Source organism: Diadema antillarum, unplaced genomic scaffold, assembly GCF_040938485.1.
Source record: "Diadema antillarum isolate AM-2024a unplaced genomic scaffold, OU_Dant_1.0 seq00000604_RagTag, whole genome shotgun sequence".
Taxonomy (NCBI): domain Eukaryota; kingdom Metazoa; phylum Echinodermata; class Echinoidea; order Diadematoida; family Diadematidae; genus Diadema; species Diadema antillarum.
Genome location: NW_027271532.1, coordinates 1,837,653 through 1,909,741, shown reverse-complemented (window position 1 = coordinate 1,909,741; position 72,089 = coordinate 1,837,653). Strand labels below are relative to the sequence as shown.

At 41.6% G+C, this 72,089-nt stretch overlaps 1 protein-coding gene across 1 annotated transcript; it reads left to right on the top strand.

The window, feature by feature from the left end:
- The first annotated feature begins 31,009 nt into the window (after nt 1-31,009).
- Nucleotides 31,010-68,802, top strand: LOC139735894 (BLOC-2 complex member HPS3-like). The gene is made up of 20 exons (XM_071646648.1): nt 31,010-31,066; nt 37,198-37,502; nt 39,767-40,565; nt 42,125-42,231; nt 42,934-43,118; nt 45,377-45,487; nt 46,872-47,008; nt 47,518-47,787; nt 48,492-48,609; nt 51,342-51,425; nt 52,030-52,187; nt 54,422-54,593; nt 55,305-55,403; nt 55,953-56,054; nt 61,153-61,251; nt 62,205-62,268; nt 63,434-63,591; nt 64,901-65,029; nt 65,978-66,158; nt 68,054-68,802. Exons 2-20 carry the CDS (start codon nt 37,289-37,291, stop codon nt 68,209-68,211), a joined length of 3,345 nt encoding a protein of 1,114 aa, XP_071502749.1. The 5' UTR covers nt 31,010-31,066; nt 37,198-37,288; the 3' UTR covers nt 68,212-68,802.
- Nucleotides 68,803-72,089: the final 3,287 nt, after the last annotated feature.

The window sequence follows — 72,089 nt, the reverse complement described above, 5'->3', positions numbered from 1 at the left end:
TACTGCGTACGTACGCAGTATTATTACGTACGTACCTAGTATTTATTGCGTACGTACGCAGTATTATTACGTACGTACCTAGTATTTATTACGTACGTATTTATTACGTACGTATGTATTGTTCATTACGTACGTACGTATTGTTTATTACGTACGTACGCAGTATTTAGTAGAGCGGTTAAGCCCTCAAAATCACGAGAATTGTGCAAAATTTGACTAAAGCATGAAACTTTCACCAGTGTTAGTACATATATTTTAAGATCGGGAGGTAAGTCTGATTTGACCTCTGATGACCTTCAGAGGGGTCAATGAACTTTAGATATCAGAATATTGATGTTTGGAGACATTTGTAATGACAGATGTGGTTATGTTGCACTAAATATACATTTATAATACAGAGAAATCATTTTCTGATTTAAGAGAGCATTGACCGGTTTTTACCTTTGACCTCAGATGACCTTCAGAGGTCAATGAACTTTAAATACCAGAATATCGATGTTTTGAGACATTTGTGAATGATATATGTGGTTATGATGCACTAAACATGTATCTATTGACCGATTCGGGTTCGTTGAGGGCAGCAGACATTTTACGGCACAGGGCGCAGCCATAGTGGGTGTATCGGTGTGTATCAGCCGACCCCCCCTGCTCTCCCCCACCCCCGGGCAACATGTTTATCACGCACTTGTAACAAAGGTTCGCGCACTAGCAAGCATTCGCGCACTCAGTACGAGACGCCCATTGGCTAAAGCAGTTTTTCATTCTGCGCGCGTGCTAATGTAGGGAGAGGGGTGGGGGAGTGCGGGGGGGGGGGGGTCGGATGATACACCCAGTATGGCGCTGCCCATGCCAACAATACACATAGCGCGTCACAGAATCGGTCAATACTTCAGAGAAACCATTTTATGATTCCACAGAGCATTGACAGGTTTGAACCTTTGACCTCTGATGACCTTTGGAGGTCAATGACCTCAAAATATAATATTGATCTGTGATGTCATTGGTTAATGGTAAACATTGTTAAGATGTACAAAGCAAGCATATCTGTCTTACAATGAAGTTGTCTTCATATTCTAAAGAGCAGACAGGTTTTTACCTTTGACCTCTGATGACCTTGAGAGGTCAATGACCTCAGAATATTGAACTATGACATCATTAGCTGGTGATAAACATGGTAAAGATGTACAAAACAAACATATTTGTTTTACAATTACATTGTCTTCATATTCCAAGGCACACAGACGAGTTTCTGTCTTTGACCTCTGAGATAGAGAGGTCAATGACCTCAAAGTATCAGGATAGTTTGCCATCTTTGATTAATGGTAAACATGATGATGTTCTAGAGAGCAATCGTAGACCCTGCTTATTAACGAGCCATTACCTTTCACCTATGAAAATCACACAAGGTCAAAGACCTCCAATGAAATATGAGGATATTAATATTGATATTGCGATAGTTAATAGTTAATTGTTTATAACGTAGGGCTTACAAACCATGCATTTCTGTGACCAAAAAAGTGGCTGCTCATTCCGCAGAACTACAGGTAATTATCTACATCGGGTGTGTGCACAGAGTAGGGGTGTCCAGTGGCGTATCTAGGGGGGGGGGGGGGGGGCAAGGGGGGCACGTGCCCCGGGCGCCACTCCTTGTGGGCGCCGAAAATGAAAAAAACGAAAAAAAAAGAAGAAGAAGAAGAAGAAAAAAGAAGAAAAAAAAAAGAAAGAAAGAAGAAGAAGAAGAAGAAGGAAAAAAAAAAAAAAACTCGCCCAGACCGGGAAGAAGGGGGGGGGGGGGAGGGAGAATGGGGAGGGGGGAGAAAACCAAATCAAACAAGACAAAAACAAAAAAATGACAATGTTTATTGTGTTCACACAAGAATTCCATGCTTTGTAAGCTGAAATTTCGGCTCGCTCGCCAAAATTTATATGTATAAAAAAAGAAGATGAGAACAAAACGTGATAATGACGCGGTCGAAATGACAATGTATATTGTGTTCACACATGCCATCGTTAGAAGGCAAAATGCTACACGGAGCAGCGGCTGCAATTTTATCTCTTTCGTTCTGAAGCGATCGCCCATTGGATCGAACGAGGGCGCCAAAGGTGTCGAACATACGGGGGTGGGGGGGGGGCGCAAAAAACCAAATCAAACAAGATAAGAACAAAACGCAATGATGACGGGGAAATATACAAATACTATATCTTGATTAGAATTGTAAGATTTGATAAGCAAAAAATGACAAGAATTCCATGTTTTGTAAGCTGAAACACATAATTTTTCGGCTCGCTCTCTGCGCTCGCTCGCCAAAATTCATCCAAAAAAAAAAGGACAAGAACAAAACGTGATGATGGCGCGGAAATATACAAATTTCGGCTCACTCGTGCGTACTAATTTGGAGTATTTTTTCAAGTCCTCAGTTTGTTGGTATAAATAGTTATCTATATAAGGCCGTCACTATATCTTGATTAGAATTGTAAGATGTAATAAGCAAAAAATGACGAGAATTCCATGTTTTGTAGGGTGAAATACAAAAATTTTCGGTTCGCTCACTGCGCTCGCTCGCCAAAATTTATCCCAAAAAAAAAAAGAGATAAGAAAAGAACGTGATGATTACGCGCAAATATTAAAAAATTTTCGGCTCGCTCGCTGCGCTCGCTCGCCAAAATTCATCTAAATTTATTACATTTAAATCACCCTCAAGAGACCCCTTTTAAGTGCTTGAAAAAGCATATCATGTGAACTTTTTTAAAATTCCCTACCGGGATGGGGTTGGGGTTGAACACTTTTTCAGAAATTAGGGGCGCAATTTTCGCGCTTGCCCCGGGCGCCGTTTTCCCTAGATACGCCACTGGCAGTGGTGTATCTCGGGTGGGGGGGGGGGGGGCAAGGGGGGCACGTGCCCCGGGCGCCACTCCTTGGGGGCGCCGAAAACGAAAAAACGAAAAAAAAAAAAACAAAAAGAAGAAGAAAAAGAAAAAAATAAAGAAGAAGAAGAAGAAGAAGAAAGGGAAAAAAAACCCTCGCCCGGACGGGGGGAGAGGGGGGGGGGGGAGGGAGAGAAAACCAAATCAAACAAGATAAAAACAAAAAATGACAATGTTAATTGTGTTCACACAAGAATTCCATGTTTTGTAAGCTGAAATTTAGGCTCGACAAAATGTATAGAAAAGAAGATAAGAACAAAACGTGATGATAACGCGGACAAAATGACAATGTATATTGTGTTCACACATGCCATTGTTAGAAGGCAAAATGTTACACGGAGCAGCGGCTGCAATTTTATTTCTTTCGTTCTGAAGCGATCGCCTATACTGGATCACACGAGGGCACCAAAGGTGTCGAACATTACGGGGGGGGGGCGCAAAAAAAAATCAAACAACATAAGAACAAAACGTAATGATGACGCGGAAATATACAAATTTCGGCTCACTCGCGCGTATTTTTTTTCAAGTCCTCAGTTTGTTGGTATAAATCGTTATCTATAAGGCCGTCACTATATCTTGATTAGAATTGTAAGATTTAATAACCAAAAAATGGCAAGAATTCCATGTTTTGTAAGCTGAAAAACAGAAATTTTCGGCTCGCTCGCTGCGCTCGCTCGCCAATATTCATCTAAATTTATTACATTTAAATCACCCTCAAAAGACCCCTTTTAAGTGCTTGAAAAAGCATATGTGAACCGGGATGGGGTTGGGGTTGAACACTTTTTCAGAAATTAGGGGCGCAATTTTCGCGCTTGCCCCGGGCGCCGTTTTCCCTAGATACACCACTGGTGGTAATGATAAGATCAATGCAGGAAAGCATGTTTAAAATGCTTTTGTGCCACTTTTGACAGAAACAGATCCATGAATTAATTAACGAGCGATGAATGTCCGAGGCGTTTTCACATCAGCCCGATAAAAATCCAAGCTCGAAATATTTTCCGCGACTGCGAATTAGAGCGCTATTTCGTTTCTTATTCACATCAGCCCGAAGAGGGGGTAGCCCGAATGATTAAAAATTTTAAAATAGCTAATTCGACAGCTAAGTATGTGTGCAAACAGCATCAGTAATGATTGTGTGTGCCCTCTCAAAAATTCCTCATGATTTGTGTGCAGTTTGCCTCGATCGATCGGGTCACACACGCTAGGCATGATGGGATGAATCGCGCTAATTTCTCGAGTCGTTTTCACATTATCAAATAGCGCGCTATATACTATCCCGCTATTTCAGAAATTTCCCGAGTTGGAGTCAAGAAATTTTCTTGATCAGAGAGATACAATTAGCGCGCTAATTTGTGTTCACATTATCAAATAGCGCGCTATTTCGCTATCGGGAAAATTTCCCAAGTCAGAAAATAGCGCGCTTTTTAGAAACATCGGGCTGATGTGAAAACGCCTCATGTGTAGTAGGTCCATGGACGAACCATTCTGGTCACTTCATCTACGCAGGTTCATTCTTTATTTGAATACGAGTAAATTGCTATGTTGGGCAATCTGATGCATTAAGTCGCTTTGAATTAAGTGAGAAAAATGAAAGGTCATTTTTGTACCCATGTGCACATGAGCTATCTCCGAACTGGCTTATTCTCCCTAATTTTCACCGCTAACGGTTTGTATTAGTTTGCATTAATCGGTAGTTTGCGTTAGTTTGCATTGAGTTTGCATTAGTTTGCATCAGTTTCCATTAGTTTGCGTCAATTAGTAGGATGGGGTATTCGGCTTTGCAATGTTGTTTGTGAATATGGACAGGGAGGTGACACCTCCCTGTCCGTGTTGAAAAAAAACCCCACACACACTTTTATTAGACATCATCTTTTTTTTTAATGAACAAACAAGTCAGAATAATAATTGTGAGGCAATGACAATGTCCTCGTCACATAACACTAATGTGCTTGTGACGGCCATTGAAGTTTTGGAAATGCAATAAACTTCGATAGTTACATGCTATTGTATAAGCTTTCCATTCTTTAATTTCTGGATTAATCTTCTACCAATATCTGCTTGTTTGGCCTCACTGTTCTGCCTAACAATACCACACTATTCGTAACAGATAGTTTATAGCGATGTCAGCACTCCCCAGGGCAAGCCGCCCTATGAATAAATCCGACTTCAGAGCACTGTAGCTTATGGCAGCCATAACTTGGGGCTTCCAAAGAAGAATAAAAGCACTTTCAATGGGTTATGAGATGAGTCAGGGCGTTGCAATGTCAGTGCATGGATTATCTTTTGTCAGGCATACTTGAAGCCCCCGGTTAGAAATTAGCATAAAAACAGTACCCAAACCGAATTGGTCTATACGAGTGCCTCACATACTGGCAACCGAGAATTAGTGAGCATTGATTTCGCATGATATCAAAGAATCTATTCTCCGTATAGAATCTTATTATGACATTCGACATTGCAAGGCTTTATGACAGGTGGTTATCATACGTGCAGTTTGGGCTGAGTAATGGAAAATCTAACGGAATCGCTGATTAATTTTGTTACCTATTTGAATGAAGCAAGTGCAGTAATTAGTCACTTAGACTATATACTATGGAACGATTTATTCCAAACCCTTATACACTGTAGTATAAATGGACGAATAGCAAATGGAAATAAATGGACGAGTAGCAAAATGGACAATTAGAAATGGTGTGTCTGATTCAAATGTTTATTGCAGACTAGAAAAGTACCAAACATAGCATGCTTGTTAGGCATTATAGATTCAGGAACTCATGCATGCTGTTGGTATGTATATAATAAGACTGGTAGTGGCGCAGATAGTAGCTGTAAAGATTGGTCGAGATCCTTGCATCGGCGGAGAGTATGAAATTTTGTTTCTAGAGGTATTTTGGGGGCGCTGATTAAAAAAAAAATGCAGGATCCAAGAGACATGACTACTGGGTCGGCCCTATCCTGAATTCCCATATCATGGCGGCCATGAAGAAACAATTAGGGCTTAAAGATTCTTGTCTTGGCTTCTAAATGACTTGTGGCAATAATATTTCGTACACAAGGGCTTTTGGACATGCTAAATTCAAATTCATGTGACGGATGGATTTGAAATGTTTGACAAACATATCGAATGGCCGCCATTTTGAATTCAGTATGCCGCCTCGACCAAAAAGTTGAAAATCCTTATCTTAAGTTCTAAATGATGAATGTCCCTGAAATTGGTTGCACATAAATATTATAACACGCTTGGTTAGGAAATGGAATAATGTGATCTGTCTGACGAACGGTTTGCCGGCCATTTTGAATTCCTTTATGGCTGCTAAGACCAGTATTACGACTAATTACATGAAATATAATGGGAGCTGGGGGGGGGGGGCGGGCGGACTGCTGATTCAATTTGCATTGGTGAAGAAAAGGATTTCGTCATGAGGGCAGGGAGTAGGTCTACACATCTTGCTCCTTTGGTTATGTCTACAGAAGTTGGTCTCAAAGGCAACAGGCGCCGATAATTGCTTGAGTAATCAGAGAATTCAATTTTTCACAGTTTGCAGGATTCATACTAGGTGTTTCAAAAAACATTTCCCACTTTTGATCATTAATAGTTCAAAACTATTCATCCGATAAAACTGTCATTGATATGAGTAATAGCTGGATAGTGTACAATTTGGTTGAAGATAATTTGCACATGAAAGCATAAATCAGTTTCATTAAATCTAAGATTGATTTTAAAGTAAGGTTTCAGATTTTGGTCAAATTTTAACCCTCTGTACAAAAATTGAACTTTGCACAGGAACCAATGATGTGTATGTGAGTGTGTGCTCACAATGGCCCTGAACAATGGACATGCCTGAACCACCTGTTGACTAGGCGTCAGTCTCGCGCTCCCTGGCACATGAATGCTTAATCAATAATTCATGTGGATTGCCCTGGGCACTGCTAGTCTGAATTCATGCACGGTAAAGTGCTTGCAAACACCACATTTCGTTCCAGCTGGCAATCGTTTTCAAATTTTGCTTCACATATCACTAAATTTGGGATATAAATAAGAATAAATTATCTAAAGTTCCTCATTTTAATACAACTGTCTATAACTGATTAGATAGTCTGACAAATTTTTCGCTTTTTCGATAAAAAGAGATCATTTTTGGTAAAGAGTTCAGCAGCATTTATCATTGGGGCAATTTGTTTCACAGTAGATTAATTTAAGGCTCCATATACACAAGTGTATACTCTTTGCTTCCTGTCACCATGTTTACGATAGAACAGAAGGTTTTCATTGTAATTTCGTTTTTCAGAAGTAGGGAGAGCGCTGTCACGACTCAACGACAGTATCGGCAGGCGTTTGACTTTACACAGATACTGCCAGGGGCTGAATAAAGACTAGTTGTGATAGTGGAATTTCTCATGAATAAATAATGAAGCATTCAAACCCTGGCTATTGTTCAGGACCATTGTCAGGGTGTTAACCACACACTCCCATACACACCCATTGACCCCTGTGCAAAGTGAAATTTTGTACAGAGGGTTGAAAATAGGGCAAACTCTGGAACCTAACTGTGAAATTAATCATGGATTTCATGAAACTGATTTATGCTTTCATATTTAAACCACGTTCAACCAAATTGTACACTATTCAGCTATCACTCATATCAATGACAATGCTATCTGATATATAGTTTTTTAATTATTAAGAATGAAAAGTGGGAAATGTTTTTTGAAACACCTAGTATTATGACAGGCCCCATGTAAAGCACAAGCTGTTTTGATTGCGTAATATAGTGTATGAAATCTGCTGAATCTCTGGTTGTTAGCACTGAAGACGACAAGGAATTTGTCTTGAAGGAAGAGACTTGTTTGTTTGTTTTCCTCCTTTGTAATGCTCGCCGTTGCTTGCCTCACATAGCAACAGGCAATCAGAGTTTGCATGCATTTGAATAAATTTTAGCTTTTAAAAGCATTCACTTAACCAGAAAATGTTATCTGCACTCAGTTTGGTGGTGCAGGCAGGTGGTTATTGGAAAAGACGTGATATCTCTTCGCTCTTTTGCAAATTTATGCCTAGCCCCTACAGCATGACTATTGAAAAAGTAGCATTTCTTCTGGCTTTGGTGTTCCATGTTCCAAACCGCTCTATAACGCCTCCTTCTTTTTACACAGGCAGGCTGTCGGCGGTTATGATGGGATCCAAGTGGGAAAGCATGTTTAAAATGTTATTGTAACGCTTTTGACAGAATTTAGGCGTTTTCACATCAGCCCGACAAAAATCCAAGCTCAAGATATTTTTCGCGATTGCGAATTAGCGCGCTATTTCATTTCTTATTCACATCAGCCCGAAGAGAATTAGCCCGAAATTTTTTCGAGCTAATTCGACAACTGAGCATGTGCAAACAGCTTTAGTAATGTGTGCACTTTCAAAAATTTCTCATGCTTTGTGTGCAGTTTGCCTCGATCGATCGGGTCACACACGCTAGGCATGATGGGATGCATCGCGCTAATTTCTTGAGGCGTTTTCACATTATCAAATAGCGCGCTAGTTCGCCAATTATCCCGCTATTTCAGAAATTTCCCGAGTTGGACTCGAGAAATTTTCTCGACCAGAGCGATACAATAGGCGTGTTCACATCAGCCCGAGATTTCGAAATAGCGCGCTATTTTCTGACTTGAGAAATTATCCCGATAGCGAAATAGCGCGCTATTTGATAATTTGAAAACAAATTAGCGCGCTAATTGTATCGCTCTGATCGAGAAAATTTCTCGAGTCCAACTCGGGAAATTTCTGAAATAGCGGGATAGTAGCGCGCTACTACTCGAGAAATTAGCGCGATGCATCCCATCATGCCTAGCGTGTGTGACCCGATCGATCGAGGCAAACTGCACACAAATCATGAGGAATTTTTGAGAGGGCACACACATTACTGATGCTGTTTTCACATACTCAGCTGTCGAATTAGCTCGAAAAAAATTGGGCTAATTCTCTTCGGGCTGATGTGAATAAGAAATGAAACAGCGCGCTAATTCGCAATCGCGAAAAATATCTCGAGCTTGGATTTTTATCGGGCTGATGTGAAAACGCCTATTTAGTGCGCTAATTTGTGTTCACATTATCAAATGGCGCGCTATTTCGTGATTGGGTTAATTTCCCAAGTCAGAAAATAGCGCGCTATTTTGAAACATCGGGCTGATGTGACAACGCCTAATGTAATTAACGGGTGATGAATGTCCATGGTCAAAGCAAGTCAGTACATGTATAATACCCGCGATAGCGCGTGTAACTTCTAAGCGACACGGAGCAATCTGGGGTATAAAAAAAAGGAGAGATTGTTTAAATAATTGGGTTTTGTTTTTCCTCTCAGACGGACGTCGTGATAGGCATCTTTCAAGAACGGCCGATTTCGATGGCACCAATGAAGACACGGGGTATTGTCCATATAGGGCACCCAGAGGACATTTTGTTCCTTCTGTATTGTTGACAGTGGCTTGCCTCACATAGCATCAGGTGGAGGGATTTTGCTGCATTTGAATACGATTCAGATTTCGAAAGGAATCACTTGACTAGAAATGATAATCTCGCCCAGTTTGGATCTTTGGGTGACTTTGAGAAAGTGCTGATTTCGACAGCACTAATGAAGACACGGTATTTTGTCATTAGGGCAGCGAGTGATAAGGTTGCCTCTTTTGTAATGTTCGTGGTAGCTTGCCTCACATAGCACCAGGTGGTGGGAGTTTCCATGCATTTGAATAGGATTCAGGTTTTGAAAGGGATCATGATAAGAAATGTTAACCGCACAGCAGTTTGGATTCTTGGGCGACTTTGAAAAACTGCTGATTTCGATAGCACTGATGAAGACACGGTATTTTTTGTCATTAGGGCAGCGAGTGATCAGGTTGCCCCTTTGTACCGTCCGTAGATAGGAGCCTGCCTCACATAGCATCAGGCGGCGGGAGTTTCCATGTATTTGAATACGATTCAGGTTTTGAAAGCAAAGACATTAATGTTAACATCCCACATTTTGGATCCTTGTGCGAGTTTTTTTTTTTCTTCTTTTTTTTTAGAAACTGCGTGATTCCGATAGCACCGATGAAGACACGGTATTTTGTTAATGGGGCAGGGAGTGGTCATGCTGCCCCTTTTGTAATGTTAGTAGTAGCTTGCCTCACATAGCACCAGGTGGTGGGAGTTTGCATGCATTTGAATACGATTCAGGTGTTGAAAGGAATCAACTGACTAAGAATGTTAACCGCACCCAATTTGGGTCGTGTGACACGCTACGCCTACTTTGAGAAACTGCTGATTTTGTTGGCACCAATGAAAACACGGCATTTTCTCGACAAGGCATCGATCGAGTGGTCAGGTTGCCTATTTTGTAATGTTCGTAGTAGTATGCCTCACATAGCATCAGTTAGCGAGAATTCGCATGCATTCGAATATATTTCAATTTTTGAAAGGAATCATTTGACTAAGAATGTTAACCGCACCCAGTTTGGTTCGTGTGATAGGCCAGGCCTACTCTAAGGCTGGGTTCACATAGAAGTACACGGTATACGGTATTCGCTATTCGTTATTCGCTATTCGCTATACGCTTTTTGGACACGCGTGTCCTAATATGGCGCCGTCAAGTCGACCCACAGTAGCTACACCATCACCCGCACCATCAACTCCTATCCCATGCAGGGAGGATTTCTTCCTCCTACACATCAATCTTATTAAGAGTTTCTAAACTGAGATTACATTGGAACGTACCATTTTTGTGACAAGAAAGCTATAAATTGAGTATATGAATAAAAAACTGATCCAACTCCAACCTGGGGTCATTTTGGGTAAATCAACTAAAACTGATTATTTTTAATTGGTTTAATAACATTATTTGATCATGATACACAACACTGCATCAGAATATCATTCTACATGTTTATTTTTGCTAAAGGGCAAATCCAGACCAAAATTTTCATCATTTTCATAAACGAGAGATTGCATACGCTGCATGAAAATCGAACAAGCACGATTCCCATTATACCATGCTATACGCAGCTGTACGGCATTTTCGAACATTAGGAAATCCTATCGTTCGATTCAAGCTATTCGCGTGCCCTCGAAAACGTGCACCGTATACCCGAATAGTGTACTCCTATGTGAACCCAGCCTAAGAAACAGCTGATTTTGTTCGTAGCACCAATGAAGACACGGTATTTTGTTATAGAGCAGTCAGTGGACATTTGCCCCTTTTGCATTGTTCCTAGTATAGTTTGCCCCACATAACATCAGTTGGCGGGAATTCGCATGCATTTGAATAAAATTAGACTTCTATGATTGGAATCCCTTGACTAGGAATGTTAACCGCACCCACTTTGGGTCGCGTGACAGGATATATTGAGAAACTGCTGATTTTGTGAGAACCAATGAAAACGAGGGATTATCTTATTTGGGTGTTGAAGAGAGTTTTTACTCCTGTTATTGGCTAGGGGGTAGATTCAGTGAAAACAGGGAGGTGGAACCACCTCTCTGGTGAAAAGTATTAAAGGGGACAGCGTGGATAGAGACCAGTCTGTATCACCGCTGGAGGAGAGTTCTTGCTTCATGGAGGAGTCGTGCATGCTGAGGAACGAGTCATTTTCTCTGCAGCGATCCAAGCATCCGACATCATGCCGATGAGGAGCGGGGAGGACCACACGGCCGTTTCGTGGACATCATCTCTCCCAGGAGTCGGGCAGCTGTCCACTGGCTCCTTTGTACCGGCATTCAAAGCAATTATAAGTAAAACACATTTAGCTCTCTATCTATTCATTTATTTATTTATTTATCCATTTATTTGCTTCATGAAATATCTGTAGACTATATAGATGTATTGTGTCTTAGTGAGGAAAAAACTACACACAATGTGTGCATCCAATGCTTTTTTATGTTTACAAGTTATGTTATGTAACATTGTTTGTGTGGAAACTGTATTAACTGGTCTTATATTTTTTATGACTGTCGTATCAAAGGTGAATGATAGTCGACAACCTCACCGTGTCGAGTGTTCCAACAGCCTTTATGGGGGACGAGTCGTGCAGCCAGTGAGACCAATCCAAGCTCCGGACACCTGCTGGATCGACCACGGAGCCATCCCTGGCAGCAGACACCAGTCCACCTGTACCCGCCACGAATGGGCCATTGGTAGTGTAGTCTTGTCTTTTAAATCTATGCTTGCAATAAGATATTGCGTCACTTGTGTTAAGGTACTCGGTATAGGGAGTGTCCAATATGCCACTTTATCTCTTTTATCTCTTGTACAGGTTCCGTAACCATTTATGAATCTAGCAGTTAGCTCAAGTGGACATCATTTTAGCAGAATATGGTTTTAAGCGGTGATAGTGTATTGGTTGCAAGCTCTCATTGCCCTTGGTTTTTGAATTCCACTTTGGGACAGAAATTGTAGAAATTTGCTATGTTATTACATGTCATGTGCCACCATATCATCTTTATCCTCGACTTCCGATTGGTTTTCCTTTTTTATTTGAAAAAGTAAAAGTAAAACCAAGTGAAAAGTAATACCGATTCTGATCAGTGTAGTGAGATGTAGATTGCGGAAAAGTTATCGATGTTGTTTTTATGTCTCTAGTTAATAAGACTTCTACAGATTACCTGTCCAGTCTACGACCCAGAATGCCGAGCATCCCATCGCCTTTATGGGGCATGCAACCAACGAGACTAATCCACGCTCAAACAACCCATTACTAGAGTAGACCATAGAGCCATCTTCGACGGCTGGGGCCTCCACTCCTGTATGTACTTCACATTGGTCAGCACAGTGGGGACGACTTTTACGATCCCGGGTAATGCATCTAAAATCTTAATCTTTAGGTGATTTGGTTGTCTTTTGGGGGACTGGCTGCTTACTAGTAGGGCCTATTTGCTTCATCCAAGATAACTTTATTTCTTTATGATAATATTCCTTTATGATAAAATTTGAATAATCTTTGAAGGCAAATGACTGCGAACAAGTTTCACTTTTAATCATATACTTTCGGGTGGAACTGCAGTTAAAAAAAACTATTTGTACATCAAGTAAGGTTAGATAATATTTAGATCCACAGTCCATTTTGGTATTTCCTGACAGACAATATAAAGCTAATATCTTAAACCATAAGACTGTATGGAGGCTCTCAATAATGAATTTATACCTTTCTTTTGGTTTTAATTCTCTTCCGAAGAAAGCAACAAAATAGCTGGCGACATGCTTTGTATGTCGTATGTACAACAGTATTCCCTGTTGCCTCGAGACATTTAGCTGAATAACATGACTTACCCTCTAATAACGACAGCTTCATCTTAAGACTTGAAAGTTTCAACTCAAAGGACCTGGTCAAGCTTCAAATCTTTAGTATAAATACAAATTGATGGACTTCTTGTAGATATCTTGTACAGTTGATTGCAATAAAGAAGAATAATGTTACCAAGTCAAAATAAAAGTTTATTTTCAGAACCTGTTTTCGTCTTTTATTTTCAGAGTGCCCAGATTGAAAAGTGACACCAACCAATCTCATTTTGTATGCAGAGTATATGAGATAAAATGTCAAAGTGCAGAATGTACAGACCCCAGGGGATGCGCTATCACGGTGCCCATCCAGTCGACACTGTGACAGCACACCTCCTTGGGTCTGTACCCTCTGCACTTTTGATATATTTATCTGATATACTCGGCATACAAAATGAAATGGAAAATAAAATTCATTTATTCAGGCTTGTAATTATTGATTTTCGGGTGTGTTGTGAAAGTGCATAGCGTGAAATACGACATCCACTTCACTTTGTATACATCACAGTATACAAAATGATTTCAAAATAAAGTGTGTGTGTGTGTGTGTTGGTGTGACTGCGTGGCGTGCCCCATATCACGTAGTAAACAAGACTATACAAAAAGATATAGAAAAATATAAATTTCTTAAAAGACACAAAACACTCGACCCGACAAGACTCAGTATCATGTGCCACATCGAGGGGGTGGAGTTTAAACAAGATACACTCTTGTTTAAACCCATCCACTAGGTGTGGCACATTCTTTGATACTGGGTCTTTGTCTGGTCGAGTGTTTGTGTCTTTTTAGAAATTTATATTTTTATATATCGTTTTGAAGTGCAGTACGCAGGGGTGCAGAGCTAGAGTGTGCCGCGCCCAGGGGGTGGGGTGCAGAGCTAGAGTGTGCCGCGCCCAGGGGGTGGGGTGCAGAGCTAGAGTGTGCCGCGCCCAGGGGGTGGGGTGCAGAGCTAGAGTGTGCCGCGCCCAGGGGGTGGGGTGCAGAGCTAGAGTGTGCCGCGCCCAGGGGGTGGGGTGCAGAGCTAGAGTGTGCCGCGCCCAGGGGGTGGGGTGCAGAGCTAGAGTGTGCCGCGCCCAGGGGGTGGGGTGCAGAGCTAGAGTGTGCCGCGCCCAGGGGGTGGGGTGCAGAGCTAGAGTGTGCCGCGCCCAGGGGGTGGGGTGCAGAGCTAGAGTGTGCCGCGCCCAGGGGGTGGGGTGCAGAGCTAGAGTGTGCCGCGCCCAGGGGGTGGGGTGCAGAGCTAGAGTGTGCCGCGCCCAGGGGGTGGGGTGCAGAGCTAGAGTGTGCCGCGCCCAGGGGGTGGGGTGCAGAGCTAGAGTGTGCCGCGCCCAGGGGGTGGGGTGCAGAGCTAGAGTGTGCCGCGCCCAGGGGGTGGGGTGCAGAGCTAGAGTGTGCCGCGCCCAGGGGGTGGGGTGCAGAGCTAGAGTGTGCCGCGCCCAGGGGGTGGGGTGCAGAGCTAGAGTGTGCCGCGCCCAGGGGGTGGGGTGCAGAGCTAGAGTGTGCCGCGCCCAGGGGGTGGGGTGCAGAGCTAGAGTGTGCCGCGCCCAGGGGGTGGGGTGCAGAGCTAGAGTGTGCCGCGCCCAGGGGGTGGGGTGCAGAGCTAGAGTGTGCCGCGCCCAGGGGGTGGGGTGCAGAGCTAGAGTGTGCCGCGCCCAGGGGGTGGGGTGCAGAGCTAGAGTGTGCCGCGCCCAGGGGGTGGGGTGCAGAGCTAGAGTGTGCCGCGCCCAGGGGGTGGGGTGCAGAGCTAGAGTGTGCCGCGCCCAGGGGGTGGGGTGCAGAGCTAGAGTGTGCCGCGCCCAGGGGGTGGGGTGCAGAGCTAGAGTGTGCCGCGCCCAGGGGGTGGGGTGCAGAGCTAGAGTGTGCCGCGCCCAGGGGGTGGGGTGCAGAGCTAGAGTGTGCCGCGCCCAGGGGGTGGGGTGCAGAGCTAGAGTGTGCCGCGCCCAGGGGGTGGGGTGCAGAGCTAGAGTGTGCCGCGCCCAGGGGGTGGGGTGCAGAGCTAGAGTGTGCCGCGCCCAGGGGGTGGGGTGCAGAGCTAGAGTGTGCCGCGCCCAGGGGGTGGGGTGCAGAGCTAGAGTGTGCCGCGCCCAGGGGGTGGGGTGCAGAGCTAGAGTGTGCCGCGCCCAGGGGGTGGGGTGCAGAGCTAGAGTGTGCCGCGCCCAGGGGGTGGGGTGCAGAGCTAGAGTGTGCCGCGCCCAGGGGGTGGGGTGCAGAGCTAGAGTGTGCCGCGCCCAGGGGGTGGGGTGCAGAGCTAGAGTGTGCCGCGCCCAGGGGGTGGGGTGCAGAGCTAGAGTGTGCCGCGCCCAGGGGGTGGGGTGCAGAGCTAGAGTGTGCCGCGCCCAGGGGGTGGGGTGCAGAGCTAGAGTGTGCCGCGCCCAGGGGGTGGGGTGCAGAGCTAGAGTGTGCCGCGCCCAGGGGGTGGGGTGCAGAGCTAGAGTGTGCCGCGCCCAGGGGGTGGGGTGCAGAGCTAGAGTGTGCCGCGCCCAGGGGGTGGGGTGCAGAGCTAGAGTGTGCCGCGCCCAGGGGGTGGGGTGCAGAGCTAGAGTGTGCCGCGCCCAGGGGGTGGGGTGCAGAGCTAGAGTGTGCCGCGCCCAGGGGGTGGGGTGCAGAGCTAGAGTGTGCCGCGCCCAGGGGGTGGGGTGCAGAGCTAGAGTGTGCCGCGCCCAGGGGGTGGGGTGCAGAGCTAGAGTGTGCCGCGCCCAGGGGGTGGGGTGCAGAGCTAGAGTGTGCCGCGCCCAGGGGGTGGGGTGCAGAGCTAGAGTGTGCCGCGCCCAGGGGGTGGGGTGCAGAGCTAGAGTGTGCCGCGCCCAGGGGGTGGGGTGCAGAGCTAGAGTGTGCCGCGCCCAGGGGGTGGGGTGCAGAGCTAGAGTGTGCCGCGCCCAGGGGGTGGGGTGCAGAGCTAGAGTGTGCCGCGCCCAGGGGGTGGGGTGCAGAGCTAGAGTGTGCCGCGCCCAGGGGGTGGGGTGCAGAGCTAGAGTGTGCCGCGCCCAGGGGGTGGGGTGCAGAGCTAGAGTGTGCCGCGCCCAGGGGGTGGGGTGCAGAGCTAGAGTGTGCCGCGCCCAGGGGGTGGGGTGCAGAGCTAGAGTGTGCCGCGCCCAGGGGGTGGGGTGCAGAGCTAGAGTGTGCCGCGCCCAGGGGGTGGGGTGCAGAGCTAGAGTGTGCCGCGCCCAGGGGGTGGGGTGCAGAGCTAGAGTGTGCCGCGCCCAGGGGGTGGGGTGCAGAGCTAGAGTGTGCCGCGCCCAGGGGGTGGGGTGCAGAGCTAGAGTGTGCCGCGCCCAGGGGGTGGGGTGCAGAGCTAGAGTGTGCCGCGCCCAGGGGGTGGGGTGCAGAGCTAGAGTGTGCCGCGCCCAGGGGGTGGGGTGCAGAGCTAGAGTGTGCCGCGCCCAGGGGGTGGGGTGCAGAGCTAGAGTGTGCCGCGCCCAGGGGGTGGGGTGCAGAGCTAGAGTGTGCCGCGCCCAGGGGGTGGGGTGCAGAGCTAGAGTGTGCCGCGCCCAGGGGGTGGGGTGCAGAGCTAGAGTGTGCCGCGCCCAGGGGGTGGGGTGCAGAGCTAGAGTGTGCCGCGCCCAGGGGGTGGGGTGCAGAGCTAGAGTGTGCCGCGCCCAGGGGGTGGGGTGCAGAGCTAGAGTGTGCCGCGCCCAGGGGGTGGGGTGCAGAGCTAGAGTGTGCCGCGCCCAGGGGGTGGGGTGCAGAGCTAGAGTGTGCCGCGCCCAGGGGGTGGGGTGCAGAGCTAGAGTGTGCCGCGCCCAGGGGGTGGGGTGCAGAGCTAGAGTGTGCCGCGCCCAGGGGGTGGGGTGCAGAGCTAGAGTGTGCCGCGCCCAGGGGGTGGGGTGCAGAGCTAGAGTGTGCCGCGCCCAGGGGGTGGGGTGCAGAGCTAGAGTGTGCCGCGCCCAGGGGGTGGGGTGCAGAGCTAGAGTGTGCCGCGCCCAGGGGGTGGGGTGCAGAGCTAGAGTGTGCCGCGCCCAGGGGGTGGGGTGCAGAGCTAGAGTGTGCCGCGCCCAGGGGGTGGGGTGCAGAGCTAGAGTGTGCCGCGCCCAGGGGGTGGGGTGCAGAGCTAGAGTGTGCCGCGCCCAGGGGGTGGGGTGCAGAGCTAGAGTGTGCCGCGCCCAGGGGGTGGGGTGCAGAGCTAGAGTGTGCCGCGCCCAGGGGGTGGGGTGCAGAGCTAGAGTGTGCCGCGCCCAGGGGGTGGGGTGCAGAGCTAGAGTGTGCCGCGCCCAGGGGGTGGGGGTGCAGAGCTAGAGTGTGCCGCGCCCAGGGGGTGGGGTGCAGAGCTAGAGTGTGCCGCGCCCAGGGGGTGGGGGTGCAGAGCTAGAGTGTGCCGCACCCAGGGGGTGGGGGTGCAGAGCTAGAGTGTGCCGCGCCCAGGGGGTGGGGTGCAGAGCTAGAGTGTGCCGCGCCCAGGGGGTGGGGTGCAGAGCTAGAGTGTGCCGCGCCCAGGGGGTGGGGTGCAGAGCTAGAGTGTGCCGCGCCCAGGGGTGGGGTGCAGAGCTAGAGTGTGCCGCGCCCAGGGGGTGGGGTGCAGAGCTAGAGTGTGCCGCGCCCAGGGGGTGGGGTGCAGAGCTAGAGTGTGCCGCGCCCAGGGGGTGGGGGTGCAGAGCTAGAGTGTGCCGCGCCCAGGGGGTGGGGTGCAGAGCTAGAGTGTGCCGCGCCCAGGGGGTGGGGTGCAGAGCTAGAGTGTGCCGCGCCCAGGGGGTGGGGTGCAGAGCTAGAGTGTGCCGCGCCCAGGGGGTGGGGGTGCAGAGCTAGAGTGTGCCGCGCCCAGGGGGTGGGGTGCAGAGCTAGAGTGTGCCGCGCCCAGGGGGTGGGGTGCAGAGCTAGAGTGTGCCGCGCCCAGGGGGTGGGGTGCAGAGCTAGAGTGTGCCGCGCCCAGGGGGTGGGGGTGCAGAGCTAGAGTGTGCCGCGCCCAGGGGGTGGGGTGCAGAGCTAGAGTGTGCCGCGCCCAGGGGGTGGGGTGCAGAGCTAGAGTGTGCCGCGCCCAGGGGGTGGGGTGCAGAGCTAGAGTGTGCCGCGCCCAGGGGGTGGGGTGCAGAGCTAGAGTGTGCCGCGCCCAGGGGGTGGGGTGCAGAGCTAGAGTGTGCCGCGCCCAGGGGGTGGGGTGCAGAGCTAGAGTGTGCCGCGCCCAGGGGGTGGGGTGCAGAGCTAGAGTGTGCCGCGCCCAGGGGGTGGGGTGCAGAGCTAGAGTGTGCCGCGCCCAGGGGGTGGGGTGCAGAGCTAGAGTGTGCCGCGCCCAGGGGGTGGGGGTGCAGAGCTAGAGTGTGCCGCGCCCAGGGGGTGGGGTGCAGAGCTAGAGTGTGCCGCGCCCAGGGGGTGGGGTGCAGAGCTAGAGTGTGCCGCGCCCAGGGGGTGGGGGTGCAGAGCTAGAGTGTGCCGCGCCCAGGGGGTGGGGTGCAGAGCTAGAGTGTGCCGCGCCCAGGGGGTGGGGTGCAGAGCTAGAGTGTGCCGCGCCCAGGGGGTGGGGGTGCAGAGCTAGAGTGTGCCGCGCCCAGGGGGTGGGGTGCAGAGCTAGAGTGTGCCGCGCCCAGGGGGTGGGGTGCAGAGCTAGAGTGTGCCGCGCCCAGGGGGTGGGGTGCAGAGCTAGAGTGTGCCGCGCCCAGGGGGTGGGGGTGCAGAGCTAGAGTGTGCCGCGCCCAGGGGGTGGGGTGCAGAGCTAGAGTGTGCCGCGCCCAGGGGGTGGGGTGCAGAGCTAGAGTGTGCCGCGCCCAGGGGGTGGGGTGCAGAGCTAGAGTGTGCCGCGCCCAGGGGGTGGGGTGCAGAGCTAGAGTGTGCCGCGCCCAGGGGGTGGGGTGCAGAGCTAGAGTGTGCCGCGCCCAGGGGGTGGGGTGCAGAGCTAGAGTGTGCCGCGCCCAGGGGGTGGGGTGCAGAGCTAGAGTGTGCCGCGCCCAGGGGGTGGGGGTGCAGAGCTAGAGTGTGCCGCGCCCAGGGGGTGGGGTGCAGAGCTAGAGTGTGCCGCGCCCAGGGGGTGGGGTGCAGAGCTAGAGTGTGCCGCGCCCAGGGGGTGGGGTGCAGAGCTAGAGTGTGCCGCGCCCAGGGGTGGGGTGCAGAGCTAGAGTGTGCCGCGCCCAGGGGGTGGGGTGCAGAGCTAGAGTGTGCCGCGCCCAGGGGGTGGGGTGCAGAGCTAGAGTGTGCCGCGCCCAGGGGGTGGGGTGCAGAGCTAGAGTGTGCCGCGCCCAGGGGGTGGGGTGCAGAGCTAGAGTGTGCCGCGCCCAGGGGGTGGGGTGCAGAGCTAGAGTGTGCCGCGCCCAGGGGGGTGGGGTGCAGAGCTAGAGTGTGCCGCGCCCAGGGGGTGGGGTGCAGAGCTAGAGTGTGCCGCGCCCAGGGGGTGGGGTGCAGAGCTAGAGTGTGCCGCGCCCAGGGGGTGGGGTGCAGAGCTAGAGTGTGCTCTTCTTCATAAGCGCTATCGACATTGACCTCGTCATCTTCGTGAACATCGTCGTCATCGACGTTGTCATCATCTTTGTAGTCATCTATGTCGTGTTCTTGATTATCATCGACGTCTTCATCGCTATCATCGCCTTCGTGATCATCGTCTTCGACGTTGTCTTCGTGATCGGCATCGACATCATCATCTTCGAAATTATCATCGTCATCGACGCCGTCATCATCGTCTTTGTGATCTTCGCTGTCATCTTCGTCATCATCGTCATTGTGATCATCATCATAGATACCATCCTCATCGGTGTCATCATGACCATCATTGTCGTTATATGTCGTATATTTCAATGATGGGAGCATACTCTGCAACACCACTTGCCCTCAAACTAGAGAAATTGACCCACAAGAGTCAGCTACGTCAGACACCATATTACGGTTTTATTTTCTAAATAATTCATAAAAGTCATCCCCATAGCAAAAATGTTGCCTTCTGTAACACATTGAAATGCACTGTATATTGTGTGAAAGCTAAAATGTTGTTATCTCTTCCATTTTGAAAGAGATGATACTACCGTACGTGTGATTCTCATTCAATAAATGTGCTTCCCAATCATGACTTCAACCATTCTGCACATATCTTTTCATCTATCTCTCTTTGTGTGAATATATGTACTGCTATGTTTCTCTCTGACAGTTTAACGAGGTATTCTCTTCTTTTTTTCCAGGAAAACTTTAACACAAGAAAAACAACACTCATAAGGACATGACGTTGAGGATGAACTCAGCCGTCTTGCTATAGTTGTTCTGGAGGAGGTTGGCAGTCCAGTGGGACGCCATCATCGGCCAGCTTGGAGCACATCGTTGGCTGGTCTATCGGTCTATCTGGACCTGGACCAGGTTCCTGGGACACCAGTCTATCACCTCATACCTTTTCGGGTCTCTGTGTCCCCAAACATAAAAAAAGAAAAAAACATTTCATGTAACAATTATTAAGCAATCACAAAAGTGTGTATACTTTTTCTCTGCCAACGCTTGCATTCGGGGAGCATTTCTTTTTGCTTTGGGCTGTGTAAGACAACCAAATTACATACAAAGTGGACTCATACTGTACAATTGTTACAAATTCAACGACAAAAGAAAGGTGTACATATGTACTCATTGTCATCACCTGGGATCACCATCTTGGGATTTTATAGTTTTTGGATTTATGATGTAATGGCTGATGATGTTTGATAATGATTATGTTATTTATAAGCTGTTATACCTCCGCTTCCTTTTCCATTCTTATTTTTCTTTCCTTTCACTACCGTTAATCCTCCCTTTATATTTTGTTTTCTGGCAAATTGACGTATAATTACAATAATATATTTGTTATCTTGTATATCTCAGTATTGTAAAGTGATTATGTGCAATACATACAATGGTGGAATGTAGAAAGAAATGTAGATGATGATATAATTTCATTTCATTTCATTTCATTTCATTTATTTCCACAACTTGCACAACTGGTTAAAAAAAAGAATGAACAATACAGGACAACATGTCAATCATAATATGCAATACAGGTGTGGAGGAAGAAGCAAAGGCCATTGACCTGTCAAGGCTTCTCCCTAGTAAACAGCAACAATTATGACACAATACAAAAAAAGAACAAAACAAATCAAAACAAATCAAGACAAGACAAAACGAAAACTACTGATATATGTACATATATTAGCATAAAGGAAATTATTACAGGAAGGCATTATTGCACGTATATGAATTTACAACATATTCTTTATATTTTCTCTTGAATGCAGATATAGAGACACACTGCTTAATATTATTTGGGAGACTGTTCCACATCTTAGGGCCAATATATATTATTGTGGATCGTGAGAACTCGTACTTGAAATTGGGCAATCTATAATCTTCCCCCCGTCTTGTACGATATCTACTTACTTCATTATTCTTTACAAAATCAAAATCATAAAAACATGGCAACATATTGTTTCTAAACAGATACATAAAACAGACAGTTTGGGACTTATTAATATCAAATATTTTCAGAAAATTTAATTTTTCAAACAGATGACTGGAATGCGAATATGGTTTCGAGTTCGTTATGATTCTTATTGCACGCTTCTGAAGAACTAAAATTCGATTCAAATGGCATATTGCACTGTTCCCCCAAATGATATTGCAGTAGGTAGGGTGCGGCAAGATCAAGGTTTGATAAAGTCTAATAAGTATGTTGAACGGTAAAATATGTTTTAGCCTATTCATTACACCGATTGTTTTCCTTATCTTCACACAAACCATATCAATATGTTCCTTCCACATTAATTTTTCATCAATTACTACACCCAAGAATTTCACTGACTTAACAAAAGAAATCTTACAATTATCAATACATATATCAACTTCATTTATAATATATTTGTTTCTAGGCTTAAAAAGCATACAACATGTTTTATCCACGTTTAATTTAAGTCTATTTGCTTGAAACCAATCATTAACTAAACAAATTTCATGATTAAAAGTTGAACAAAGAACATTCATATCATTACCAGACAAGAATAAACTAGTGTCATCTGCAAAAGCAATAGTGTGAAGTAACTTACTTGAAAAATGCAAATCATTAACATATATAAGGAATAATAAAGGCCCTAAAACAGATCCCTGAGGAACACCAATATTTACACAACGATATGTAGACGATATACCATTTATGGACACATATTGCACTCTATCACATAGATAACTCCGAAACAAACTCAATGCAGTACCTCTGATACCATATATTTCCATCTTTTTGATAATCACTGATATTGTTTTCGTATGCGTTACTGATTTGCTTGTTGTGTTGTATTTTAAGGCGAGTTGGTTTGAGTTGTTTCAGTTTATCGCGGGCTGACATGGGGGGGGGGGTGAGACTTGGAACGTAGCAACAGGGAAGATTTCTGGAGTTTTTAATATCATGCCAATTGAGTCGGTTTTATGCCGCGTTTTAATACGATTGTTCTTTTCAGCTTGACTTTGCATGCATGTTCAGTTATTTATTATTTATCATGTACTATTTCGTGTTCTCGCGCCCTCTCCCTCCCCCCTCTCTCTCTATATATATATATATATATATACACACACATATATATACATACATATATATATATATATATATATATATGTATACATATATTATATATACATATATTGTATTTGTTATGCTTCGTATTTATATATGTTATAATCCCGCACTGAATTTCCTGTAATGTTTTTTTTTTATTATTATTGAACGATTAAAATGAATTGAATTGAATTGAAGTGATTGATCATATCTTCCAGAAACAGTTGGGATTTGTGATTAGCACAACGGAATTTGCATGAAAATGTCCTTGCGAAACATTCAAGTGCTTGAGGTATTTCTTAAAATGAAGCTCCTCGTTGAAAATTCGATAGTGCAAACTTTGAGGATTAAAATTTCTTCTACATCTATGCGCCACTCTTCCTTATAAAATGTAATTCAATCTGCCGCTAACTAAACTTTTGCTTCTGCTAGAGTTAGATTTGATGCTTGATTGTTCCAACTTTTCGTGAGACCTAGGTTGTCAATAATCTACATTTGTATTATATTTTGGGGTGTTATTTTCTGATATTATTTTGTAATCGAATTAGGTCGTTTATACATAGAGTAACGTTGTGTCTTTGAGTGTGTACTAATTAAGATTTCGGGGTGTCATTTTCCGATATTTGTAATCGATTTAATAGGTCAGTTTCACATAGGATAACGTTGTGTCTTTGAGTGTGTACAACTGTACTAATTAAGATTTCGGGGTGTCATTTTCCGATATTTGTAATCGATTTAATAGGTCAGTTTCACATAGGATAACGTTGGGTCTTGGAGTTTGCATTGATTACGCTAGGTATTTCGGGGTGTCATTTTCCGAAATTTAGAATCGATTTATGTGGTTTTCTCATAGGATAGCGCTGTGTCTTGCAGTTTGCGTTGAGTTTCGGGGTGTCATTTTCCGATATTTGTAATTTGTATAATTGTATTACTTGGTTTTCACATAGGATAGACCCTAGGATAGCGTTGTGTCTTGGAGCAGGGAGAGCTATGGGTGAGACCAAGGAGCTATAGCTCTTTGGTGAGACCTTCCTGCTTGGAGTTTGCGTTGTGTTTCCATTAATTACTGCAGTATAGTAGTTCGGTCATCAAATTGAATGATCGATCATTACAGTCCGTATTTCTGCGCTTCATTCTCTTCTACATTTTCTGAATTTTGAAGGCAAACTAAAATCTAAACGACATCTGTTTGGTCAAAAATATGAATTTGATGATTTTCCAATAAAATGTGTGTGTTTTTTTTTTATAGTTGTTGGTGACTGTTGAGGTGAGATGTTTGATATACTGAAGTAAGCGTGACGTTAGTCATTCTTCGATATGATGGATTTACTTAAGCGATAGCTGTTTCGAGAGGGCTAGAGTGGCCTGGGAAGAGCCATGTCCAGGTGCTGTAATTCACCCTAATTTTCACCGCCAGCGGTTTGTATTAGTCTGCATTTATTAGTAATTTGCGTTAGTTTGAATTAATTAGTAGTTTGCATTGAATTTGCATTGAGTTTGCATTGAGTTTGCATTAGTTTGTGTAAGTTTGCATCAGTTTGCATTTCTATAAGTTTGCATTTCTATAAATTTGCATTATTTTGCGTCAACGTAGGACCGGACAACATGCAACGATATTCAAAATATTAAGAGAGCATCAGGATCCGATAAGAAAACACCGAAAATTTACGTACTACTAGGTGTTTCAAAAAACATTTCCCACTTTTGATTCTTAATAATTCATAAACAATATATCAGATAACACTGTCATTGATATGAGTAATAGCTGAATAGTGTATAATTTGGTTGGAGGTGGTTTAAATATGAAAACATAAATCAGTTTCATGAAATCCATGATTAATTTCACAGTTAGGTTCCAGATTTTGCTCTATTTTCAACCCTCTGTACAAAATTTCACTTTGCACAGGGGTCAATGGGTGTGTATGGAGTGTGTGGTTAACACCCTGACAATGGTCCTAAACAATGGTTAGGGTTTGAATGCTTCATTATTTATTCATGAGAAATTCCACTATCACAACTAGTCTTTATTCAGCCTCTAACAGTATCTGTGTAAAGTCAAACACCTGCCGATACTGTCGTTGGGTCTCGACAGTGCTCTCCCTACTTCTGAAAAACGAAATTACAATGAATACCTTCTGTTCTATCGTAAACATGGTGACAGGAAGCAAAGAAAATCAATTAGAGTATACACTTGTGTAAATGGAGCCTTAAATAAATCTACTGTGAAACATATCGCCCCAATGATAGATGCTGCTGAACTCTTTACCAAAAATTATTTCTTTTTATCAAAAAGCGAAAAATTTGTCAGACTATTTGATTAGTAGACAGTTGCATTAAAATGAGGAACTTTAGATCACTTATGCTTATTTATATCCCAAATTTAGTGATATATGAAGCAAAAATTGAAAATGATTGCTAGCTGGAATGGAATGTGCTGTTTGCAAGCACATGGAAACGTGTGCTTCCTTTTTCCGTGTGCATGCAGTTTACCCTTTACCATGCATGAATTCAGACTGCAGTGCCCAGGGCAATCCACATGAATTATTGATTAAGCATTCATGTGCCTGGGAGCAAGAGACTGACGCCTAGTCAACAGGTGGTTCAGGCATGTCCATTGTTCAGGGCCATTGTCAGCACACACTCACATACACATCATTGGTTCCTGTGCAAGGTTCAATTTTTGTACAGAGGGTTAAAATTTGACCAAAATCTGAAACCTTACTTCAAAATCAATCTTAGATTTAATGAAACTGATTTATGCTTTCACATTCAAATTACCTTCAACCAAATTGTACACTATTCAGCTATTGTTTATATCAATGACAGTTTTATCGGATGAATAATTTTTGAGCTATTAATGATCAAAAGTGGGAAATGTTTTTTGAAACACCTAGTATGTTGACCATCAGTTTTGTGGCACGCGCGAACAGGTGAGTGCAATTTTTCTAATGTCGCAACTTGTTTTGTAGGGCTTACACCCGTAAATACAATGGAATGTCCGAAACCCCTTCATAAATTCGTACCAAAGATACCAAAATAAATGAAGAAAAGAATTAATTAAAAATCAATGATGCAGTTTGGCAAAAAACTGAATAGCTGTAGATATTGAGTATGAATTCCTCTACAAATTGCATTTTGGTTAGAAGATGAAAGCTTTTCTGGTGGAATTTGAGGGGACTATATTTCATTGGGTACGTGCACGGAAAATGGGTGACTTTTTGAGTGACAAGAACTCGTAGTCTGGCTTTTCGTACCCCTGAACAGAATTTGAACTGAAATATCCACCCTGAGAATTTGATGGATGAAAGGGTACATCTAACTTATCCAGGTTAGTGAAGCTGAAACACCTCATTTCTCCCAGCTATTTTACAGAATTTTTTGAAATTTGATTTTTAACACACGTCCCTATGGGGAAATATTTATGGGTGTGAGCCCTATAGAGGATGCATGCAATGCACACAAGTCTATGGGAAGTATTCATCCCATAATAAAAACTCTGCTAGTTTATGTTGATGTATTGTGTCAGATCTCTTCCTCCCTCCCCCCCCCCTTCCCCTTCCTACCCCCCTTCTCTTCTACCCCCCCCCCCCAACTCTGTTTGGCTATAATTTGTTTTCTTATTATGTTGTTGTGTTGTTGTGGTATAGATAGATCTTTGTACATAGCAGTCATCAGTATCACACAACTTTGAATGACTGTGTTATTTTAATGTATTTCTTTGTTTGGCTACCACTGGAACAGGTCAAAATTCATAAAGTTAGTCTGTTTGACCAAACAAAGTCTTTTCAAGTATTTTGTAGGCAATAATGTGATGATGACACCCCCATAATCAAAGATTACTGCCTGCATCTAGGTATTCATCTTATGAAGAACTGATCAACACTACATTTTTATTTTTTTTAAAAAACCTCAAAGGGTGTGAGTTTCAAAAGTGTCCCTTTGAGAAGCTTTATAACCCTAGAATGTGTAATTTCCCATATGATGTAGGTGCAAATATCATCAAAAACACATTTATGATGTTTAAAAGTCAAATGAGAAATATGACCTTCACTATAGGGCTCACACCCGTAAATACAATGGAATGTCCGAAACCCCTTCACAAATTCGTACCAAAGATACCAAAATAAATGAAGAAAAAATTAATTAAAAATCAATGATGCAGTTTGGCAAAAAACTGAATAGCTGTAGATATTGAGTATGAATTCCTCTACAAATTGCATTTTGGTTAGAAGATGAAAGCTTTTCTGGTGGAATTTGAGGGGACTATATTTCATTGGGTACGTGCACGGAAAATGGGTGACTTTTTGAGTGACAAGAACTCGTAGTCTGGCTTTTCGTACCCCTGAACAGAATTTGAACTGAAATATCCACCCTGAGAATTTGATGGATGAAAGGGTACATCTAACTTATCCAGGTTAGTGAAGCTGAAACACCTCATTTCTCCCAGCTATTTTACAGAATTTTTTGAAATTTGATTTTTAACACACGTCCCTATATGGGGAAATATTTATGGGTGTGAGCCCTGTACGTGATCCAGCCAGATCACCAGGTGATAACTGAAAGAGAAAACGGAACGCGGTGCTTGACGAGAACTTGCCTAACTTATTCAAGAGGGATAAAACTCATCGGGGGGGGGGGGGGGAAGCACCAGCTCTAAGATATTATAAACAAAATACCAGTTCATGTAAGAAAATTCAAAGCTATACTGCATGGAGAAAAGGGCTGAAAGGCTTGTGCGTCACCCATGGAATGACTTACTCTATGAGCAGGACAATGAGTGTGCTTGTAAATATCTGTAAATAAACTGTATTGTAATGTAAATAGCACAGTCTACAAGAATCTTCAGCCTATTGAGGGAGGCAGACTTAATCAGAAGAAGAAGAAGAAGAAGAAGAAGAAGTAGAAGAAGAAGAAGAAGAAGAAGATGATGATGATAATGAAGAAGAAGAAGAAGAAGAAGAAGAAGAAGAAGAAGAAGAAGAGTATTATAATGGTGTTCTCTCCAGGGCCGGCGGAACGGGGGGGGGGCACTTTTTTGCATCCGTGAAAAGGAACACATACGGTGTCACCACTTTGGGCCCCCGCTTTTTTTTCTACACCGGAAGTAGAACTAGAAAGAAAAATAGAATGCAACCTTTGAGCTCGGTAATGCCTTTTTTATTCCAGCTAAAAAACCCGGAAGTGGAACTAAAGGCCTAATTATGCCTCCGCCACGAAGTGGTGCCGGAGGCATTATGTTTTCGGGTTGTCCGTCCGTCCGTCCTTCCGTCCGTCCTTCCGTCCGTCCGTCCTTCCGTCCGTCCTTCCGTCCGTCCGTAATGAATTTTGTGGACAGGGTAACTATCAAAACCTTTTGAGGTATCCTAATGAAACTTGGCATGTATGTGTATTAGGGGGTGAAGTTGTGCCTATCAACTTTTGGCTGCACATGCTCAAGGTCAAAGGTCAAAAGGTCAAGGTCAAATGCTTAAAATTTCACTATTTCCCCCATATCTATGCAATGCCTGAAGATATTTTCTTGAAACTTAGTGTATAAATGTATTACGCAATTAAGATTCTCTGGTGAAAGTTTGGGGTCATGAGGTCAAAAGGTCAAAGGTCAAAAGGTCAAGTAAAATGTTAAAATTTCACTTTTTTTTCTCTGTATCTTGGAAATTGTTCAAGGTATCTTTATGGAACAAAGTATATATGCATGTACTGACTGGCAGTGGTTATTTAGGGAATTTGGGGTTCATGGGGTCAAAGGTCAGGGGTCAAAGGTCAAGGGCAATACTTCAAAATGTTACTATTTTCCTTATGTTTATGCAATGCCAGCAGGATTATTTTTTTAAAACTTGATGTATGCATGCATAACCCACTAGAGATTCTCAGGGATTTTTTTTTTTTTTGCCAAGACGGTCAAAGGTCAAAAGGTCAAAGATCAAGTGAAAGTGCTGAACTTACTTTTTTTCCATATCTCGGAAGTGGCACAAGTTATCTTTAAACTTAGTATATATTTATGTGTGTTCTGCCTGACAGTGATTCTCTTATGAATCAAAGGCCAGATGAAAATGATAACAATTTACTGTTCAATACAGAAATTGCACTTTTTCTCCATACCTTGAATATTACTCAAGTGTGTAAACTTATGAAAGGGTCAAAGTCGAAGTTAAAGTTCTTAAATCCCCAAATACATGCTCTCCTATTCATCCAAATAAACATAGGTCAAGGAAGGTGAACATTCGATACATTTGTGACAAATATGTCATTTTAATATTTTGCCAATTTTGTGAAAATGTAATCACACAATGTCCACATGTACTATAGACCTATTAGGAGAATCATGCATTATGGCGGAGGCATACCAGTCGCCACAGCGACATTTCTAGTTTGTTGTTTTGTTTTGCTTGTTATAGCTCATAAAACCCGGAAGTGCTCCCCCCCCCCCCCTACTTTTGAAAACGTGGCGCCGGCCATGCTCTCACACAGGATTCTGACCTTAATCTCACCCTTCGATGACGTGACAGTCCGAGAAAGATGAAAAAGAAACAAAACAAAAAAAAAAACGAGGGGAAAGGTAATACCTACACCTCATCATCAACCATGAGTGGAATATTTTTGCAGTTTCAGACAAATAACTTCGGGGATCTGGTGCACCCTTTTAGGGAATTCCCCCTCTCACATATGTGGAGATACTTTACATTTTCAGACTTGAAATTCAGAGATCTGATTCACCCCTTTGGTGAAATATTCGATATATAGTATCAACAACAACAACAAAAATTAGAAACGTGTATATTCAGGCAAATGTAATGGGAGGGTGTGGGGAGGATATTTTTGCATTTTCAGACTTATAAATTCAGGGATCGATGCACCCCTTCTGTAAAATTTAATATTCAATTTTGTTTCTATCAAAGAAGTAAGAAACATTCATATTCAGGTAAATGTGCCTGGAGAGGGTAAAGGAGGGGGATGGGCCCTCCCCCACACAAAGGAGATTTTGCATTTTCAGACCTGAAATATAGAGATGTCTATAATATGGGGTACACTCTTAGTGAGATAGTCGTTTTGGTTTCCATCAAGAGTATCCGAGACTTGAAATTCAGAGAATTGGTTCACCGCTACTTTTTGTTTCTATAAGTAAGAATACCGTACAGGGAAGGGGGAGCGTGTGTGGGAGGGGATATTTTTGCATTTTCTGACTTATAAATTGAGAATTCTCGTGTACCCCTTCGGTAATGTGTTGTTTCTATCAAAAAAGAAAAGAAGAGAAAGAAAAGAAAAGTGAGAAGTATAATTCGTATTCAGGGAAATGTGCCTGGTAGGGACCGGGAATGGTAGTAATAATCTCTTTGCAGCTTTAGTAATAACAATCTCTTCTGCGCTCGAAACATGGGGGCATTTCATGGAGGAACTTGTCGGATAAAAAAAATAATGTCTGACAAGTCAATTATATCCGACAAGTTCAGAGAAATCAGCCAATCAGACTAAAGAATTTCTCAAAACTTGTCGGATAGAAGAGACTTGTCAGATATTTATTCGACAAGTTCCTTCATGAAATGCCCCCCGGGGGGTCGGATATTTTTCTGACAAACTGTTACAAGCTACTGAAATCCTTGCATCTGATTGGCTGAGAGCAAGTTGGTCAGACAACTTTGTCCGACAAAATGCTTCATGAAATGCCCCCCCCCCCCCCCCTTTCCCGGTCGGTACGGTCACGTATAATGCAGTCATCGGCAAACAGTCGGCAGGTGGAGTTTGGCAAATTACCAAATCCATTTTGTCAATCATAATGAACTTCAAAAAATTATAGAATATGTTGACTGGTAGGCCTAACAATACACCTTCGGAGTGAGTCCAACCACTTCAACCTATTCTGATTTTTCCCCTTTCACCACCACCCTTCGTGTCCTGTGGGTTAGAAATCCCTTGATCCACCTGTGTGTTTTCCCTTGTATATTGTATGAATGTATCTGATGAGGAACTTTGTCGAACGCCTCCTACTACGAAATAATCACTATTTTTCACCCGACTTCCTTCTCGTCATAACAATTAAAGTCAAGAGTTGCACTACAAACTCCTTTGTCATGCAATGACGAGACGGTAAAATAAAGTGAACACGTAACTTTTCAGAATCAATATCGTGTGAAAAAAACCCACAAATAGCGAACCGACAAGTAAATTCGACAAAAACCAATAAAACCCATGGCCGCAACGAAAGACTTACTCCCCACCATGTGTACGTCCCCATGGCCATCCCCTCATCACCACCCCCCCCCCCCCCCCCCCCATTAGAAAACACACACAAACAGACACATACACACGCGCAATCACACAGTATATCGAGGGCAGGGACATGCATGGGAAAGTCATGAGCTGAGAAGAGCCGTCTAGACAAGTTAGAGTAAGTTTTGATAAATTAAATTGTATTATTTTGTTTTCTTCAGTCAGGAAAGCGACAGTTACGACTAACAGTTACAGATACTCTTTGGTCAACAGTAGTTCTACATCTTGCGTTTGATTCAGTTGATTTCAGATTTTGATCGCCCTAGTCCCCACTCATTAAAAAAGCCCACAAATGTCTACACGTGGGACTGTTCATAGAGCCCGAGGCCGAGGTGACATATCGAGACTGGTTCGCTATTGACCGGAATAGTATGTCTAATTCCGCGAAAAACTTCTCATTTATAATGTATTTGTAGAGCTACCGGCTACCAAGTCTCACGCATTCTGTGTGAGACTCAAGCATTTAGGGTCCGTCTCACGATCTCATCTCACGCATGGCACCCATTTTCTCACGCATCGGGCGAAGTCTGCACTGACTGCAGCTTGGGCCTTAGTATCTGTAATAAGGAGCATAGACCATAGTAGCTGAAAGGAATCTAGTTGCAATTGTAGGTATATTTTCCTTTTGTCTTTGAAAATAAGTAAAAAATAGTCACTTAAGTATGCACCTGATCGCACCAGTAAGAGCTAAAAATTGAAAAAGCTCCCTTCCGTGGGAAGCCACAGGGGGGAAAAATCCCTCCCACACCCTCGCCTCGCTCGTGCGCACATTCGCTCGCCGAGATGCCTAGGGCCTGAGTCATGAAAATCTCACTCATAATATTTTTTTGAACTTGGTATCCCTGCATTTGCTGGGTCAGTTTTTCGCTTCTTAGAAGCGAAAAACTGACCCAGCAAATGTCATTATTATAACTGAGAAGTTTTTCGCGGAATTAGACATAGACACTGTCACTAGGTCTAGGTCTATTTCTAACAACTTAGTCAATTCTACTTGTCCGGTCAAGGTTCGCTAATACACAGACCTTGATGCTAACACTACAGTTAGGCCTACCCTAACCCGGCGCGGGGCTGGGCACTGTAACCAGGTATGGGTTGCAGGGATGCCAAGTTCAAAAAAATTTTATGAGTGAGATTTTCATGACTCGGCATCTCGGCATGCAAATGTGCGCGCGAGCGAGGGTGTGGGAGGGGTTCCCCCCCCCCCCCCCCCCCCCCCCCGTGACCTCCCACGGTAGGGAGCTTTTTCAATTTCTAGCTCTTAATGGTGCGATCAGGTGCATACTTAAGTGACTGTTTTTTACTTATTTTGAAAGACAAAAGGTGCACACTTCGCCCGATGCGTGAGAAAAATGGGTGTCATGCGTGAGATTGAGAGATGACCCCTAAATGCTTGAGTCTCATGCAGAATGCATGAGACTTGGTACAGTTGTAGCTCTGGGGTTGGGGTCACTGGTGCGGTTTAACCCTGGCGCGGGGCGCTGTAACCAGGTACGGGTTGGTTGGGGTCGCTGGTGCGGTTAGGCCTACCCTAATGTGTAACGTGTAGGCCTAGCTAGGGATTAGGCCTGGGCAAAATCGTGAAATAGGCCTGTGAAAAAAACAAAACAAAACAAAACAAAAACCCTGCAAGTTAAAATAGCAATGTCAATGACAGGCTATGCAGCCAAGTAAACTAATTTCGGAATAGTCACATACAGCAGTGATCACAGAAGGTTCAGAAATATTAGGGTCTATAATTTTACATTTGGTCTTCTCTACTAGAAACACTTAAACACTTAGAACCTCTATAGACTATACTAGTGTCTATATGTGACCGTGCACCACAAAACGAACAAAAAGTCGCACACACTGATTTTGTGTGAAGACTGAAAATAGGTGAAATGGGTCAACCTAACTGATCTTGACTTTTTCATATTTTCTGAAAGAGCAAGTCTTCTTCTACATTATGATCAAATTTGGGATCATAAAACGGGAAGGAAAGTGTGTTTTTTAGTAGTTTATCTTGAACATTTTTTGGTAGAATAGTGTGATCAGGTGTGTTTTTAGAGTCCCCGCTTCATTTTTTTAAAAGCCTTGTACACACTCTTCACTTTCAACTCTAATAAGTTTTGAAAGATGATGCTACTGCTTTGAAAGTTAATATCAATTATGAACAGAATGTGTTAATAAGGCACGCTTAATTTCAGTTTAATGTGATAATCCCTTCATTGTTGTTACTCTGGTGGTTTAAATCCTGTTTTTTTTTGTCCCATTCGTTGCACAGCCAGTGCGGCTTGGTATTAAAAGATTTAGCGCTTGAATAGACACTGCTTTTCAGAGCCTCTTTTGTCAGTTCACACTTTTCCTGAGTGTGTGTTTTCTTTCCAATATTCGGATAGGTTTGGAGAGTCCATTTGATTTGAGTTATGCATCATTTTAATGCTTAAAGTCTGCTCTTTTAGATTATGCTCTTAACTAAAATTTCATGTCTGGCCACTTTCTGTGCATTTTATGATGCAGGGTCACATATGTCCATCTGTCAGAGCCAAGAGAATTCGAGAAATGGCTGAGCTGAGCTATGGGTAAATTAGTCCTCTAAGTGTTTGCACCTCTCCTACTCCCCTCGCTCCTCCCTCCTCCTCCTCCTCCTCCTCCTTCTTCTTCTTCTTCTTCTTCTGGTTAAGTCTGCTTCCTGCAAAAGCTGAAGATTCTTGTAGACTGTGTTATTTACATACCGGGTGTCCCAAAAAAAGCGGAACAGTGGATTTTCAGTACCTTGCGGTCTAAAAGTTATATATCTTTTGACATCATTAGAAAGAGCATCTTCCGCAGAAGACTATGATACCAAAATCATTTAATTTGGTTCAGTACTTTTTATTCTATGCCAATTTCTGAAAATGCAGTCATTGTCAAATTTCGCCGGATTTTTGCGACTTATGAGATAATAATTTGAGTGCGACACTCGATCCATACGGTGAATATTGTGTAAGCTCGGTGATCCATGTCAACAAAAGATACAGCTTTCACATTGGGCACGGGCCAGGAAAAAAACAGTGTGTGTGTGTGTGTGTGTGTGTGTGTGTGTGTGCGCGCTCCCAATATGAAAGCGTTATCTTTTGTTGACATGGATCAACGAGCTTACAGAATTCACTGTATGGAACGCGTGTCGCACCCAAATTATTATCTCATAAGTCGCAAAAAATTGAAAATGACTGTATTTACAGAAATTGGCGTAGAATAAAAAGTGCTCAACCAAATTTAATGATTTTGGTGTCATGGTCTTCTGCGGAAGATGCTCTTTCTAATGATGTCAAAAAATATATCACTTTTAGAACGCAAGATACTGAAAATCCACCGTTCCGCTTTTTTGGGGACACCCGGTATAATACAGTTTATTTACAAGCACATAACAAGTATGAAGAACAAAGACTAGGTCCCCACTGTGATCAACCGTTAGTCGGTTACGCTACAGAATGCTCCAACAGTCACAGATGGTGCTGCAACAATTTCCGAGGACAAGGAATTCCAGCTCCTTTCTGTCCTCGGAAAGAATGAATGGCAGTGCGATTCAGTTCTTTCAAAGTGTGCTTTTTAGAGTCTGCTTAATTTTTAGAGTCTGCTTTGCCAGATACTGGTAGATTGTTCGATTGAGATCCTCATTAAAGCCAAAACGTAGTTCTGGTACGCCTGCAAAAGTTGTCAAATTTCGCTCCCAAATGTGAACGTATTCCTAGGAAATGTTCGGAATAAGGCTGTAATAACAAGATATTCAATGGATAACGACGAAAATACGAAATATTAACCAAAAAGGTTCAGTCTCAGAACTTACCCGAACGGGGTCAGGCTAAACTCTGACTCGGGGATAACTCGGCCTCGCTTTGATGACGGCGGGCTGAGTTGTATTGGTTGTCCCTCTGGATTGTACAGTGTTGTACTATGGGAGTGGCCTGTATAAACTAGCGCTTCGCGTTCTGGCTACTTGCAGTACTTGCAGTAATGGTCCGAGTTGTTACAACGCGCGCATCAAAAACCTCTTTGGTGCGCATGCAAAATTAGTGTGCGCCTATCAAGCACCTCTAAAAACAATCAAAGACGTTTGATAAACAACAACAAAAATTTCAAAGACTGCGCGTCTCAGCAGCTGAGGTGATGTGCGTATAGGCTTGAGGACCGCGCGCTGTCCATTTGTTTTGTAAAGGATTAGCACGCACTTTCCTGTCTGTTCAGTTAAGCCTCGTTAGGTAGCAGTAGAATATGGCGATCACAAACTGCGTGTAAATTGTCTGAAATAGGGTCGAGTTTTCCCCGAGACCGAGTTAGTCTGGATCCTTCTGCAATAAAAGTCGGTATTCAGACTTCTATTATTTTTCTCAAAATACTCCAAAACAACTCATCATCCCGGCAAATCGTGTCAGCCAGGTAAGTTTCTTTGTAGACTCTTTCGATATATTGCAAGCAAATATGAAATGGTGCCAGACGGGTTCTCAAGCCCTTTACCAGAACTATGTTTTCACTTTAAGTCATTTGTCTTGGTAGAAGAAAAATGTGAAAAATTTTTGGTTGTTTTGATAAAAAGGCAATTACATGAATTTACTTCCAAGTTGGGATAATATCTTCCATTGTGCCATGCCAGTATGAACCAAACAAAGCCAAAACTAAAAGGTACATAAATTGTAGACCTATAGTCTAGAAGGTGAATGACAATAACTCTATAAGGCAAATGTGGAATGGGGATAAAAATGTTTATGTGCCCTTGATGTACCCTAACTAGTGAGTGCTGACACAAGAAATTAAAATGATGAAGAGTTCCTGTGTTGACTGTACAAAATTGTACATGGTCAAGTATTTTTGTCATATTGTATTATTTGATTAGTAACAAACTTTGAGTACCCGTATCCCTAGATCTTCCAGTTTAGCCTAATGTTGCCAAATGTATCCAGATGATTGTGTCTTTAGGGTAGAGATAACAAAGATAACTTAATTATCATATGGATTCACAGGAAATAAAAGAAAATCCAGGAAGTGATATGATTGAATTTTAGAGGCAATACTGTATACGCTATAATTTTCGCGTACATAAATTTTCGCGAATTGCCGCTGTCACACATTTTCGCGAGTGGTTAAATTCGCGATTGGGGGACCAGAGAAAATATGAAGTGACAAAGAAAGTGTGAATTTTCAACTTACTAGCATATATAAGAATGATACTAGTTATACACTGCATGAAAAAGACTTGCCAAACTCTGCGAACTAGTAAGTTAAAATTCAACATTTTTTAAGTGGTTAAGTCCATTGCGCTAGATTTCTGACGAGTGGTCCCCTTGCGATAATGGATTGGCTCTCTACAGTATTCGTAAGTAGACGTGGACATGCATAAACAAGCTTAGCCAGTATGGTCTGTTCGGTAAGCCATGACATGGTATTCTAGTACTGAAATGTTCGTATCATCAAGGCAAGGGATTCATTTTGGAAGGTAATATTTTCGCGTGTTGTTAATTTCGCGAATAGCTCCCGACTCGCGAAATTCGCGAAAATAAAACCCCCGCGAAATATATAGCGTATACAGTACTTGTCAGAAGTTTGAACAGAGATTAAAGCTTCAGGACCTACTGTTAGAGGCACATGGTCCTGGTGGTTTAGTCAAATGCATACGCGGGCGCACGGCGCAAGTTTCCTATAGAGTTAAGAGACCTACGCTATTGACTCCTCTTTAGCGCTTACGCTGTGACCCACTTCCCCGAGTCCGAAGAAGTCCGATCCACTGTAGTCAGTGGTCTGATCACAGTTTGGCCCATGATTCGGCTGAGGGGGATGACAGCGTTAGCAAACTTCTTTTGTGATGTCATTATAAGAAGCACATATGCACGCACCCTGGCATTACTACAGACTCCGTGATGCGCAGAGAAGACAACGAAGGCAACGTTACCAAGCAACACCTACTCGTTTTACTCTTGATGACTACTCACCCTAGCTCGGCAATCTTCGTATCAATGCTAACGGTGATCGGCAGTATCATCAACAGCGCTCTGTACTACCGGGACTATGCACCTTTAAGGTATCAGAACCCTGCTACAGATGAATTGCTCAGAGAGATTAAGAATAAAGATCAGTGAGGTACTTCTTTTGAAAAAGATGTCTGAAGAGTAGAAACAAAAACTCAAGCAGAGTCTACCCTTCATCAGAGTCTAGATATTCGGTTTTGCTTTTGTTCTTGCTTTCAGCATTCCCAAGACGTTTCATAATGAAGTGTTTTATTTGTTTCATTTCTAGATTTTCTTCTACATGAGAGGTAAATCACAAATGACTGCAGGACCTTGGCCCTGAAAGAAGAGAATTGAATGAGATAGTGTCAGAATCCACCATGGTGCAAGTACTTTCCTGTCATCACTTCAAGTCACAAACTGTTGTGAGTCCAAGCCATGAGCCACTTGCTGTGTTTGCATCGGGCAATTATCTCTTTGTGGCAACCTCCCAACTGACAGTGGAGGTATACAGACTGGATGGGGCGGAATGCACACTCATTCAACAGATGAAGACAGTTGGCGTCCCATGGAAAGGTGCCTTCAATGTGCCAGGTAATGACACTGTCCCTAAAATGTATTATTTTTTTCAGCAGACTTATTTGATGTCATTGGGCTACTCATCAATCAGTAGAACCGCAAATAAGTCGGTTAAGTAGAATGTTGCTACTACGTGATGATCGAATCATGTCCACCTTGAATGGCCCTCTGGCCATGGGAAGTCCTGATTTGTGAAAAATTAGACTCGCTAAATATATGGCATATACCGTATGTCCAAAAAAAATTACAACGGGACCCTCCACAATGATATCTTTAAAAATGGTGAATCAATCCAAATACAAATTCAGGGTATGAAACTATAACTCACTGCCCACATCTTACAGAAAATCCCATTCGATTTGCTTCAGTGGTCAAAGAGAAATGAGGAATTTTGTAGAGGATGTCAAGAATCTCTTCCCTCCAAGTTCTGTCTATTGTATTCACACACAAAAGCATCGAAGTGCTTAACTTGGAAGAATCAGACTCATGACATGCTTCACAACATTCCACTTTTCACTGTGACTGCTTAAGCTGGTATCTCACTGAGCCACGAACGTTTGCGAACGTAGCGAATTTGAGATTCGCCAACTTTTCTGACGAATGTTTGTGAAAAATCAAAGTTCGCTTCTGCCATTAGCGACAGTTAGCGACTTTTAGCGATGTTTAGCGACAATTAGCAACACTTCAGCGAATGTTTGCGAAAGTGTTTGCGAAACACAGGAGGCGACTATTAGCGAATGTTAGCAAATATTAGCGACAATTTTGCAAATGTTAGCGACAGTTTTGCAAATATTAGCAACTGTTTGCAAATCCTTTGCGACAATTTGTGAATGTTCTTGGACCTACATGTAGATAAGTACCAGGCGATTATGTGTAGTTAGACCCATTAAACGAACGTAAAATGTAAAACCTTCTGCTGAATTCAGATCTCTTGTGACAACCGTTCAAGATGGATTTCCAGTATATGGAAATAAATTTCTGCCAGGAAGAGGCTCAACGTGTTGCTATCCTTGAAGAGCTGCTTTGTCTGGCTGCTGCTACAGCTATTGTGCAGCATAAGAGAAAGAAAATAAAGAAAAACAAGAAAGGAAGAAAAAAAGAAAGACTGTTGGGTCAGAGAGTGGTTGTTGCAGAGGACAAACTTATGAAAGTCTGAAATATGAAAAGCTTTTGCAGCAATTACAATCATGATGGAGATGTCAAGAGCTTCAAGAACTTTCTTAGAGTGGAACCTTGTCTGTTTCAGAAGCTTTTATGTAGGAACCATATATGGTTACTTATTCGCTAGCAGTGGCGAATCAAATAAAAATGTTAGCGACACCGTATTACGACCGTTTGCGAATTCTTACGAGTGTTTTGCGAATGTTTGCAACTGTTAGCGAAAATACAAATTCGCAAAGGTTCGCAAAGAAATTTTGAACATGTTCAAAATTTCTTTGCGACAAGAAAAACTGTTTGCGACAATAAAAACCATTTGCGAACTTTCTTGCGACTGTTAACGAACCTTTTGCAACCCTTTATGAACCCTGGCGAAATCCCGAATTCGCTACGTTCGCAAACGTTCGCCGCTCAGTGAGATACCCCATTTAACCAAATTGAATGGGGTTTTCTGCAAAATGGAGCTAAGATGTTATATTTTAAGACCCTGAAGTAGCATTTAGACAGTTTAATCATATTGGGTGTTATCAATGCAAAAATTTGATTGTACTTTTTTGGGGGGACATACTGTACAGTGTTTGAGTGCATACAATATTCAACCTACATGTACATAGAGGCTAAAAGTTTGATATGTGAAATTTACACTCACCCTCTTTTGTTGGTTACTGACTTTTTGTTATTATTGTTATTATTATTATCACCGTTCTTATATAGCACATAATACCTTTGGCAAGGTCTCTATGCGCTTTGGAGGGAGACAAAGAAACATTCAAAAGAAAATATAAAATTTTACAGAAACAGTAGAATGCTGCATAAAGCATCATCTACAATCACTATTGAACAAATACGTTTTTAAAAACGTTTTGAACTTATTGATGGAAGTCGCATGTTTTATATCACTTGGGATGCTGTTCCACAGTTCTGATTGTTTAAAGTATAGAGCTTGCAGTAAACTAAAAAATATTTGAAAAATATTTGAAAAAGTATATTCAAATATATTCAAAAAAAGAAATATAGAGAAACATATAGTTTTAGCAAACTCTTTAGTGAAGTAGATTGTAATAGAAAGAAATAGATGCCACAAGATTTCTTTTCATTGCAACAATTCTACACCTTGGCAGGTAATTACATAGCTCTCTTGGAAGATGAGACTGGCACATCCAATGCTTTGAGAGTCTACTTTAACTGGCGCCAGAGTGGAATCCAGGAGAATGTGACCAAAGCACGCATAGCAGGGACCAGCTCACCGGTGCTCTCCCCATCTAGCGAGACCTCATCCAGACATCTTGAGGTAGTGGAGGTGCGCACAATGCGTCACATTCTGTGCATGGCGTGTTGCAGTGAGAATGGAAACCTGGTCGCTGGCATGAGTGGAGTCATCAGCATCTTCCGACTGACGGATACTGAGGGCCACCATGACTTCCAGCATTTTATCGACATTGTGATTACCGGTAACAACTTCAGAGTCATCAATGTGGATATCCTTGGAGCTCACCTTGCTTTCACATCCAACCATGAAGCTCACGTGTTGCTGCTCAATGCACAGAAGTTTAACATCACATGTTCATCTATTAGTAAAGTCCAAAGAAAATCTGCATCCTCAAAAGTGGGTGTTCCACCTGTGGACAAATCTGACATGGACACTCATCAGCCGCCTGCAAGCCTGCATAGCGCAGGATTTGTGAGGGACAAGCACTACGTGGAGTGGAGCTGTGGACCCACTGGTTTGTCAGTGGACAACTCTGAAGGTAGTCGCTCAGAGCAAATCATCCAGAACTGCATCATGCTTCCCAGCATCTTGAATGAGGATTATGTGAAGCAGAAAGAAGGCCCTGCAGAGATCCTTGGTCCAGTCCGTGGTGTGCCAGGTGTAGCACCTTTCAAAATAAGACATGCAAAGTGGACACACTCTGGCAAAAGGTAAGATGGCAAAAACGAAAAAAAAAAAAAAAAAAGCATCTCCATGTAATTAAGACAAGGCAATAAAAATGTATGATCTATGATGTACTAGTTAGTGATTTCATTTCTCTGTAAACCTGGTGGTTTAACTATATAAATGTGTTTAACACATTTATAAATGTGTTTAACACATTTATAAAAGGATATCACCGAGCCTGTATACAGAGTATCAGTAGCTATATGATAATGATAATAATAATGATAATAATAATAATGATAATAATAATAATGATAATAATAATATTAGTAATGATAATATTAAAGGGTGTATACAGTTTTGGTTGAAGTGAGGATTTAGCTTTTAACGTTTTGTGAGATATTCAGAAACCACTCTATGAGATGTCAAAGAGCATGCAATTCTAAGGGGTATCAAAAGTTAATTTGATGAAAATCGGTTTTAAAGAGATCCTAATAAAAGGCGTGGTCTGTCGCCCTTTATTATTATCACTTTTTTGGATACCTCAGCCATTTGAAAACCAATTTTCATGAAATAAATGTTGAATCCTTCTTAAAATTACATGCTCTTTCATATTTCATAGGAGGTTTATCATTATCTCACTTAGGAATGTTCAAAACATGAATCCCCACCTCAACCAGTACTGTATAGTCCCTTTAATAATGATAATAATAATAATAATAATAATGATAATAATAATAATAATAATAATAATAATAATAATAATAATAATAATAATAATAATAATAATAATAATAATAATAATAATAGTTGATATTTTAGGGTGCCTATTCCACTGGATACAAAACACTATGAGATGTCATCCCTGGTCGCCATAGGAGATAACATTACCAGGCAGTGACAATACAAGCCGAGTGCATATAAAGGGATATCGAAATAAGTAGATCTTCAAATTTTGTTTGAAGTGATCCAGTGTTGGTGATGATTTCAGAAGAGGAGAGAGCTTATTCCACAGCCTAGGAGCAGAAGAAGAGAAAGCTGCATCACCAGCTAGTTGTTTTTTTTTTTTTTTTGTTGAGTGAAGGTAACGGATGATGAAAGACGAGTGTGCCTAGAGTGAGAGCGTCATACCAGACACTCCCCAATGTACTCTGGAGCTCTATTGTTGACTACTTTGTAGACCAGTAGGAGAAGCTTGAAGGATATTCTTGCTTTGACTAATCCAGAAGCACATGTCAGACAGTAAGGTTATGCCACACACATTATTCCTTCTGTGGTCACAGAGTCAATGCCAGCTTGAGTAAAACATGCTCAGCATAAACATTCATCCATCCAGTATGTATACATGTATCAGCCTGTTGTATACATGTTGCACTGTGTCAGCCAATGTAATGTATATGGCATGCTTACTTGAGTTTCAAAGTGATTTAGTGACAGAGCTATAACCAAGCATGCTCATATATTCAGATATTTGCATATGTTGTCGTACTCAGTCATGAAAAAAAAAAAAATTGAATTCATTCCTCGTGATATAATCTCTCAGTATTGTCATGTCTTCCATACAGAACTTTAACTTTTGTTTGTTGCATTCCCGAACCTGCAGAGCTGGGGCCGAAAAGGTTACATCGTACATTCATCTCTTGTACTGCAGATTTCCAATGTCGGAAGCAGGTCTTACAACAGTGCAACTCTTGCCGACTTATGAAAAAAGTAAAAGAAAACGTGGGCAGTCTGCCTTTTAAACTCAAATATTTTAAATATAGTATTACTGTAAAAGTGGATATTTTCGCGCGACTGATTTTACGCGCTCGGCGGGGTAAGAAGAGTTTTGCATGTTTTTAATTCCGCGGAATCAAGACATTAACTACTGGAACATATGGCAAGCAAAAATATCCGCATGCTTTTATTTTCGCACTAGTTTCTGGTTGCGCGAAATGCGCGAAAATTTCCACTTTTACAGTATGTTTTGTGAATGAAATACCCCATATCTGTGAAGAAGGATTTGCAATGTCTGTTTTTTTTTAAAAGATATACAGTATATTTACTGGAAACCTAACATGATGAATCTCAGTCTTTCTTTTTTTTTCCCCCAGTTAATGTGGCTCCCATTATTTTATATAGACTGTGTTTCATAGCATTTGCTTCGAATTGGCCCCTTTATATATATTTTTAGTGCACCAAGACAGCTCTGTGTGCAGTTAATTGATATTGCAAAGAACATGGATTTATGCTAGGTTGTAGTATACAGACTTACAAGTTTGAAAACATAAGTGTCACATACTGTGTAATGGATAAGAAGTGAGATTCTTGCTTAAACCATCTGTTTGCATTCTAGAAATTCTAAAACGTGTGTCGCAAGAAATATAACTTTTGTGACATGTGTGTTTGTCTTTGTTTCTTTGTCCCGTTTAGTTCCATTTTCACTGGATGCCATAAGAACCTCTGGAGAGGGGACTTCTGAGTCATTCCTTGCCCAAAGTTTGGTTGGAATGTGCTGTCTACTCAGCACCCCAAAGCAGGGCCTTGTCTACGACATCTTAGATCAAGTGCGTCCTCTCTCTTACTATCTCTACACAGCCAAGGCTATTGCCATTGATGTGAGTGGAACCAGTAAAGCTGTCACTCTTTTCTCTGTGAAATGATGTTACATGAAGTGAACCAGTCTTGTTAGGTGCAAGTGCAAACCATGTTCATTGACCTGTAGAGTCGATTTGGGCATGTTGTGCAAATCAAACATGGACAGGCACAATTTACCATCCGATTGCGATCATACAATTAATTCACTGATTTATTCATGGTAATGGTGATTCATGGTAGTGCCATACAGTTTGTATCAACCACATAAATAAAAATCATTTCAATTAAAAGCAAGAAGAAATATGAATGAATTTACGATAAAGAAGAAAGTTCAAACTTGTAAACTAGAAAAAAAACTTGTTTGTATAGTCATATGATACTTATTTGAGAGAATGCTTACAGATCTGGCATTCTTTAGTAGATCTGGAATGCTATGATTATTTATCCCATCAGTGTTGAGGAGTTTAAAGCTGGCAAGGTTAGGGTAATGATGATGATGAGAGAGTCAAAGGACCAGACTATAGCAGGAGTTAGGTCGCTGATCCACACAGGGAGGGAGTGCAGGGCGGAGGAGGCTGCGGATGAGGCAGTAGCAATGACAAAGTGGAAGGAGATGCAGGGTGCTGTTCAGGTTGGGCGGGTTGGATTTCATCATGGCGTGAGATAGTACATCAAGAAAGCCTAGAAGGGTAGGGGGATTTGGCGATGGTGGCAGTTAAGGACTTCTCAACCACCTCCTGTTTACAGGGCTACCAGGAGTACTGGTTTGCAAAAGCTGCATAACATGGAATGCAGGGAATGAAGTAGGTGGAAGGGGGTAGAGTAGAAGAAGATGATAATAAAGTGCAAAACCTTTAGGCATATATTCTTCTGCGCTGCAAAAGCTTCTGGTATGCTTGATGATTATGAACAGTCAAATGAAAAGATGTGTTTTGAGTCGTGATTTAAAGACTGCTACAGTTGGGGATTTCCGGACTTCTAATGGTGTGGGATGTTGTGGGATGACCTCAGGTTAATGTCCTCCGGAGCTGTGTGCTTCCTGATCAGCTCCACCTTTGGTGTTTTGCCTTCACCAGTGAATCTGAAGAGGTGGGGAGTTGGGAGGGATGGTGGATGCAGGGTTTGCAGGAAAGCAAGGGGGTTGCTGGAGCACATTCTATCTACGTGTAGAAGGTTATTGCAGGACTATAGATGTAGGCACAGCCAGGTGTTAAAGGAGATGGAGGGATTGGCAAGTGCAGCAATGGAGGCAATAAAGAAGAATGGGCTTCCTGTTAAAAGGTAAAGGGATCTAATTTGTAAAGGAAGGGACAAGATGCAGTGTGAGGAGGAAGGGACCTTGAAGGAATGTTAGCAGCGGGGAATGATTGGAAGGTGTAGATGGATGAGGGAAGTAATATATTGAGGAACGTAAAGATGACTTGTGGAGCAGTGGAGACAGGATCTGCATGGCTTGTTGGGAAGGCATGGGGGATGGGGTGTAGAGGGAACATGATTAGCGATCGTGAATGAAAAAGTTTAAGGGTGTCAGTAGCCGGAACCATTGGCTGGAGGATTGGGGTTCCACTTCGGAATCAGTGATGGTGAGATTGATACTCTCATTAGTGCTAGGGAATTGTGGGGAAGTGTGGAAAGATGACATGGGGGTGCTGTCTAGGGAATCCCAACGCAGCACCGTCCAGCCAGGGGGAGGTGTCCAGTACTTAAATAGCTGATACACTGCTGATCCCTGGTGTGCTGCTAATGACCCATTTAGCAGTGGCAGGATTCAACATTTTTGTTGTTGTTTATATTGAGAACATATCAAAACATTAATTCCATATTAAGCAGCATGTATTCACGCTTATGTTCATACTCACATACACCAAGGACACAATGTGCAATGAAAATGGTTGTAAAGATGCAGTTGTTCTCATATACTATGTAGCATAAGAATTAGGGCATCCATTGTATTGCTGCAGTATACATAGGACTCTTACCCTTGAACTACTAAGAATTATTTTAGATCCATTAGTCTGAATGTGAAGAGTTTTACAGATGTTAAAGTGAAGCATTGCAAAGTTCTGATTGCAGCAATTCTGAAACAGAGGAAAACTGTTAAATCATGTATATTACCTCTCATTTTGGCATGTACATATTCATGTTAAAAGAAATGTAGAATTCAGAGAGCAAAAGGGATTGACCATTTATTAGTGGAAACAGCTCTGAAAGCTTTAATGCTTGGCAAATATCCATTCATTATTGAAACCATCTCCATGCAAATGTGATCTTGTTGCAGGTGGGTCATGATTTCCTGTATGCTGTGTCTCCCAGTGGACTGGAGACGTACTCGCATCGGATTACTGCTGCAGCCATCCACAATACAGAGAGCATTGACGGTGTGTCCAACGTGAGTGTGTTTATATGTCAAGATTGTTGTGTGTTTGTCCATTGATCTTGGGTTGGTTTATAGAATTTTTCAACTACGTTCCCTGATAAGGTGCAGATCGGAAACAATGCATATGGGTCTGCTTGGAAAGAAGCACTTGTTTCACCATGCCATTTAGTCACCCACAAACTAAAGTTGCTTTCTTTTTATGTGCACCAATGAAGCATTGTATTCCACAACAGGCAATAATTATAATGTGGGAATTATGTGAGAATAGGTAGCTTAAAGGGGAGGGGGTGGGGTGGTGAGAAGGTATGGGTAGGAAGAAGAAAGGAAGGTTGGGGGGGGGGGTGCTTATATAAAGGGCAGATTAAGGCATTAATGATAAGGGAAGAAATATTGTTGTTTGTGTTATGGGGGGATGGGTAGTTATGCATTTTTGCATTAAAAAAAAAAAATTTGTTCACATTTGTTTAGTGTGCTCATTAACAGGAGATATTATGCTGTGTATATTTGTGTATGAGCATTAAATATTTCCACATTCCTGAATGTTCAAGAGGATGACTCAAGTGTACTCATTTTATGTTAGGTATATTCATTTTGTATATTTATTAACCATTCAAGTGGAATGTATGGCTACTAATGAAATCACAATAAAAAAAAAAATGGAGGAAAAAATGTATGAATGCATGCACTTATGTTCATACTCCGGCGGATGCATTTGTATGCCTTTGCCAGCAATTGTAATACATTTTATCCCATTATTCTTGCAAAGTGAAACTTTTGCAAAGTCTGCTGGTTAATCTAAAGACGTTTTCACATCAGCCCAATGTTTCGAAATAGCGCGCTATTTTCTGATTTGGGAAATTAACTCGATCACAAGTTAGCGCGCTATTTGATAATGTGAATACAAATTAGCGCGCTAATTTTATCGCTCTGATCGAGAAAATTTCTCGAGTCCAACTCGGGAAATTTCAGAAATAGCGAGATAATTTGCAAACTAGCGCGCTGTTTGATAATGTGAAATCGCCTCAAGAAATTAGCGTGATGCATCCCATCATGCCTAGCGTGTGTGATGGTGATCACGCGGGTAATTTTTTTGAAAGCGCGCGCTCTACTGGTATACCTGACGCTGTTTGCGCATGCTCAGCTGTCGCATTAGCTCGAAAAAAATTTCGGGCTAATGCTCTTCGGGCTGATGTGAATAGGAAATGAAATAGTGCGCTAATTTGCGATCGCGAAAAATATCTCGAGCTTGGTTTTTTATCGGGCTGATGTGAAAACGCCTATTGTTCTCATATGATGTCATTCTCAGCAGTAGTTATGCCAAATGGTGATGTCATTTTTTTTTAATGGAAAGTGTCTATTCCTGTTTAACCTGAGCTGTGAAAATCCTTGTCTAAAGGCATGTCCTGACCCCACTACCGACATCTGCCTGGTGAGCTTGCGGCCATTCCTGAGTGTGCAGACTGTTGCGTCATGTGACCGTCATGTGATTCTCATGTGCAAGGAGAAGAGCAGTGGAGAGCATGCATCTAATAGGTGAGACAGACATAAGTGGTAGCATATTTGTGTTAGAGGGTGAATAGACCGTTTCCGTAATGTATTGCAATTTATAAATGTTTCTTTTCTTACAGCCAAGTAAGAAAGCATGTCATTTACCTGCTCCCTCCCATTAAGTTCCACAGGCAGGAATTCACTTAGTTGTTGCTAGGTAGGGCAAGCCACCGGCAAGCTTTGTGGTTGTTAGGGGCAACTTTTGTGAACAAGGTATGCACCAAATTGGAATATATTTCAGAAGTGGTCTATTGAAATGGATTGCAATGGTGAGAATATAGTTGTTGGTGTGTTTGCTCTTTTTGTTCTAGGGACTGGGCTGCCATGGTCAGTGATCTTAGACAGACAGACCATGAAGTTACACGGTTAGGTTATATTTCTTTAAATCATTGCACCTTTACCTCCATTGCCAAGGATTTTCTAGGTTCTGCCCTAGTGTACATCAAGCAGGTCTTCAATGGTGGAAATGCCTAATTTCTGTGTTACGTTTTCAGTGACTGGAGTGTGTATGTCCTGCAAAAGGCTCCGGCCACTGACCTCCTCGTGGACATGATTGAGATGGCCACTAGCTTCCGTCAGGCCAGCATATCAGCCTACCAACACTTGGTGTTGGAAGCCCACCTTCTGGCACGGGCCAAGCTGTTGCAGTGTTGCTATGGCAACAAGGATGTTGGCAGTGGTCAGGAGGACAAGGATGCTGATCAGGAGGCGATGAAAAGACTGTTTCAGGAAACCAGTGCATTACTTGGACAGGTCTATGCTGGGTGAGTCTGGATGATAATTTTGTATTTCATTGTTGTGTACTTTCAGTGTCAGCTTAGCTGTAGTGATCACAATACAAAGGTAAATATTCTGTTATCAAGCTCATTATAAGAACAAGGCATGTCTTGTTGGTAATGTTGTATATCATAATCAGTTTGTGTCATTGCCTGTCTTCATCACCTGCTGTTTGGAGAAGAAATTAAAATGAGCTGTAAAACCTGCATGCTTCATCACTAGATTAATTATATGACACTGTAGACATAAGCCATTTATCCATGCTGAGATCAGTTTGAAGAATTAGGCATTTCTAGGTGTTTCCATGTATTATTCCCTAACACATACAGTGTATACAGAGGAAATGAACAAAACTCAAATGGAGCAGTTGGTGGTTGATGAGCATGATAGATACGCAACTCTCTTGGAGGAGTCTGCGCCTTTGAATGTTTCTAAAACAGATGGCACTATACAAATGTTGTGGATCGTCATCGTCATCATAGAGAACTCAAACTTTTCTGCATTTTTGTTTTTCTACTAGCAAAAGTGTTACATGGAGAACTTTCAGTGTTGCATAGTGCCAACTTTATAAAACATGGACATATGCTAAATGTGTAGGCGTGTCTTGAATTGTGTCATGTCTTATCAGTCTATGACCACTTTTTGTGTGTGTGGCAGTTGTAGTCTAATCTCTCTTCTCTTCATTCATCAGAAGCACTTGTGAGTCAGAGTGGCCGCTGACTCTCCCCTACCTAAACATGTCTGAACGGCCCATCTCAGAAATCTTGGCATCCATTACAGGATCTCTGCAGGAGCAATTCAAGCAGGAGGTGATTTTTCTCTCTGAATTCTCATCTGGCTACTTTCCACATCCTCTTCCCTTCCATTTCATCTTTCTCCTCCTACAATATCCGAACATCTTTAATGCTTGATTCTCACTCTATTCTTTCTTACCACTCTCTCTGTTCCTTTCTCTACTGTCTCCACTAGTGCAACTTTAACTTCCAGACCATTGCTGTCCCCCACTCGTCACTTTTTGCCCTCCTTACAACCCCCATATGTCGCTTCCCTCTTCAATTCCCCTCTTTCTAGGCTCTTCTTCTGCCAAGTATCAATCCGGTTAAGGACTACACACACATGGTGTCACCGCAAGCCTTTCTCCCTCATTTACTTCACCATGCAAACCTTCAAGCAACACGTTTCCATATTTGTTCTATCATCCACAAGCAATCTGTAGTAACCCCTAAGTAAACTAGACATTTGTCATCATAACTGTTTTTGTGGCTGCCAGGCAGTGGTGCAGGAGCCATGTGAATCTCTAAAATGAGGAATGTTCACATGCATTTTAAAGGGATCGTATAGTTATGGTTGAGATCTAATTTCAAGTTTCTAACATTTTTTGGTGAGATAATGAGAAACCTCTTATGAAATGTGAAAGAGCATGTAATTCCATGAGGAATTCAACGTTTATTCGATGAAAATTGGATTTGAAATGGCCGAGATATCCAAAACAGAGCGATTCTAATAAAGTGTGGGACCCACCTTTTATTATGATCGCTTTGTTTTACTTTGTTTTTGGATGTTTCAGTCATTCCAAACCCTATTTTCCTCAAATAAACTTTCAATTCCTCTTAAAATGGTATGCTCTGTACTATTTCATAAGTGTTTTCTTAGTATCTTGCAAAAAGTTAAGTCCAATTCTCATCTCCACCAATACTGCGAGCGCCAACATTTGCGAAATTAAATTGTATGCGAAAGTTCTTGCCTACACAATATGCATTGAATGCCAGAGGCAATTTGTGAAAATTTCTTGCTGCGAGCAAGGCCGTCGGCTCCAATTCGCGAAATTTTCATGCCGCAAATATATCGTGTTTTACAGTAAGTGTTTTTAGGTTGTCTTTCTATGTCTTTCTACATTGGTGTAGAATTCAAACAAAGTCATGCCTGTCTCAGACATAAAGTGAGTCAGTTGTAGTTAAAAGGAAAAGGTGGAGGCATGTATCTCAGTTCTATTTTATTAAATTTGTGGTTCGTGGTTGTTACAAGCATTAACTAGAAAAGCACTCCGAGGGCGCAGACCTCCGCCAAGCAGCTAATTTCCACCCATATACAAGCATGCTGAATATTACCCAATTTCCCAATGATGAAGTAGCCTTGTGTTTTACATCATCAGATTTCTGCGGTGCAGTGCCTTGAGCAGAGCCTGCACATGCTTTAATGCACATATGCAGACCTCAAATACGTGACCCTGTTTGCCAAAAGATTTTTTTTTAATTTCATTATGAAATTCATAAAATTTCCCTGATCACTACCAAAATTTAATCATCTGTTCCTTATGTCATTATCAACTTTTCCATGTAAGTTTCATGCACATCCGTTCACAGTCTTTTGAGTTATTTTGCAAACAGACAGACAAACCAATGCTGGCAAAAACATATCCTCCGTGGCAGAGGTAATAATGTTTCCAGATGTGAGGTATCGAAGGTTACACTTACCTTAGCACCCCTCCCCCCCCAAAAAAAAAAAAAAAAAGAAGAAGAATGTGTTAGATGTACTAAAAATAAAATGTATTGAGAGACAGGGAAGTTTTGTCTTTGAAACTATACATGTTTAGGTCTAATGGGAGAATACATGTAAAACTTTAATTTCCAGTGCGAGTGGATCATTTTTAAATCTGTCGGAGGTATTCTGAAAATAGTTTCCAGTATTAGTTGGTGTGTATTCAAGCAGAGATAAAAGATGATTGCTTTGTTTTAGAGTCCTGTCTCATGTTGGACTGCCCACACCATGTTATTGGAAAAGACAAGATTGGTCAGCAAGTGGATATTTTATTTTAAAAACTGAGTACCTAATAATGCTATGCAGCTATAGATTAGGTTCTCCATCCAAATAAAGATCATGATTGTTGCACAATAGACCGGTTTATGACCATATTCAAATCATAAGCATCCTTCCATAGTGGGTTTTTCCTAACAAGCAGAAACGATGCATGAGGCCTAGTTTGCATGCAAATGTAATTCCCAGTATTTTGATTTACAAGTTCTTTGAATTTCGATCATTTTGATTTATTCAGTCAGGAATAGGTGAATGAACAGCTTGTTGCTGTATCCTCAAGAAAGTTTGTCTTTGAATTTAATGCATAATCAACCTGGACTGTTTGCACATTGCATTTCATATGCTGGTGTCCGAAGACAGAGAACAAGAAAAAAAAAACCAAAAACAAACAAGTTCTCAAGAGTCAAATAGTAATTATTCTTTCACATTTTTTGTACAATTTTCATGAAGACTCAACCTACTATTCCATTTCTTTCTTCTATGAGAGAAATAGCATTTTGCAAAGCTTGTTGCAGTCATCATGGACCCTGAAGTGAAAATGGCATGCAGATTTATTTTAGCAATATGTTTGCACTCAGATTTGCAATGTCTCTGTTATTAAAGGTACTTGCCATCTCTGTAAGCATCAGAATGTAATAATTTGCAAATACTCAAGATAGGATGAATGACAATGAAATAAAAGATAAATCAAAAGAAAAAAACTTACCAATGTCTTAATTCTTTCCAGGATCTGTCACTTGGTCCAGGATTGGCCAGCTACCTTGATTTTAAACTGTTTTCTGGAGATGCATCTGAAGTAGAAATGGACAAGGTTTGTGTGTAATCATTACTGTCTAACTGACATTAGATATCTACTTCTCAATGGCCAATAGAGAAGTGCAGGGAGATTATTTCTTAGTGAGAAACATGTGTTACCCAATGAAGGGGATGTAATTTTGTAGTTATTGACTCCTTCCATGCCCAGACATTTTTATGATATTCATCCTCAATGTAAAATATCATTTATGAAAGAGTAAATTACACAATATGAACTACAGAAGAGAATGATTATGTATGTTGCCACAAATTTTTCTTTGTGTACTTTTCTGCTGTGAAAAAAAAAAATAATGAGTCAAATTCATGTGAACATCTTAGTGAAATTCTAAAGGCAATTGTAATTTTCAATTTGAATCCAGTAGTATTCTTGGTATAGTCATGCTGCTCTTATAACTACATCTCATTTAAACAATAACTCTAGTGCAAAGATATAGTTATGTAGGTTACATATGGGAACTTTTAATTCATTACACACAAAAAAAGAAGATATAGAAGAGTATTTATATGGTCTCTGTGGGAAGATACATGTAAGATTTGATGTGCTTTCTGAATGTTGTGCTGTTTATCATGACTTAAAACATAACCTACATTGTTGCCAGGACACAGCAGAGCGCATCATTGATGTCTATTCACACATCAAGCCTTCGCGATGCTCAGATATTTTTCTTTCGGGAAAGTTAAAGGAATACCTCAGCCCCCAGAAGAAGTTGGACGTTCTCCAGAGGCTAAAACAGCAGCAGTCACAAGATTCCTACCAGTAAGTATGTGACCGTGTTAGAGAATTAGATTGTTACTGAAAGTAAGAGGCGGTAATTTAGAGTTCATATTTTTATGGCATGTACTTGTGCTGCTTGGGTGCTAAGTTGAGCAGAAGCATGCAAGAGAGATATCTAAGTCGATTACTCCTCTACACTGTCGCACTATTATCAATGTATATGACAAGAGACTTAGCAGCTGATTTAATGTAAAAACAAATGGTAAAGACAAACATTTAGAATTTTTTTTTTTTTCTGAATGTACTAGTATTACGACAATGGAGCCAAAAACCATTCTTGCACAGTTTGTGCCTAGTTCTCGCAACATGTGTGAATGTCTGTACCATTGCTACCACATGCATGAAGAACATGCAACTTAAATGCAAACAATGCAAATTTTCCAATAATCACGAGAAAAATATTTCCAAGGACAACTGATAGCTGTCTTGGATTTTTAGATCTGTTTTCTGTTCTTTCTCCTTTCTCTTTCTCTTCTCCTCTCTTCCTCTCTCCTCCTTTCCTCTCTCCTCTCGTCATCTCCTTCTTTCTCTTCTTCCTTTGTCATTTTCCCTTATCTATTCTTTCTACCTCAATCTTATTGCTTGCCTGTTTATTCTCCTCTCTCCTCCTTTCCTATTGATTCTCCTCTCTCCTCCTTTCCTATTGTTTCATGTAATTGTCAGTATCTAATTTTCTCACACCAATATCACCCAGCTGGATGCACTCTCAGTTCCAGTATTATAGTATCCAGTTTCAGTATTACAGTATTAATTCCAGCATTAGAACTGTAATTTGAGTCAAGAAAAAGTGTTGTACAAAAAGCACAGAGATGATGGGACTCTGTAAAACGAGGAATGTTCACATGCATTTTAATGTTGCGAGAGCTAAGATTCGTGAAATTAAAATGCATGCAAAAGTTCTTATCCTACACTATATGCATTAAATGCCAGTGGAAATTCACGAAAATTTCATGCCACAAGAAAGGCCATCGGCTCCAATTCGTGAAAATTTTATGCTGCGAATATATCATTTTACAGTATGTTGTTTTTTAATGCTTAAATTTACTGTCTACTCTGTATCTTTTTGATCATATGTCTTATTGCCTATTCTTTATATTATGTGATAAATTTTCTGCAAAATACATGTAATCCTCGTAAAATGACCAATGTGTCTTGAACCTGCCGAGGACAGGCTGATTATGCTACAACACGCATTTCCCATAGACACGTGCCAGAGTATACTCGGGACTCGTCCTCAACGAGTTAACTTTACCGCAAGCTTTATAGTAGGTGCACATTATTTGGTATGCATACTTAAAGCCCAAACAAAGTTCTGGTAGGCCTGCAAAAGTTGTCAAATTTCGCTCCCAAATGTGAACTTATGCTTAGGAAATGTGCAGGATAACGATGTTATTACAAGATATTCGATGGGTAACGACGAAAAAGCGAAATATTACCCAAAAAGGTTCAGTCTCAGAACTTACCCGAACGGGGTCAGGCTAAACTCGGACTCGGGGATAACTCGGCTTCGCTTTGACGGCGGGATGAGTTGTAATGGTTGTCCCTCTGATTGTACAGTGTTGTCCTATGGGAGCCGCCTGTATAAACTAGCGCTTCGTGTTCTGGCTACTCGCAGTAATGGTCCGAGTTGCTACAACGCGCGCATCAAAAACCTCTTTTGCGCGCAAGCAAAATTAGTGTGCGCTTATCAAGCACCTCTAAAACAATCAAAGGCCCTTGATAAACAACAACAAAAACTCCAAAGACCGCACGTCTCAGCAACTGAGGACCGCGCGCTGTCATTTTTGTTTCAAGTGTTTTGTACAGGATTACGTTAGCACGCACTTTCCTGTCCATTCAGTTAGGCCTCATTTGGTACTTTGCAGTGGCCAGTAGAATGTGGCGATCACTTACTGCGTGTGAATTGTCTGAAGTAGGGTCGAATTTTTCCCGAGACCGAGTTAGTCTGGAGCCTTCTGGAATAAAAGTCGGTTTTCCTACTATTATTATTTTTCTCAAAATACTCCAAATCGATTCATCATTCCGGCAAACCGCGTCAGCCAGGTAAGTTTCTTAGTGGACTCTTTCGATATATTGCAAGTAAAAATGAAATGGTGCTAGACGGGTTCTCCAGCACTTACCGAAACTTAGTTTTCACTTTAATGCACAATGTATGCCATAGAAAACAGTGAGGCAGTCAAAGTTAGATCCTAATTTCTCTCTGCATCTTTTCTCAGATGGTCTTCTACAGATAACATCAGCATGATTCTCATCCACCTTGAGCTGGGTGAGATGGAGCAGGCAAAGTTTGCGACCTCCTGTTTGACTCCCAGTGAGGTCACTGAACTCATCCCTGCCAATGCTCACCTTATTCTCAGTGATGACAAGCAGCTCACAGATTTTGCCAGGGTACAGTAGCTATATTTCACAAGCACGTTATTCCAATATCTTAAATTTTATGAAAAGCTAAGTCGAAGGAATAAATAATTGAATACAAAAGCTCAAGGCACGAAGATGGATTTACTTTGAGGATGCAAAATATAGAGATTTGATAAGTTCTTTGATTCTGCTGTTCATATCTTATATTGGGAAATGTTACTTTACAGTTTTTCAAGCTAGATTGCACTCTTGTAGGTCTTTGTTGATATGAATACCTCAATTAAACATTGAAATATCATAAAATTCTTAATTGTCTGATTCTCTTACAATGCATTTGATTGCTTCCACACATGACATATATTGTTCTTCTAAGTTTATATAAAAGAGTCAAATACTGATGTATTTTTGTGGAGCTTGGTTACGGTATGTTGTCTGATCCAAAGTTTTATAGACTTTGCTGCATGCAGGACTGGAAAAAGCGCTGTTATACCAGAATTTTTTTTGTGCATGAAAATTTTGCATATTTTGCAAGGAGCCAAAATTTGTGAAAGTAAAAATGCACAACAAAGTTTTTGCCCACAAATGCATTGAATACCAATATAATGCTGTACACCATCATGGAAGTTTCATCCTGTGAAAAAGGCAGTCGGCTCCAAAATTATTCGCAGATGTTTCATGCTGTGAATGTTCTGGTTTTACAGTATGATGTTGTTCATGAATTTTTGTTTGATTACACTGTAGCTGCTGTGCAAAGAAGCAACAGATGGGATGGTAGAGGTGCTCCTACAACTTCTTGACAATGACAAGCTTTCTTTGAAAGAAGCCATCACCTTATTGAAGGTATGTGTGTGTTCATCCAGTTTCAAAATGTGAAACGTTCATCAGTAATTGTGTCTCATCACTGGAATAGGAAGTGGATGCTCGTCTAAATACTGTGCATAGAAAGTATAGAAAGTTATGTAAATTGAACACATCCTACTCTCTTATATGGATTGTTTGAATCCATTTGATCTTTTCTGCATGTAACATATTTGTATTACTTTGGAATAACTATTTTAAGTTACATATGAGAAATGTGAATGATTTTATGAATTCATCATGTCTCTGTGTTGTTTGTGCAAGTGTAACAATGTCTTGTGCTTGTTAATAGAATGGATATATACTCAGTTAATAAATTTAGTGATCATCACCAATTACAGATTGTCTCTAAAATGTTTTCAAGTTATCTTGCAATATCTAACATTCACAGGGTTGTTTGTGGATTTAGATGTGTGTTAGACATTTTAATTGATCCATTCACATTGGTTTAGGGGGTAGGAAACATAGGATTGGGCGATGATATGAAAGAATAATCATACACTATGCTTTGTGCTCATTCCATTTCTTTAGGCACTGCACACAGGGTCATCAGGCCACAGCTTGCTGCTCACAAGATTGCTAGAGTCAGTCATGAGTGATTCAAAATGGCATCATGTCTTTCAGGAGGCAATGGTATAGTACACATCTAATTTAATCTTTACTCTATTGACGTATGGCAGGGTCAGAATGTACATCATTGCCATTTTAGCTATTTGTATTAGTGTGAAAAATAAATGCCTTCCCAATTCCAAAAAATAAAAGGAACTAACTTGAGGTTCTGCATTGCATTGAACTGAAATGAAATAGACTGTCCTGGGTGTATGTAGAGACCTATCTGACCACAGCTTTGCTCACTTTATGCGATTTACTTACAACGACCATGGACATATTGATGTAGATTTTGATTATCCATGGACATAACTTTGGTCTGAATAAGTTTAGCTTAGCATAAGTTTAACTTCCAGCTTTAGCCAGTATCCTGCCAATGCTGGGTGGACTGGAGCAGTGTGAAATAAGTGTCTTGTAAAAAGAGCCTCCTGTAAAGCCAGGTCCAGAATTCATCTCATTATGAAGCAATTGTTGTTCTCTTGCTGTGACCAAAGACCATCAAGATTTCTGTGTATCTGGCGCTCCTTTGTTTGCATATTTATGAGAGTTACCTACATCTCTTTTGGTATCAGATTACACTACGTGATTACCTGTATAATTATTGTACTAATTGTAGTTGTGTATTAGATTTACCCTCGGTACATGCACTGTTTTGCAACCACTTCCTTGCCACATATCAAAATTTGAATTGTATAGATTTACCGGTATCCCTGGTACATGCACAGGTTTGCTACCACATACTTGCCACATATTGTATTTGGAATTGTATGAATGTACTCCCAGTACATGCACCATTCTGCAACCTCATAATTGCCACATACTGTACTTGGAATTGTATAGATTTATCCCCAGTGCATGCATTGAAGGATATTTTGGATACTTTGCATATTTTACTTTGCACTCCAAAAACTCCCCAAATACAGTCAACCTCGGATACCTCGAAGTCGTCGGGACTGAAGAAATTGGTTCGAGGTACGCGTACGTCGAATTTTCTTCGACTTATCCGATTTTTGTCGATGTTCAACATGGTATCTGTTACAGTGCCTACCGATTTTTATACCCCCGCCAAACAAAGTTTGAAGGGGGTATATAGGAATCAGCGGGCGGTCGGTCGGGCGGTCGGGCGGTCGGTCCGTTGCAAATCTTGCGTCGCGAACTACTTCCTCAGTTTTCAACCGATTCCCATAAAACTTGGCACAGATGTGTGCCTTGGGTTGTAGATGTGCAAGACGTATTTTTTGACAGTACCCAAAAGTACGTTGCCATGGTAACGGCATATTATGGGCAAAAATGGGTACAAATCTTGCGTCGCGAACTCCTCCCACAGTTTTTGATCAATTTTTATGAAATTAGGTACAGATGTTCATCTGAATATGTTAATGTACAAGACACATATTTCCGCAGTGGCAAAAAGTGTGTTGCCATGGTAACGGCATGTTATTGGTAAAATATAGGGCAAAATGCTTCATGGCAAAACTGCTTCATCAGTGTTCTTCCAATTCTCATGGAATTCATATTGAATGTTTGTCTTAGGATATAGGTCAGCATGACACATTTCTTGACAGTGACAAAAAGTATGTTGCCATGGTAACAGCTCACATATTATGAGCCAAAATGATGGAAAATTTTGTGTTGCAAACTACTTCCTCAGTTTTTGCCCAATTTCCATGAAACTTGGTACAGATGTGTGCCTTTGGTTGTAGATGTGCAAGACGCATTTTTTGACAGTACCCGAAAGTACGTTGCCATGGTAACGGCATATTAATGGCAGAAGATCAAGGAAAGATCTTGCGGATTTAACTACTTCCTCAGTTTTTTGACCAAAGCTTATGAAATGTGGCACACACCTTGATCTTGGTGGGAAGATGTGGAAGACATATTTTTCGGACGTGTCGGAAGCTGCGTTGCCATGGTAACGGCATATAAATGGCAGAAGATCAAGGAAAGATCTTGCGGATTGAACTACTTCCTCTGTATTCGACTGAAGCTCATGAAATGTGGCACACACATTGGTCTTGGTGGGAAGATGTGCAAGACATATTTTTTGGACGTGTCGGAAGCTGCGTTGCCATGGTAAGGGCATATTAATGGCGGAAGATCAAGGAAAGATCTTGTGGATTGAACTACTTCCTCAGTTTTTGACAAAAGCTTATGAAATGTGGCACACACAATAGTCTTGGTGGGAAGATGTGCAAGACATATTTTTCGGACGTGTCAGAAGCTGCGTTGCCATGGTAACGGCATTTAAATGGCAGAAGATCAAGGAAAGATCATTCCTTGGGTAAGACTGTCGTCATGGGGCGGGGGTATTAATCACCTTCAGTGATATTTCTAGTTTGTATGCTTGTCAATTGGATTTGAATCGACTTTAATATGAATGAATTGAATGAAAATCGATGTTATTCTTTCATCAGTGTTTCCTGGTGGACAATTAAATGACTTATCACCATAAAAACAAAAAGAAAATACCGGTACGTAATCGAGTGCAAGACAGGGTTGCAGAACATGCGTGCTGAATGTACATTGTCGCGTCGGCGTAGGTACCCCCTCGATCACTATTCGTTTTTCCTCATCTCTTACACAATATCCAACACAAGAATCACAGTCTTAGCTTTGCAAACTATTAAAATTTCGCACAACTATGGGTGTACATGTAGCTCACCAAGACTGTTTTGAGCTACAGGGAGCGACGGCAATGTCGCACCGCTACGTACCGGTCTTCCATGTGTCTACCAGCAGCACTCACAGTCAGCAGACGATACCGTTAATCATTTCCAAATGTAAAAGCAACAATCAGTTATTTATTTTAGTATCATACGGAGCAGAATATTACTGTTATTCATTTCTTAATTTCCAAGCAAACATCCGACATTCGTTTTACTATCATACGGAGCCCAATATTACTGCTGTCCACTTCCAAAAGTGAAATGAATTATCTGACAATCATTTTATCATCGAATGGAGCTGAATGTTACTGTTTTTCATTGTTGAACGTCAAGGCAGACATTTATTTTACCATCAAACGCAGCTGAATGTTAGTGTTATTAATTTCGAAATGTGTAATAGCCAATATCCGACATTTATTTTCGCATCGTATGGAGCAGAATGTTACTGCTACTCACTTCCAAATGTAAAAGCAATCATGACTGTGATATTTATTTTGGAATCTTCCGGAGCCGAATGTTCTTGCTATTTACTTTCGAAAGTAAAAGCAAACATCCGACATTTATTTAATCATCGTACGGAGTTGAATGTTATTGTTATTCATTTCCGAACGTAAAAGGGATCATTCGACATTCATTTTAGCCTATTCCAGAGCTCAACGTTATCGCTATGTACTTTCGAACGTAAAAGCAATCATCCGGCATTCATATTATCATCGTACGGAGTTGAATATTATTATTTATTTCCGAACGTCAAAGCAAACATTCGAAATTTATTTTAGCATCTTCCAGAGCCGAATGTTATTGCTATTTACTTTCGAATATAAAAGCAAACATCATACGGAGTTGAATACTATTGTTATTCATTTCCGAACGTCTAAGGGATCGTTCGACATTTATTTTTGTATCTTTCGGAGCCGAATGTTATCCTTGTCTATTTCCAAACGCAAAATCAAATATCTGACATTAATTTAAGCACCGTACAGAGCTTAATCTTACCGTTATTCATTTCCAAAAGTATAAGCAAACATCCCACATTTATTTTAGTATCGTATGGAGTCGAATATTACTGTTATTCATTTCCAAAATCAAAAGCAATCATCTGACATTCATTGTAGCAACTTTCGGGGCCGATTGTTACCGCTGTTCATCTCCAAAAGTAAAGGCAAACATTCGACTTTTTTGGTGGCCCGACGTGCGTTTTGGTGGCCCCGGGCCACTGTAAGTGTCGAGCCCTGAATAAGTGCAGCACAGTACATGAAGGATGGGCTACTTGAGTAGTGAGTAATATTTCAAGATCAGATTCCGGCTATGGCTTATGAGGACAGTGCTATTACTGTAATCATAAACATTTACCGAAGAGGATTGTTCGCATTAAAAAAAAAAAGCGAAACAATCTTAGGGGGCCTTGACGATTGTGCTAGAAAAGAAAAAAAAATACCGAAAACTCAAAAAAGATTAAAGTCAAAACAGGGGTAAAATACATGATGATTTCTTTTTTTTTTGTCTGAAAATCGTAAAGCGTATTATTCCGTTACTTCGAAATTTATCAGAATAAACTGTTGTTAAATCATATCTATACTATTCTTTATTATGCTAGGCCTATACTTCCAGATTATATACCACACATTTTTCATAATCGCATTGCTGGAAAAAAAGTATTCAGAGCTTGCGTTCTTGGGGGAGAATTAATGAAACAAACTTCGTGAAAGGAAAAAAGTAAAACAAAAAAAACACTAGCGGGAGATTGATGTTTGGACAGCGGACCGTGATTAATGCCAAAGATATAACTGTCAACACCTAAGCAGGTGCGCCACGCCGGTTAAGAAATGTACGCGCACGGCATGACTATCACGATCGCAAATCAAAACAGAGTGGTCAAAGAAAGAGCCTAGTGCTATTGTAAGCACTCCATTTGCACAGCTGCTATATGCATACCGTGTACGTGTGTAGGCACAGTAAGTGCCTACACACGTAGGCACTTATTTTCCTTGTCAGCTGTGTAGCGGGTATTTCTTCGGGCGCGCGATCGTTTGGGGCTCAGAATATTTACAATCGAGTGTGAAAAGATTTGTGACATGTCTTCACTGTCCACGCGCGCTTCATCATAAATGCTGAGTGATGTTTGCAATTTCAATTCGAGCAACATGCTGGGAAAAACAATAAGTTAATTAAGATTGGGACATGAGATTTCCCTTCGAGGTAACCGAACTTCGAGTTAGTTTTTTTCGAGCTACGCGAATTTTAACACACGAAAACTCCATAGGAACAATCGGGACTTTCATTTTGCCTTCGAGGTAAGCGATATTCGGCTTATCCGAGTTCGAGGTATCCGAGGTTGACTGTACCTTGATCTTTTAGGGGTTAAGTAAGGAAAAATATCAAGAGCCTTCAATGAGAAATTTTCAAGATTTAACTAAAATGCATTCATCATCTCTTGTACCACTCTATCTTTATAGGAGGAGATCGTCCCAATTTATCTCAGCCAGCTGCTCCATGCAGATCACCCATCCATGATGAACACCTCCAGGGCATGCAGAAGGACACATGCTCATGTGGTAGGCTTCTGATATATTTTATCTGTGGATGCCTGTGAACACTGCTTTACCATCAGATGATGTGCTGACATTCAGTCTCATTATCTTGCCACAAAGTTCCACTACAAGCGTAATGTTAACAGTCGTTGTATTGTTTATGTGTTGATATTTTTACCGTCTTGACAGGAAAACAGCTTGCTCACAGTTTGACTTTTGTTATGTATCTACTACCATGTTTGAATGAGGTGAGTTACAATAGTGGACACAAGGGTGACAGAGTTGATGCAAAGTTTAGCATTTGAGCAATAATTCAAGAAGCATGTGGTGAAATTCAAGCAAGTATGCAATGATTACCTGTAGACAATATGCTTGTTCAAATTCCAGGAAATCTGCCTGAGATCAAAAGTTGATGAATTTTGGAATTCAATTGTATAATTTTCCATTGATTTGAGAAAAGTGCATTAAAATTGAATGGAGACTGTGCACACTTTCATATGATTAATATATGAGTTACGTTGTGATGGTAAAGAGTCAAATCAAAGATCAGATCATTCTGAAAGTCATTTATTATTTTATTAACTTAAACATGGAAAGAATTCAGTGTAACTCATCAGTGTAGTCATACAGAAATAAAGTGCAGTGAATTTGGATGATTTCTGACGAGACATTTCTATAGTCAATGGTCTATGTCTGTAAGAGTACCATGTTATTACGGACAATTTGATTAGGCCAGGGCAAGGATAAGTTGAGATTAGAATAAGTAAGTATTTCAACATAAAATGAGGTTTGCTTTTGTTTGACGCTAAAATAGCAAGGAGCTGAAGCTGACCTGTATTAAAAGGAAGATGCCGTTTGAAGGAAATCAGCAAATACAAAGAAGACTTAGCGCATTTGCTTATTTAAGGAATTTCCATGAAATATATAGCATTTAGCACACTCCACAAGGTGTCCATCTTTTCATGTCATCCTTTCAGCCTCAAGGAGATGGATGCTTTGCAGCAAGATTTAGCTGGCTGAACAACCTGGCCCCTTTCCAAGGTTAGTGTTGTAATCTACCCCTAATTTTCAGTCATTGTGTAGCAACTTGGTAGTGCAGTAAGTGAAGCATGATGAAGAGAATAGAATGGATATTGTCCGAATATTTGAATAACTTCTTGGTAGTAACCCTCAAGGTAGCTATCATTTGCAAAGGGTTTAGTCTGCCATAGTGTGAAGTAACATGTTGTGATGTCAATGCTCTCAGCTGTTAATCTGTCATTTGTAGATGAATTTATCAATTGCTGTATAGCTGTGGAATAGATTAAAGGAATTTTGCTTTATTTTCTCGGACACTACTCAAAGTACACCTTCCTGTAGACACAAAAATGCAGAAGAAGAAATCTTTGAAGGCTTCCGTGGCAGTAGAACGTTGGGTGGTAGAAGGCTTAACGGTGCACCACTTATTCTTGCTAGGGTATTATGTGTGTGGCCCTGAAAAGGGCCTACCCAATTCTGACGTTTCGGCAAGCATGTTCTCGCCGTTCTCAAGCCTTGAGAACGACCCAATGCAGAAGAAATCGAAAGTGCTGGAAATCAGGGTTTATCAGCTCAAAAGTGACTGGATAATTTTGGTGTATGAGATTAGCATTGCAAATGACTTATACAGTGTTTTAGCATTCCATTTCCAATGAAAGAAATAATTGAAACGGCACTTACCACACAACTATTATGGTATGATGATTGTCAATACGTGTATTGCTCTTGCAAATATTTTCAAGCATTTTAGGAATATGAGGAGCAAGATAGAAAGTATGTTGTCATAGGATTGATAAATAGGGGGCTTTAAACTAAGGTGTGGCTGTATTCATGTAAGTCATAAGAGTATACTTGATAGCCTATTTGTGATCTAGACAAAAACTTCCCACTAGAAGAAATAGTATATCTTCTTCTGCCTCTTCATTTAAACAACTGATTTATTGTAAAAGTATAAGCATATCACCATTATGATATAAAATAACTAATGTATATTATTGTAAATTTTTGCATGTAATTTTTTTTTAATGGAATTGTTCCGTAAAGTTTTTGATGAAAGTGATACACATTCATGAATTAGTGAATTGAGGTTTAGACATTTCACATGAGTTTAGTTTCAGACTTATACATGTGCAAGACTGTAGGAATGATTGCTGAGTAATGATGTAGGTGTGGTTGCTGTTACTGCCAGGTTCTCTGAGACAAACATGTACCAGCCTGGAGCAGAAGGCTAGATCCTGGAGGCTACAGAGGGGTCGCAGCGGGTCAGTCACCCAGCCTCAGACCACTACCAAGAGTGGTGCCAGCTGTCCATGTTGCTGCTGTAATGAAGTCCTCATGAGATTACAGGTGGGCATATGGTGATAATGGTGATGGAGATATGGAGAGTGATGGTGGTAGAGGTGGTAGGAACGATTGATGGTGACCCACACGGAATTGAAGGCATTGATATAAAGAAAGAGAACAGATATGATGATTGGCTGGTGATGGTCACTCGATTGTTGTATTTTTGGGTGCATTTTTCTTTAAAAAAAAAAAAAAAATTGAGGCAGCATCATGATCCTAAATGTATTTATCCTGTTGACAACGAGTCCCGAGTATACTCGGGCAAGTGTCTTGGGAAATGCGTGTTGTAACAAAATCAGTCCATCCTCAACGGGTTAAGGCATTTTCGGGTAACAGATAAATGCAACTGTGTTTTCAAACACATGTAGAAACGTTGATTTAAAACACCATTCCAGGGGCAATTGGAAATGCATTTGTGACCACGATTGCCTTTCTGCAAGTAGATACATGCAATGCCGTTTTGAAACACGTTCATATCTTAGAGCTGCGCAGGTCAACTTCAAGCTGTTTCTGATTGCAGAGGAAAGCCTGCGCCATGTGTGTTTTCTACTCACTGTTTATGCGTGAATGATGAAAGCATGTTCGGTGGTTCATAGTTGACCTCTACTTCCTGGGTTGAACAGCGCACAGCAGCTGCGCGGTGACAGCACTCGAATCACGATTATATGATGGTCAGATAAAAGTGACACCATGAGAAAAGTGTTTCAAATCACGTTTGTAAACACCATTTGAAACACATTTTGAAATAAGATTCTCTCTTTCGAGGTAGATAAACACAGCCCTTGCAGGTGAGAATTGCATTGTTAAATATGGTGATGATGATGATTTTAAGGATTTAATTGTGATTGGATGTTTAATTGATGATATTGTTCAGTTCATGATGTCTTGGATAAAAACAGCCTTATAACTTATATCAGTGTTTTTATGAGACTGATGATAGTGTAATGACAGTGACCAGAATTTATGTAAATCAGGAAGTTACATAGAATCAAATGAGTGCCATGTGAACGATAGATTTTGAGAAGACAATACCAGTATGCAGAGTCATGAGAGCGTGCTTTTTTGTACACAAGATAAATTTCCTTTTGATCTACACATTGTTGCCTTGCTGCAATATATGTACATTAGATAGATTGCAGTCTTGAAGTGTAAGTGATCTTTTTCTGACGTGTAGAACTAGTCTTGTACATTAGTTTGCATTAAGTATCTTTTATTACTACTCATATACATGTTTGGCATGGTTGAGTGATGTTTCAGTTTCTTGATTGTAGTATTCAGTCCGTTGTCTGTCTGTCTGTCTGTACCATACCAGAGTCTTCTCTGCTCCGATCACCTGCCTTCAGAGGTTGCTGTCTATGTCATCGAGGAGACAGAGGATATGAAAGATGGAAGAGGTCGGGGGTCACTCCAGCTTCTCTGCCAAGCTAAGCTGGACATCAAGGTGATCTTTACACACACACACAAATACAAATACACATACTCTGTGTGCTAAGCATCCTTTAGTCTCGATTGTGATATGAATTCTTTGAGCCTCAGTTTAGAATGTATAGCTACAAGGTATGTACTCCTTGCAAGCAACAGTCACACTATTGTGACTAATTGTAATGCACTGAAGTCACAGCAAGCATCTAATTTTTTTTAAAGGAAACCCAAACCCCAAAAAGAAATGTGGATTGAGTGAAAGCAGCAACATTAGTAAAACACACATCAGTGAAAGTTTGAGGAAAATCACATAATCGATGCAAAAGTTATGAATTTTTAACATTTTGGTGTTGGAACCGCTGGATGAGTAGACTACTAGAGGTAATGACGTCATGTATGGACAACAATATAAAAAAAATATAAAGGAATTCCACAAAAATTAATTTTCATGAAAATCACACATTCCATCAACTTGATACTGACTTTTGTTAAGGGCAGTAATTATTCTCCCTGCTTTCTGAAAGAGGTAAGTCGAATGCTCTTTCATTATGCTAGAAAATTGAAAGCACGTTGAATTTTTTTCTTCATTTTTTTAATAATTGTTGTCCACGCATGATGTCATAAACTCAAGTAGTCTCCTCATCCAGCGGTTCCAACACCAAAACTGTAAAAATTCATAACTTCTGCATCGATTGTCTGATCTTCCTCAAACTTTCACTGATGTGTTTTACCAATGTTGCTGCTTTCATTCAATCCACATTTCTCTTCAGGTTTTGATTTCCTTTGAATAAATGTCGTGAGATTATTAGATACAATGTACATTCCATTCGAGTGTGTGAAAACTAAGGGAAGTATTTCTAAAAGCTTACATCCCTTATGAAGTAAAATGTAACACTTACAGATTCTTGAGGTGCCTCAACTTTGCAGAGCCAGATATTGATATTATTTCTTGTTGTGATTACTGCAGGGGGCATTGTCTTTGGTGATTCAGGAGTACCCCAGCATTGCTGTAGAATTCTCCAGCCAGCACTGTGGTCACAGCCCAGAGCTGTGGGCACACGTCTTAGCAGACCTGGTTAGAGGCATGGAGGAGAAAACCACTGATGGCATGGAAACTAGGAAGACTGTCTCACTCCAGATGCTATCAGGTGAGAGGAGAGATGTCCATAAACAAAGGAAGAGATATAGAAGGCAGAGACTCCAACTCTCCCGTTTTCGACGGGAGATCTCCCGCCGAAAGCCCATTTTTGCAAAATCTCCCGTTCTCCTGCTTGAGATTTAATTTCTCCCCCCCCCCCCCCCCAGCTCTGTGTCTCCCTCTTGAAATGATTTCTTACTTAATAGCATTGTATGTTGAAAAATAAGCCTTAGATAGCACAAGAGAGCATCTAGAACCCTAGAGCTTCCAGGGTCCTTAAGCAGGCCCTGGACCCCCGGCTGCAAGGAACTTCACGCTTCACGCACATCAAATTGGAGTCTCCCGTTTGCTAGGGGTTTCAGGCGGGAGAATCTCCCGATTAGAAAATGCTTGGGGTGGGAGTCTCTGAGAAGGACAGACAAACACACACACACACACACACACACACACACATTCCTCTAAGATGCTTCAACTGTGTATATGATACTTTACTCCTTTTTTTTTCTAAAAAATTGACTAATCAAAATTGAAAACCATAAAAAAATAATACTTAATTCAGTTTAGTTAGTAAAAAAAAAAAAAAAAAAAAAAAAAAAAAAAAATGGGCTTCATGTATTGAATAAGTGCATTCACAGTTATCGAAGATACTTGTAAATATTTTCAAATGTTCCCATTTGAATAGTGTGAAAACTTTTCGCCTACATACAGGTCCTAAATATGCATAACGGGCAGGTGCATTATATAACCATGGGGTTCCTAGGTCCTTAAGAGGGCTCTTTGTCATTTGTTTTAAATACTCTGAACAAACGGGCATATGCCCGGTGTGAAATGTATCCTCGGTTGCCTGGTGTGAAACACTACAATATCCCTGGGGGGTGTTTCATCAACGTTTGTCAGTGCTGACAACTTGAATCACCATAGTAACAGTCAGTGACCAGAGCATCTCAGCCAATCAAAACCAAGGATTTTGCTGAAATTGTCAGCGCTGACAAACGTTGATGAAACACCCCCCTGATTGAAGCCCTTTGCAAGAACATACACTCACAGTCATTCACAAGCGTGACTACCACTGCTGTTGTTATAGTCATGACAACTAAAAAAAAATTGTGTTGAATGAATGCCTGTTGTGCAGTGAATGGAAAGAATGTGTCAGTGCATTAAACATAGCACATTTTGTCACACACTAAATCTTGCCACATAATCACTATCATATCAATGCTGCTGTGCCAGTAATGCACTTTTTTTTCTGTTCTGCTTGATTAAGAGTTTTCTTTGCTATGTGTACCCTTTATGTACCCAAGAAACTTATTATTGCAGGCATTATAATCCTGCTACATCCACAGAATGATTAGTCACGATTTTAACTGCAGGAAACTGCAAATTTACATGTTGACAGGTATTTATTGTTGCGTAGTTTAGATATTATTCAATGCACACTCAAGTGACAAACTGGTAGATCCTTCAGCATTGTAATACTTTAGGTTTGCCTGTAGTGTTATCAAATGGATACGATAATCATCAGTACTATTATCAAACTACAGCTTTGCAAGTAGTGCAATTTTATAGAAGGCATAGCCTTCCTGTCTGTCTCCGAACACTTTCAAATGTATATTCGTAATGTTATACTGATGATTATTGTGAGCATTCTTTTCTTTGTTATAGTATGGTGTTGTCAATTTTCTGTATATTCTTGTGTTTATACTGAAAGTGTTGAATAAATCAAATTGAAATCGAAATAGTGCAATAGGTTATTTGATGCAGCAGAGGTGATTAACCGTAAATTTTTGTTACACCAATTTTCTATAACACTGCATTTTGACATGGTTAAAATGTGTCACTTTGCCACCTTTGGTTTGGCTCAGGACAGACAGAATTTGTCTTTTAAATCCCCTCACATGATTCCAGGTGTACTTGGCTACCTGGTACAGGAGCTGGATGCCTCCACCCTCCTCGCCCTGCTTCCTTCAGCCCTACCCCTGGCTGTAACGATGCCCTACATGGAGCGTGCCCTCCTCAGGGACAAAGCCAGGCGGCTGCGACAAGAACTGGTAGCCTTGGTCTGAGTGACATCAAGGAGATAAGTCCTTTTGTAGGAATGACCACAGGAGGTCTTTGACAGAAAGAGCCTGCTGACAAGACAAGCAATTAAATTGCTGGCAATCAATCCTGTTTTATTTCTTGTTTATGAATCAAACATGGCAAACACGAGAAAAATAAAAGCATATCGATTGCAGGAATTTTTTTGTAAATTTCCACCATGGCAGTCCTTGCATATGCTCTTATTTTACTACTATTCTTTGACTCATTTAATAGTATTAAGTGATGTTTATCAAATAGCACTTTTGCAAAGATGTCACATTATATATGTGGGGAAACCTACCACATGATAGCATATGATGGACTGAAAAGATGAGACCATTTTGACTTGTTCTTCGTTGAAGAGAATGAGAAGTCAACACAAAGACTCCAACTCTTCCACTTTGAGCCCACTTTAACAAATCTCCTGCTCTCCCACTCTAGCTGTGTGTCTCCTGCTTAAAGGTGATGTTTACCATTGGGAGCAGTGATTATAAAAAATGTTTGAGTTATCACATGTGATGCATATGTGTAGGTTAGTTGTCTCACAAAACATCCTACCATGTAAACATTTTGCAATAAAGCCTAAAATATAAAGATATATCACTTTTTCTCAATAAACCATAAATTTAGATGGTTTATTTTAGAAACAACTTTATCTTCACTATTATTTTCATTTTGTATATTTCACAAAACTTAACATTGATTACGCTGTGTGACACTTTAACATTGATTGTTTCTATCCCTAACTCACATTTTAGAACTATTTTGAAAGCACTAAAATTTGGTTTTTGTTTCATCTGCAAATGATAAATAATGCCTTCAAGACATTATAATTCAGCTTTCTCCTGCACAACATTGGTTTTGTCATATATGTTCAAAAATAAAGCAATGGTAGCACCAGAGAGTATCAATTAACCTAGCGCTTCCTGAGCCCACATTAGGGCTCTAGACCCCTGGCTGCAAGGGATGTCGTGCTTTGCTCTCGTGATGTGAGCATGTTCGCAAGATCAGAGTCTCCAGTTTGCTACGGGGTCCAGGCAGGAAAATCTCCCGGTAAGAGATGCTTGGGGTGGGAGTCTCAGTCAACATAGACTGATCGACTGAAATGATATTAGATATATTTGAGTCTCCGCATTGTTGGATGGATTTGATGTGAATGGACTCGTAGATTGAATGTACTGTACTAGGTGAAATGGCATTAACTGCAGAGTTAGAGCATGATGATATTATACAGTCAAATATGTGCTAGGTTAGGAGGTGGAAAATCATGTTACATGCATGGGAAGGTTATGCTTATCCCATGCAGTGAACAGGAGTATGCCAGTAATTGTTTACCCATTGAACATTAAATATTAAGCAATACAGGCTTTCTTTGTGAGATGTCAATTTCCTATTCCATTGTGTGTATATGCACTTTGAATACAGTGGACTCCCTTTATAACGAAGTCCTCGGAACCGGCAATTTTCTTTCGTTATATCGAAATTTCGTTATAACCGAATGAATAAACAGTAAAAATACATACAGTCGATAATGTTGCAGCCCTAAATTTTACTTCGTTGTAACCGGAATTTCGTTATAACCGTGTTCGTTATAACCGGAGTGCACTGTATTAGGCCCGTTACTTTTCTGTAAATTCATTATTATCATTTGTTGATGTGCTCATTGACATAGATAAAAATGTTAACTTAGGTATGAATGAAAGCTATGAAAATAGCTTTGTCTTGTGGTGATTCTAATCATCATTCAATTTAATAGTGTAGTAGTGTAAAGTATCATACGCTTGTTGATAGGATGAAACAAATATGTATATTGCATGCTTCCTTTGTGAGATTCTCCATAGAACATCACCTTACGCTGAATGTAATTCATTCTGCATGTAGAGTATAAATGCAATTAGTGATGCTCATGATTATCATCTCCTTGTGCGCAAGCTATTGACAACTCTTTATAGGTAAAAACAATTATTTCATGAATGTGGCATGTGTTTTGTAAGGCATGGAATGTAACAGAATTTGCTTTCATTTCTTGTGATCAACTGACACATTTAAAATGAAAAATTATTGAGAAATCCCATCAGGACTTCAGGTTCCAAATCAGTTTAGTTGTCCATATATTTTCTTAAGTAACAAACTGAGTTCCATTCTCCATTGATACAACCAAGAGACAAAGTTTTTTATTTTCCATGATATAATGTGGAATGCTCTGTCACTGACATTACTAGTTTTCATGAATCCATGTAGAAATTTGTCTTTAATTCACTTTTTTCTTTTGTCTTATTTTCATTTGAGGGTGATTTTTAAGAAATTGTTTAGTTTGTTTCTTTAATTGATTATAATAATAACAATTTATGTTGCTGACATTCAATCAAATTGAATGCTCAAGCACACTAGATGATGAAAGTATAAAGGTAAGATAGAGAAATGGAAAAAATACAAATGTTGTGAAACAAATGAACTTCAACTCAGTCTTAAATAACTCCGTTGATGGTGTTTGTTTTTGTTTTTTTCATGTGAGAGGTGGCAGTGAATTCCACAGAGATAGTCCAGCACATGCAAAGGCATCCCCCCCCCCACCCCCCCCCCCCCCCCCAAAAAAAAAAAAATTACTAAATGCAGGGACCACAAGTAACCCAGAGTCTGCTGACTGAAGTGATCGAATGGGGGTGTATATCCTCTAACTGACAAAGCATTTTATATTTTGGCATTTGACTCTGGTCTATAGTCGAAGAAAAAAGTCACAGAATAAACAGTGCAGTGTGACTAATCAAAGACTCAAAAACCCGCATGTTTAGGCTTCTATGGCATATAGTTGTATGATGTATTTGCATGTTTTGGTGTTTAGAATTGTGTCATTTTACATGGTGCATGTATATGTATATGTTCAAGCAGAATGGCGATATATTTTATTTCCTGATGTAAGAGAGATTTAGTGTTGTAATTGAGATATATTTTTCAGTGCAATAAACTCCAAGACGAAAGCCAATATTATGTTGATAAAGTTTCTCTTCTTTCTGCATGAAGGTGTGAATGGACATGATTGAATAGTTGGACTACCATGCATAGTACAGGTATGTGTTATTTCAGCCAGATAGTAAACAGTCTTCAAAATTTTTGTGCTTGAGGATTAAGTTCAAATATTATTGATGATCCACCTACTTATTTTCTGCTGTCTATATAATACTAAAAACTTCATGTATTTTGAGGCACATATGTAAAAAAATTAGAGACGATAATGCAAATAGCTACATATATCTACAGACTTATTATTAATGACATTCATGTACACGTACTGTATGTATGCCTTCAAAGTTAGGCAATGTCACAAACACGACATTTATAGCTCACCTGAGCCGAAAGCATTTTCATCTTGAAAACACATGGTCAGATTTTTATTTTACCAACTTCAACATGGATTATTGCCAGGGTTTTGTATCTGTGCAAATAGGCACCATTTCTTACTGGGGGGGATCCAGGGAGCATAATGCGCGGGGTATGGGCTGGGGTGGGGGGGGGGGGGAGGGGGGGTGGGGGGAGGGGAGGCAAAGCCCCCAAATTTAAAAAATCTATAGCAATCCTGTATTTTCTACGTTGTTTATGGCAGACCCAGGGGTAAGTTAAGGGGGGGGGGGGGACCAACACATTGTCTTCCTCACACGTAATGGAATTTGTCACTAAACCCATATCACAAGGGTGGCAATTAATACAAGGACCCCAGAACCCCCTATTTCAAACAAACAAACAAACACAGATTGTGAAAAAATGGTGATACTATGAGTAAGTATATTAATGAGTGCACTTTCAAGGTTATTCATAGTAACTCCAGGGGTTCGGCGGGGATCGAAGGGGAGGACGGCAGTTCTTA

Coding starts and splice junctions, on each gene's coding strand:
- LOC139735894 (XM_071646648.1), top strand. CDS start 37,289: ATGGTGCAAGTACTTTCCTGTCATCACTTCAAGTCACAAACTGTTGTG. Junction 48,610..51,341: donor AGGAGCAATTCAAGCAGGAG/GTGATTTTTCTC, acceptor AATTCTTTCCAG/GATCTGTCACTTGGTCCAGG. Junction 51,426..52,029: donor CTGAAGTAGAAATGGACAAG/GTTTGTGTGTAA, acceptor CATTGTTGCCAG/GACACAGCAGAGCGCATCAT.